General features: G+C 37.8%; 3 protein-coding genes and 1 pseudogene across 3 annotated transcripts; all 4 read right to left on the bottom strand.

The window, feature by feature from the left end:
- Positions 1-21,534: 21,534 nt before the first annotated feature.
- Positions 21,535-25,405, bottom strand: LOC145771656 (structure-specific endonuclease subunit slx1-like). The gene is made up of 4 exons (XM_082583385.1): positions 25,124-25,405; positions 24,281-24,367; positions 23,033-23,166; positions 21,535-22,276 (listed from the first exon to the last, which is right to left on the bottom strand). The coding sequence occupies exons 1-4, from the start codon at positions 25,259-25,261 to the stop codon at positions 21,718-21,720; spliced, it is 918 nt and encodes a 305-aa protein (XP_082439511.1). The 5' UTR covers positions 25,262-25,405; the 3' UTR covers positions 21,535-21,717.
- A 2,263-nt stretch (positions 25,406-27,668) lies between these two features.
- Positions 27,669-30,377, bottom strand: LOC145771657 (uncharacterized). Its single transcript, XM_082583386.1, has one exon. The coding sequence runs from the start codon at positions 28,868-28,870 to the stop codon at positions 28,361-28,363; it is 510 nt and encodes a 169-aa protein (XP_082439512.1). The 5' UTR covers positions 28,871-30,377; the 3' UTR covers positions 27,669-28,360.
- A 9,770-nt stretch (positions 30,378-40,147) lies between these two features.
- LOC145772620 (cholinephosphotransferase 1-like) lies at positions 40,148-41,485 on the bottom strand. Its single transcript, XM_082584485.1, has one exon. The coding sequence runs from the start codon at positions 41,413-41,415 to the stop codon at positions 40,273-40,275; it is 1,143 nt and encodes a 380-aa protein (XP_082440611.1). The 5' UTR covers positions 41,416-41,485; the 3' UTR covers positions 40,148-40,272.
- Positions 41,486-49,759: 8,274 nt separating this feature from the next.
- LOC145772520 (choline/ethanolaminephosphotransferase 1 pseudogene) lies at positions 49,760-50,878 on the bottom strand (annotated as a pseudogene).
- Between the last annotated feature and the right edge of the window lie 21,211 nt (positions 50,879-72,089).

Raw genomic sequence — 72,089 nt, 5'->3', positions numbered from 1 at the left:
AAAACCCATACTCGCTTAAACGATCCATAAGCTTCTCTAAGTTATTCCAATGATCTTTTTCTGTCGGTCCCGTAACTAAGATATCATCTAGATATGCTGCTACACCAGGGATTCCCGAGATCATTTTATCCATGCAACGTTGAAATTGGGCTGGGCTTGACGCCACACCGAAACACATACGATTGTATTGGAAAAGACCAAAAGGTGTGTTTATGACACAAAGTTTTTTTGCTTCGTCATCAAGCTCTAATTGCAAGTAAGCATCCGACAAGTCAATTTTAGAAAAGTACTGACCTTTTCCCAGCGATTCCAGCAACGTGTCCAACGTCGGCAACGGATGTTGATCCACTTGTATTTGCTGGTTCAGTCCCTTGAAATCGCCGCAAATTCGTATACTTCCATTTGCTTTCGACACCGCTACGATCGGAGCTGCCCAGTCGCTATAATTTATTGGCTGCAAAACGTTGCGCTCCACAAGTCTGTCCAATTCTTCTTTGATAGCTTGCTTTTTGGAAAATGGAATTGGTCGTGGTTTGGAAAAAACGGGCTTTGCTTCCGGTTTTAAGTGTATAGAAACTTTTGTCTTAACACATTTCCCAAGATCAGACGAAAAAACTCTGAAAAATTTGCAAGTTAAAGCTGAAACTTGCCTTTCCCTCTGCTTTAGTAAGGATTCTTCTGTATGCTGAACTTGTGAAGATACGAGATGTTTTTTCTTGTCTGAAACTTGATCTAACACCGAAATACCCTGACTGGTCAAGCCAAAACTGTCACTCCAGTCTAGACCCATTAGGTTTGTGCCTTTGTTTTCATTTAGTACGATTAACTTCATCCTTGACTCTAGTTGACAACCTATTTTAACATTTACGAAGCATTGACCTTTAACATGCAAAGGCCTACCACCATAAGCATGTAGTGAGGTTTCTGATGGATAGCACGTGGGAGAACCCAACTCGTGGTATCCATCTAATCCAACCATGGAACATGTTGAGCCAGTGTCCCACTGGCACGTGAACGGTTTGCCGTTAACTTCGGCACGGATCCAAATTTGCTTTCCGATGCGTTGGTAAGCTTTTGAGTTCCGCTTTTCCTTCCATGGAGGTGTCTTTCGAATTTGGTTGCAACTGCTTACATGGCCTATAGTTTCTACTCGGTCTTTCTGCTGGTGTTGTAACCTTTTTGCCTGGCACACATATTTGATGTGCCCCTTTTTTCCGCACTTGTAACACACGTAACTTTTGAACGGACATTCACCCTTAGAATGTTTAGAAAAACAATCCTGACATGACTTCCACGCCTTGCGACCTTGATTTGTGGAACCAACTGAAGGTTTCTTTCTCTTCTTATAGGTTGCGGACATCTTATTAACGACAACTGCTTCATCTGATGTCCCTTCCCCTCTTAGGATGTTATCAGTTTGCACAGTTCTGATATAAACTTCAGCTTTGTTGAGAACATCATCAAGTGAAAAATTTAAATTCGTCAAACATTGACGCCTGACTTCAGGGTGCGGGGTGTTTAATACAATAACATCTCTAATCTGCTCGTCGACATAGCTGAGATGATTGCACTGCTCACTTTTGCATATAAACTCACAATTTTGAGCAAGCCCTAGTAAAGTTGCTGTCCAATCTTTATAAGACTGACCCACTTGTAATTTACAGTTGTAAAAACTATGGCGCGCTGCTTGAACATGGATAGTTTCTTTAAAATACGATGCTAACTTATCTGAAATTTGGTTGAACGATTTATCACGTACGTTTTTGTCACCAAAAAGGTTCTCAATCAAGCTATACGTCTCGGGTCCAACCCAGGATAACAAACATGCCTTTTTCTTGTCATCAGTTGCAACATTGTAAATGTCCATGTGATGCAAGAACCTTTGCATATACTGTTTCCATTTTTCCTTATCCTGGTTGAGACTTTCAAACTTTGGCGCTGATTCGTTGGTTTGCATTCGACTAATGTCATTTAACGTTGATAAAAACTGTTCCTGCTGTTTCTCCATTGTGGCTAGCATTGCTTTGACTGTTTCTTCCATGACTAATTTGTGCAGAAACCACTGCGACAATGCAATAACTTCTCACTTCAGAAAACTGCAACGTAGATTCTATTTCACTTCTGACACCACTGTTACGCTTGTAGGTAAACGTAAAGGAATTGAAAAGAGGTCTCAACACGAGTAGAGCTAAAATGAACTAAGGGCAAATCATTGTGTAGCTACCAAGAAGTCCTGCTGCCGTAATTTACAAACTACTCACAGCCACAGGGCGGCACGACGTAATCAAGTGCACGTGACTCGGTGCAATGCACTAGGCAATAACATAACGCAAAACTAACGTTACTAACTATATCACATTCAAATCCGAGAGTCTATTATATGCATATTGTTTAAATATAATCAAATATTGATTAGGTTTGCCACTACTAATAAATTTTCTACACTTTAACACGTTCGCTGCGATCCCGAATTTTCGTTGTTTTCTTGTGGTGCGATAACCTTTAACTTTCTGCTTTCCCGCCAAATTTTGTCGACATGTTTTCTTCGCTTTAAGGAGTTCTTTCAGACAGTTCGTTTGTACACCAGTGGGTCAAATTGCCGTGAACGTGTTAGAGATCATTTTGTTTTGCCAGTAGTTACAGTTTGTATTTTTATTGTACATAAATAAATCTGAACATGAGTATTTTATTTTATTAATCAAATGATGTTTTTTGCATAAGGTAATTAAATTATTGAACAGGGGTTCCTCGAGCTTTTGGAATGTTTCATTGGGTTCCGTTCCACCAAAAAGGTTGAAAACCACTGCTTTAAGTGATGATAAGTGATACTTTTATTTGCAATTTACTTAAAATAATACTTTCTAAACCGGTCAAAATTTGCAGCTATAAAAAGAGCCAAATAAAGCCAGATTTTCTGGCCTTATTTGCATCAATTTTTTTTAAGCCAACTGCAATTTAAAAAGGCCAGATTTGTGGAATTTGGCCTAAAAAAAGGCCATCTGGCAACCTTAATGTTGTTTACTCACATCAAAGCAAGCTTTGTGATTTTGTTGGTGCTGTTGGATATGATTTCAGCTTAATTTAGTATCCACACGACGATACCAGCCAGCACAAATAAAGTACCGTACTCGTAAGCGTTACGTAACGTTTTGCTTGAACCCCCTCCCCCCGATGTGACGCTAACGTAACGCTTTTCATAAACCCCCCCTCCCCCTCGATAGCGTTACGTAATATTTGAACGGTCCCTAACAAGAACAACGTTTCAACCAATCAGAAGTTGTAAGGAAAACATTTCTGATATAAAGTAAATTAAGTTATCGTTTCGTCGTCTACAGCTTGGCGTAGACTGCAGTGGTTCCCAACCTGGGGTTCGCGGACCCCTTGGGGGTCCGTGAGAAAGCATTCGGGGGTCCGTGATTACCTTGATGAATTTTGGAAAAAAAAAACTTTGTTCTATATGCACGGATGGAGCACCAGCTAGGCCTATGCTCGGGAACAAATCCGGATTTGCTGCTTTAGTAAAAAACAAAGCTCCTCGCGTGTTTGTCACCCATTGCTTCTTGCACAGGTACGCCTTAGCAGCAAAAACTTTACTAGCAAGTCTCAAAGAAATTCTAACGAATTGCGTGAAAGTCGTTAATTTCATCAAAACCAGAGCTGTAAACCACCCCGTACTTTTAAAGCGCTCTGTCAAGAAGTAGGGTCAGATTAAGGAGTACTTTTGTATCATTCTGAGGTACGTTGGTTATCTAGAGAAGTTTTAAAACGACTGCAGCAGCTAAAAAATGAGGTATCAACTCTTTTAAAAGCAAAAGGAAGTCCCCTCTTAAAGTTGTTCGAGAGTAAAAGTTTTCTATACGGCATGGCCTACTTAGCCGATATTTTTGATCATATTATTTATTAACAATGTCAATCGTGGCATTCAAGGACCAGGTGTGACAATAATTGATGCAGCTGAAAAACTGAAAGCGTTTTTAGCCAAGTTACCGGTTTGGAAACGCAGATTGGAAGCATGTATTTACGCTAACTTTCCAATGTTAGAAGATCTTATCTTTGTCACGATTTCTTTCTATCTCTTACCAGGAAAAAGACTTGGAAAGATTCAATGACGTAGTTTAATGGGTCAAACCGAAAAGCAGTCAATTAAATGTCGAATAATTCTACTAGTGAAATGATAATCTGACTTCTTGAAGAACTTTAACGAACGGCTTCTCAAATAACTCTAATTTCTGCATCAACTACCAATCCACGACTCATAGCACAACTCTCATAATCAACTCATAATAATCACCATAATAATAATCTCAGAATAAACATTACACAAACTACACCACTATTTATAGTTGGTTGTTCAGTCCAGTAACATCGAGAAGGTTACGTAACGTCACATTGTTCTGTCAAGTTGCAATGAATGTCAACAAGCAGAAGTTTATAGAAGTCTAAAGAATGTCACGTTCGCAAGAAGATTCTTACATAATAACGATTTCGTAATCAGAGGTCCATTCGTAAACAACCTTGTGACATCATGACAAACGATATTGGCAAATGTGAAAACAACAGAACGTTCCAGATACAGAATAATCTAGAATTACGTTGCAGAACAACGACTTCACAATTAGAGGTTACTACTGGTCATTGACCGATAATAACATACCGCTCAAGAATTCCATAATGAAAACAGCACATTCTGTCAAGACGCAAAGCAGCCCGACGCGAGGCTTTGCACATTGATTGTGACATACGCCCCCCCTTAGAATATTGTTGCAAACAATATAACAACACAATCAATACAAAACACACCACAAAACAATTAATTACTCAATAATCAATTCTCATAAGTCCATCGTTGCATGAACTACCAACGATAGCTTTTCTCAAAACAATAGTCACGTTTTCTGCGAAAGTTTCCATCGTCCTCAATGTCTTCAGTGCATCGGCGAGCAAGATGACCCATTTTCCTACATCGGAAACACCTCCTCTCCGGACAGTCCTTGGCGAGATGACCTTCTTTATGACAGTTGTAGCAAGCCTTTTCATCAAAAGGGCAGCTCCTGGCTATGTGTCCAATCTCACCACATTGGTAGCAATGGTTGTCACGGCAACGTCTGTTTTCCGAATGTCCGCCGTCAGCAACGCACTCCCTGGCGAAATGTCCGCGTCTACCGCATCTATAGCAAACTCCAAATGGTCGTCGACTGCCTCTTCTCCTCGGTTCATCGCGCTCGTAATATCCATCATCATGAGATCGTTGCTGATTATCTTTTTGTTTCCAACTGTTCCATCCACTACTGGTAGGTAATCTTCAGGTTTTATTTCTTCGTAAGCATCTTCTTTTGTCTTCTTTCCCGTTTTCTTCTCCAACTGATCATCTTCATCCGATCTCTCATTTTCAAGCGTGGGTTTAGGAATCATTAACGCACAACCGCATCGATAAACGTCCTCTGTGTTTTTCTCATTCTTTCCAGACTGATTGGAAAGGGAAAACGACTTGTCGTTGCATTCCTTCGCTTCGTGTCCTTGCCTATTGCAACGATTGCACCACTTCCTCGATTCCTGATGATTTCTGTTAGTCTTTCTCTGGCAGTTAACAGACTTATGACCTAAGCCATTACAATTAAAACAACGTACTTCTCTTGGAACCGCACCTCCTTTAAAATTATTTGTTTGCTCTTCGTCATTATCGCATGACAACGTTTCTTCAGTCAACAACTTCTCATCATGAGCAACTAAATACTGTTCTGCCACACTGGCTATTTCTTCTAGATTCTTTGGACTTCTCTCCATTAAATAAACAGACAGATCTTTTGAACATGAATCTGTGAATTGTTCCTTAACTATAAGGTTTGCCAATCCGTCCAATGATTGTTCGGCCCCCGAAAGTTCAAACCATTTTAACAAAAGGTTTCTCAAACGTTCAATAAATTGACCTGGACTTTCGTGTCGTCCAGGCTTTGCCTCACGGAATCTTTGACGGTATCCATGCTCGGTAAAATTGTATCGCTTTAACAGAGCTAACTTCAATCTGTCGTAGTTCATGGCTTCTTCTTGCGAAAGTCTTGAATATACATCAAGAGCTTGTCCCGATAATAACATGCTTAGCTGGGTAGCCCACGTCGACTTCTCCAACTTGGCTATTGTAGCACATCTTTCAAATCTTAACAAATAACTATCCAACTCATCTTTTTCTTCAACAAATGATGGCAAATCTGGACGTCTAACTTGCGCCACAATAACATCTCGAGCATTATCATTAGTAGAATTAGATCGCTCACCAATGTCCAGCTTTTGTCTTTCTAAGTCAAGTTTTAACTTTTCCAATTCATATTGCGCTCTTCTTTCTTCAGCTTCTGCTTCGCGCTGCGCTTGTTTCTCTTCAGCTTCTGCTTCGCGCTGCGCTTGTTTCTCTTCAGCTTCTCGTTGAGCTTGTTTTTCTTCAGCTTCGCGCTGCGCCCGCTTCTCCTCTGCTTCAGCTTCAAGTTGTGCTCGCTTTTCCTCAGCTTCAAGTTCTGCTTTCCTTATTTCACGAGCAGCTCTTCTATCTTCTCTTTCGTCAGCTTCTCGCTGAGCTTTTTGGGCCATTATCTTGTGATGCTCTTCCATCACAAACTGAGACTTTTCATTGTCACTCAGCCCCATTCGTTCAGCCATGCTCCGTAAGTCTTCAATCATCTCATGTTTGACGGCATCCGCCATTTTGACAGCTTGTTGTTAATTTATTATTCTTTCAATAAATCTTTCGGTATTCTTCGGTTTTTCGGTTATTCCCGGACGAGCCCCCAGAATGTCACGATTTCTTTCTATCTCTTACCAGGAAAAAGACTTGGAAAGATTCAATGACGTAGTTTAATGGGTCAAACCGAAAAGCAGTCAATTAAATGTCGAATAATTCTACTAGTGAAATGATAATCTGACTTCTTGAAGAACTTTAACGAACGGCTTCTCAAATAACTCTAATTTCTGCATCAACTACCAATCCACGACTCATAGCACAACTCTCATAATCAACTCATAATAATCACCATAATAATAATCTCAGAATAAACATTACACAAACTACACCACTATTTATAGTTGGTTGTTCAGTCCAGTAACATCGAGAAGGTTACGTAACGTCACATTGTTCTGTCAAGTTGCAATGAATGTCAACAAGCAGAAGTTTATAGAAGTCTAAAGAATGTCACGTTCGCAAGAAGATTCTTACATAATAACGATTTCGTAATCAGAGGTCCATTCGTAAACAACCTTGTGACATCATGACAAACGATATTGGCAAATGTGAAAACAACAGAACGTTCCAGATACAGAATAATCTAGAATTACGTTGCAGAACAACGACTTCACAATTAGAGGTTACTACTGGTCATTGACCGATAATAACATACCGCTCAAGAATTCCATAATGAAAACAGCACATTCTGTCAAGACGCAAAGCAGCCCGACGCGAGGCTTTGCACATTGATTGTGACAATCTTGATAGATGAAACTCAAAGAGAATGTACTCTTTTGATCTCTATGAGAGAAAATTTTTGCGCACACTTGAAACCCTGCAAATCTCATTTCAACGTTATTTTAATTTAGAACACCTGCCGAACGAAGTTGAAACATGGATTCGAAATCCTTTTTTTTGACTTGAACAACATTAGCGATGACGATCTCAGTAAAGATGACCTAATTGATTTGAGATCAAAAGAGTAATTACGCATTGAGTTTCATTCAAAACTGTGGAAGAATTTTGGTGCTCACAACTGCAAACCTACCCATTCTTGGCAAAGCAAGCGATTATTGTTTTGTTACCATTCATAACCGCTTAACCTTTACAATAAAACAACATCGAAAATACAGTAGTTGAGTAGCATAATTATTACAATAGTCAATAGTAGCCTACTGTGATTGAACTGACTCGTGTGAAAATAATTTTTTTTTGCAATAGTCAAAAGTATGTTAATTGAGTTTCAGGCAGGGTTGATCTCTAAGTGGTCAAAACTGGTTTTGACCACGAAGCGGTATAAACCTAGTTTTAACCGGTGAAAACTAGGTTTAAACCGATTAAAACCCAGAAAAATATTTTTATGTAGTGAATGGTCGGCTACCCGGGCTATAGACTATTTAGGAAATATAAAAGCAGTTATGAGTTGTGACCATTTTGATATGCAGGCCTCGAAATAGCTGGCGGCCTTGGCCGCCTGAACTTTCATTAATGGCCGCCAATACTGACTTGTCAGGCAGCCAAAGATGGCTGCCTGTAAAATTCATACGAAAGATTATATTTATCTTGGATTTTTCTCTTGTTTCAGCGCCGCCAAAAACAAGACATCAAACAGCGTTAAGACTACTACCTTAATTACATGTCGTGCTACGTCTTATGTGCTACGCAACGGGAGGGCAAATGTTGCGCAAATTTTATGGCAAATGTTTTTCATAAAAAAAATAAATTGTTGGAATAAATTCATGTACTTCAGTTGGCTGTGCAAATGGTTCATCGTTCTACCAAGCATTTTTTAGTTCATCAGAAACTTATTTTTAGAATTTGAATTTTCTCAATAGTTAAAATAACCAACTGATTAAAATATCAAAAATAAACAGAGAAATTGAATATTTTTTGTTCCAAATCCAGCATTTAGGTTATTGTTGATCAAAACAAAATATAGTTGAACATCATTACTAAACATGGAGGGTAATATTTTTAATTCAATTGAAAAGCAACTTGATTCATATGGTACACTAAAGGGGTTTTAACCAGTAATAGCTGGTCAAAACTGCCCGTTTAAACCGCCCCGGTTTAAACCGATTAACCCTGGTTTCAGGCAAAATTTAGATAGGGGTCCGCAGAATTAATAATTTGTCAAAAGGGGTCCGTGATAACAAAAAGGTTGGGAACCACTGGCGTAGAGGGTTAAGGCAGTGGTAATCATTCTAATGACGTGGGTTCGATTCCCTCTCAAACCATAACTGTTTTTTCTTCTGTAATTACCAAACAAAGTAGGATGAACTTTCTAAGTGAATGCCAGAAGGGTCACTTAAACATGTGATTGGTTGGCGGTGTCACCGGTTCTTACAGGCAATTGTCATGTTTAAATGGCTACGGTATCGTAAAATGAGTTTCTTGAACATGTTCTGATTGGTTGGCGGTGTCATCGGTTATTACGCTACAGGGAATTGTCATGTTTGAGTGGTTATCGTAGAATGAGTTGCTTTAACGTGTATTGGAAATATAATGTCGAACAGCAGCTGATCCAGAAAGCACTTGATGACGTGTCCCCCAAAAAAATTGGACAAATATGCTTTTTTTTGTTTTTACTAAAAACGTTTTTGTTAGGGCTACTTAAATCATCACCCTATCGGCAGGGACGTAGCCACATACGTCGCATGAGAAGCGGATTTAAAAAGAGGAAAAATAGTTTAATCACAAGAAAAATTTTAGTAATAGCCTAAAACCCTCAATTAGAGTCACACTAGTTATGATAAATTACGGTACCGGTACTCCTTTCAACACATTTTGGATGACGGTATGTGCAGGTAGACCCAATTGCCATAGGTTGAGCTAGCTAGTCATAAGCGAATGGACACAGAGAAGCACTTAAACCAACAAATAAATTCTGGTGGTCTTTCTGTTGTTACTCCTATAAGAATAAAAGCTTTATAGTTACCGTATTTTAAACTTTGAAAGAAACCTTCAATGTCATGGAACAGAAATCTGCCTCTTGTAAGGTGATGCAAGAGTAAGAAGTTTCACAAAGGTTAAACAAACTCAAACAGCAGGCCTATTCTCTTGAAAGCAACGTATCGTTAATATGTGTATCACAAGCCGGCGCGGATCTATGGGGGGGCCGGGCCCCCCCCGAAATTTTGTAACAAATTGTTGAATGGTTTGATATGCTTCTAAACAGCTGATATTAGTCCCACAGCGGACTTACAGCCCCCCCCCCCCTTTGGCACGCGTGTGACGTCACGATATTGAGAATGATGCTTTCAGACTCTATGGGCGGAATTCAGAAACCAGACTTAAGGCGGCTTTAGTCTGTCTGGACAAAAGTCTGCGTTAAGCGTCGATTTTGCGATTCAGAAAGCAGACTTACGCTTTAGCAAGGCTTATACTCGGCTTAAAAGCCGAAAGATATAAGCCAACTGGGGAGGTGGTTTAAGCCTCTGTTGAAGGAAAAAGTGTTTGGCTAATACTGTAGGTATTGAAAGTAGGAGGTTTGTTAAAGCATTTTTTTTAAAAATAGACTATCTGGTGCAAAGGCCACGAGACTTTTTTGATAGTTTTTAATGTGAAACAGGTGTGCCTGTTATCTTAGCTTGGTTGCAGGCAGAGTTTCGGTCTGACAGTTGGCTTGGTTGTTGAATAACTACACTTCTTTCAGACGCTGACAATAGTAGGTTACTAGTAAAAACAGAGAGAGACTGTTCACCAGGCATTTGATAATAAAAGTAATTTGCGTTCTTCTGGTGACTATTTACTAGGTTACCTCCTGATGTTAAAGATGATAACTAGCTTTTGTATTTCCGACGTTTCGTCAGTCAGCACGACTGACTTTATCAAGGTGGCTAAAACAGGTTAACACAACCTGTTCAGCAACGATGGCACAACACAAAAACATACTGATAAAATGAATAAAGTAAGCAGCAAGAATCAGAATTAAAACACGCAACAAGATACCTAGAGGTTAAACTGAATGCAGTGAATGCCTAAAACCAGTAGGCTACTTTCCAACAGCGTAAATTTATCTATCTATTGGGCCACCGTCAAGAAACATTGAAAAGACAATTGCTGGTGGTGTAAATTGCTGGCTGGTGGTGTTATTGCTGGTGGTGTAAATTTTGAAATGCCTATTTTGTGTTGTTGAATAACCAGACGCTGACACGCAGTTTAGTAATACTGCTTGTAACATCACTTTTGCAAACATACAATTGTGATTGGTCATACTTTTTCCTTTGTCTGCAATGCCAGGAAAAGCAAGTCTATTAACTATCTTACATTTGACAGTTTTCAGACCAAAGGGAGTCTATGCGCCCGCCCTTTTAGTCATAAACTGGCAACAGTATTCCTACAATTGTACTATTTTTAACTTTCAAGGCATCAAAAATAACCTGAGTTATCTGATTCTTTCAAATTGATGAATTATTGCAAACGAAAATCATGTGCGTATTGGCATAACGTTGTCTTAACGTTGTTTCAGTGCTTAATGAGTATTACTTGCTTGTGAAGGAAATTTTTGCGCCAGATCTGTTGCGTCATGGATTACTTGGCATCTACGTAAACGAACGACTTACTGATGCAACTACAACGTTTCTATTTCAACGTCACAAAAAACGACTTTTTTTCTAGTTGTAGGTTTAAATAGCACAACATTGCATTATTTGCAACATTGCATTATTTATCATGAATATAGCTCAGCTATACGCAAACACTTCTTCGCGTCAGTTAGCTATCGCTAAGATATGAACTACTGATTTAAATTCAGTGAGCAACTTGATGAGCGAGTTTGCTGCGCTTTTAGATAAAGATAGTTTATACAAATTCCCGTAACCCTTTAATGTAAATTGCATTATCATTTCTTATTTCAATAAAAATACCAAGAGGATTTAATTACAACGATTCTGAACGCCAACTGCTTATTGACCTCATCAAAGACTTTCCAGTGGTGGAAAATAAATAAAAAAATGATAAAAAAGCCTTTCCAAAATAATCAAGCGAGGAATGATTTAACTAAAGATTTTAACGCGAACAGCTCTACTGAAAGGACCACCCAGAGAGCAAAACCCGTTATATTTACATTGATTCAACGTCTGCAGGCGTTGATTCAACGTCTGCAATGTAAAAATGACGAATCTTGCTGTCTGGGCACAGATCAGTTGAAAAAGTTAGGGTTAGTTAGTCCATCTGAAACATGCCGCTATTGACACAGATTTTGGTTTGATACTTAGGTCACAGTATTTTATTGCATATAATTGTATTTTCGTTTTCTCACAAATTTTCAAACCATTGCTTTTAGGCAACTCTTCGATGAAGAGTATGCAAATATTTGCATTGAAAGGCCTGTTCGCGATCATGCAGATCCTTTTAATCAACTTAACGACAGGCAGTTTTGTCAACATTTTCGTCTTAGCAAAACTGCAACTATGGAACTCTTTGAATTGTTTAAAAATGACGAAACGTTGACAGCCCGATTGCATGCAATACGCCCATACTGCAGCTATTGGTAAGCCTTCGATTTTTTGCAAGTGGCCATTTCCAGAGAAGCGATGGCGACTTGGCCGGGGTTAGTCAAAGTTCTGTTTGCAGAATTGTAGCGCGTATTTCTCGGTGCATACCCATTGTCACCCAATAGGATTCCATCAATTTCTCCATTCTCAAATTTATCTCGAATGATGCTGTTGTCAAAAATCCGCGCATCATGTGTCAATCCTGGCCATGATTGTGCAAGCAAAGTCAAAACTTTCCTATTTAGGCATCAAAAATAACTTGAGTAACCTGATTCTTTCAAATTTATGAATTATTGACTAAACGAAAGCCATGTGCATATTGCCATAACGTTGTTTTACGTTGTTTCATTGTTAAATGAGTATTCTTTGCTTGTGAATGAACTTTTTGTGCTAGATCTGTTGCGTCATGGATTACTTGGCATCTACGTTAGTTAACGAACGACTTACTGATGCAACTATAACATATTTCAACATCATAAAAAAGTGCTTTTTTCTAGTGAGTTTAAAGCACAACATTGCCTTATTTGGTGGTTCAGCAGGAATGTCGCTCAGCTTTACAGCCTTCAGTTTCACGCTTCATTACCTCAACCAAAGAGTTGCTATAGCAATTTCTCTTTCGCGCGAAAACAAAGAGGCTTAATACGGTCTTATATAAGTCGCGCGTAAGTCAAGTTTCTGCATCGCAAATAAGCTTCTCGTATAAGCCTGGCCTATATAAGTCTGACTTACGCATAACACTGACTTATTTTGAGACGCAAATCTGAATTCCGCCCTATGTCTCTAAAACAAAGTTTGCCTAATTTTAAGCGAAACTGCATTAAAAGAGCGAGTTTTGCCAATACCAAACATTCAAACATCTCAGCCAGGAATTAGCAACAAGAAAACATAGAGACTTAGCTTTATTACCGAAGAAAACATGATTTCATCCTTTTGATATGCCACCGGACAGCACCATTTTACAGGAATATTTATACCCATATTTTTGTTGAAAATGCTCTCAGAATGCACCAAATTCAAAGCAATTTTTCAAAATGTTCTGGGGGAGGACCCTCAGACCCCCGTCGCTGGGTGTCGCCTTTGGCGAACACGCCGTCGGGCTTCGCCCGCCGGCCGTCAAAACCTCCCAAATTCCTGGCTACGCCACTGATTGTTCATATCTGTTTCATCTTTTTCTTACTTTTTAATTCATTTTGAAATTTTCTGCCTCCCTCCCAAAAAAAAACTCCTAGATCCGCGCCTGAGCAAAAGTATAGTTTATGAAAAACTCATTTTACAAAAAATATTTCAAGTAAATTGATACTCAGTATAGCTTAAACTGCCCATCTAAACAATTCCGGTTTTGTTTACACATATTTATAACAATCTGGCTAAGAAAAGTTGCACCGCATTAAATATTTTTTTTACAAATTTAAAAAAAGAACAAGCAAACAACGAAGAATAATGCAAAATTCCAAAACAAAACCTCGTTATTAAACTTTTCATCAAATATTCTTATGATGTAGTTGATGATCCGATTAGGATAGTCTCCTACAATCAGCAGTTGTGAACTGAGCAAGTGACCAGTGGCGTACCTATGCAAAATGGCGCCCATGGCAAAGTTTAAATTTGCGCCCTTTTTAACAATTGACAAGCAAAACAAAGTAACCTCAGCGGGTTTAACATAATGTATTAAACACAAAACAAAATATATAACATAATGACTCTAACGTTTTCGACACGTATGTGTGTCACTGTGTCCTCATCAGAAATTAAATCTGCAATATACATAAAATAAAAAATTGTAAGATAAATTTGACTTTGCACTATAACTGTAGTCTGTAACGACACTCTCGACTGAAAAGCACAAACTGAACAAATGAACAAATGATACAAGAATGGTTAGCTTACGAATAAATTATATCGTGGGAAACAGTCAACATTGAGGTGGAAACTACAGGCATTGGACGAACAATCAGAACACACACAAAAGGAACGATGATGAGCCACAGGCGAATAACTGCCGGTTGAGAGATGGATTGTTACGTTTGATTCTGAAGGCTTCCATGATCTCAGGGATATGCATGATCTTAGTCTGAAAATCAGATCTGCCTCGAGAAATGATTTTAAATTGGTCGATCGAGACATTGTCAGTGCAAGTTTCACAAGAGGCGATGTGCTCTTTCATTGCACTTTTAGTTGTTAGGTTTGGGTTTTTTAACAATTTAAGTTAAATATTGCATGCAAGTCTTTTATGAACCATAGAGAAATAAGACAAAGTAACTTCAGCAGGTTTAACATGAAGTATTACATACACAAATATAACATAATTAAAAAATAAACTCAAACGTTTTCGACACGTACGTGTGTCCTCATCAGGAATTACATATCTGCAATATGTATAAAATGAAAATTGATGAGGACACACGTAGGCTACGTGTCGAAAACGTTAGAGTTTATTTTTAATTATGTTATATTTGTGTATGTAATACATCATGTTAAACCCGCTGAAGTTACTTTGTTTTATTTCTCTATGGTTCAACAAAGCAAACTCTCTACCAAAGCTTTATATTTTATGAACAAATCACAAAGAAAATAAATGTATTATTGCCGTTTTATAATGTTCAAAGGCAGTCACGTGAGATTGTTTCGTCGTGCAAGTTTTGTTCTCTCTGCGGAGCCAATCAATTTGATAGAATGGTGCGCTTTGTGCCTTCTTTCCAAGTTATTTCCCACATAAAAACTATAGAGATGGTCTCTATGGTTCAACAAAGCAAACTCTCTACCAAAGCTTTACATAAAAACTAGCTAACACGGCTTCCCCTTTTTTTTGATCTGACGCTGTGTATACTGCAGTGTAGCCTACTACCAAAAATTATTGGACATAAGTTTGTTATGACCTTCTAGTTACTACTGTTTGCTAATATCGTTGGTTTGTCGTATGTATCGTTAATGTCAATTGGTTGCTAGTATCTCATACTGGTCTTGTTTTAAATACAGATTAGGCCCTACCGCTACAAACCAACTAAGTTAAAGCGCGTCAATCTAGCCTACTTGTCCCCAAACGAAGGGTCGAAGCCTATTGTGGTTTAACTCTCGATTGACCGTGGCCGTAATAAAATGTTCCGCCTAAACAACAAAATAAGCAAAACTTTCCAGCAAATAAAATCATTGTATGAAATATTCATATGGACCATAACATCTTCAAATAGGCACATTATCATACGATAGTAGGCTATAGGCAAACCAAATTGACAATCTTACAAAAAAATTATATACAACATATTAAAACTGCAATTTCTTCGTAAATGAAACACTTTAGTTTGGAAGGTATGTTACATTAAGTTATTTGTTGCATGTGGTATATTACGATAGTAACTGGCGCTCGAAAGACACTATTCCATTGAAAGGAAGTTAGGTAAAAGTACGGTACGGGCGTATACTCATAAAGCCCAGCTTGTGAAGTTGTGAATGAACCTCAAAACTTCAGACTGATAAGTGCTAGGCAGCGCCAGCATAGAAAGTAAAAATAAGTCATACCTAACCTAATTCTTGACCTCAGAATTTCATATAATCATGCTTATAGGCTCAATAATACTTTTGCTGCTAATTTCTTCCTAGAACAGACTGAGTGCTTTGGTCAGGCCAAATTGAAGTCAAACAGATTACATTTATATATTCTTATAAAAATTAATATGTAAGTTCTGTTGCTACTTCTAAGCTTCAACTAATCGCTGCTTCGCGACTTTACTAAACTTCCAATTGTTGTTGACGGGGATGGCGCAGCGGATAAGGCGCTCGCTTTCCAATCACGCAATGCTGGTTCGACTCCCGGCTTCAGCTGGTTGTTGAAAAACACCGCTCACCTCTACCCAGGGTGTAATAAATTGGGTGGGCGTAGTTGCTGAAGGAAAGGCGGCCGAAAGAAAGGAACTGGCCACCCTACTCTCGTTAGTGCCGAAGGCTTAGTATAATGAGAACCTTATCTTCTCATCCCCCGATACCTACTTGATTGGATTCAAGTGTGGGACTCACCTTTTTATAGTAAAAGAGAGACTCCTTTTTGATCATTGTATTGGGCGCAAATTAGATTGTAAAGAAAGTGTAAGTCACAAATTTTGCTTTTACTAATCGATTTTTGCGCCCCTTTTAATGTGGCGCCCATGGCTCGAGCCATGCCTGCCACACCCTAGGTACGCTACTGCAAGTGACCACTAAGCTAGCAACATTTCAGAATGTGGCTGAAGTCCATAAATGATGAAACTGAGAAAGGAGCAACTGAGCAATTCGAAGCTTGGTATGTTACAAGTCAGCAAATTAAGTTTAGCAAGTGTAAGATCGTATAGCGGTGCGGGTTGTCTGATGTTAAAACACCTGATCTACACTGAGGTGATTCCACTTGAACTTGTCTGCTCGCATACCACCAAAAAGCTGGGATGATTGTTCTATGTTGGAAAAACGCGCAATTGTCTTCGAAGCACTCAATTTGTCCTCGTCAGGTCGCGGTTTTTCTCTGGGGAAAATAACCGTGACTTTACGAATACGAAAACGTATAATAATAATAAACATTTACCACAATATACAAGTAGACATCATACGTTTGGTATGTTAAACTTCATAAGAGATGTACGGCTGGTTAACAAATGAGACAAACTATGAATAAAATGAAAATCATATTTACCGGTTGTTGACAACCCCTTTTCCAGAATGCATTTACAAGGTGATACGCCTAAGCATTATATCACGACTAAATAGAATAGAATTATAGTTAACAAATACTCCAGAAAGTCTAATATAACCTTTCTTAAATTACGATCAAGAGTTCATTTCAATAGCTCAGTTAACAAATACAGTAATCTATTTCTAAACTGCTAAACAATTCTATCCAATAATACGTGTGAAATTGACACAAAGGAATGTTCGCGTAGCTGAGCTATTATTGCTGAATTAGAGAAATAACGCAAAGTTCTTCTATTTAAAGCCATGAATTAGGAAAAAGGCTATTCCTGATGCTGAATGTAAAAACGTTACAGTTGCATAAAAAGGCCGTTCGTTGACGTTGATGCTGAGTATTTCACAATACAACGAATCTTTAAGAAATTGACACAAAGAAATACGTTTAGAAACAAGCGAACCCATTTAGCATAGAATCAACGTCAAACTGTGCTATGCCAATGTATATACAGATGTAATCTCACAATAATTAATCAACTGAAAAGAATTCGACAACACAGGCTATTTTTGATGCGTTGAGAGATAAAAATAACACAATTTCAGAAATATGGGCGCCACTATATGACTAAAGAAGGCATAGACTCCTTTTGAGTCTGAAAACTGTCAGAATCTAAGATAGTTAATAGACTTGTTTTTTCCGGACGCTACAGACAAAGGGAGAATTTAAATGTTGTTTCTATAATCCAACAGACAACCAAATTTCCAGATAGGAAAGTTTTGATTTCGCTCACACAACTTTTATATTCACAAAAGTGATGTTACAGCAAGCAATGACCAAGCAAGTCTGAAGCTTGGTGAATCTCCTTTGCTGACTTTATTGGCTGAAATGTAGCCTAATTGCTGAGTTGAAACACTTGCTAATGCTGAGTTGTCTGACGATCGATTAGAATGCGTAGAAGTGTGATAAAATAATTGAAACAAAGTAGATGTTCTATATGTAGCCGACCCCTGCAACACTGCTTTGAGTTTATCTCTTACGGCAAACGGTACCTTTCTGCTTGCATGAACAACTGGAGGGACTGTCGAGTCGATTTTTATGGAATGTAAACCTGCAACGCAACCCAAACCATGAAAAACGTCATCATACTCCGCTATCAACTGAGTATAGTCGCAGGAGTTTACCGAAGCAACTTTACGAATAAGCTTTAAATCCTCACAGCACTTCAATCCAATCAGAGAAGAGGAGTTGGAAGCTGTCACAATTACAAATTCTATATTTAAAGCAAGCTTATTATAAGCAATTGATAGGTTGCACTTGTGATGAACTATGTGCTCAACGGATGGCCTGCATCCAAACCGCTGTGCGACGATGAGGCCAAAGTGTTTTGGAACTGTAGAAATGAACTAAGCGTCCATAAAAACGTTTTACTAAAGGGGACAAAACTTGTTATACCTAAAAGCTTGCAAAAAGCAATGTTAAAAAAAATTCACGAAGGCCATTTAGGACAAGAAAAGTGTAAATGTAGAGCACGTGAAGTGATGTTTTGGCCTGGAATTACTCGCGACATTGAAAATGTTGTATCAAGTTGTTCAACTTGTGCGTTATATAATCCTAAACATCAACGCGAACCTTTGCAATCTCATGAATCTTCAAAACTGCCGTTTGAAAAGGTGGGCATTGACTTGTGTAGTATTAATGGCAACAATTATCTTGTGCTGTGTGACTACTATTCGGGATATCCCGAAGTGTGCAAGTTACAAAATACTTTATCGCAGTGTGTGATTTCTCATTTAAAAGAAATATTTTCTCGCCATGGTGTTCCTACATGTGTTTTTTCCGACAATGGCCCACAATTTTCCAGTTATCTCTTTCAAGCGTTTGCTCAGACGTGGAATTTTCATCACGAAACCTCTAGCCCGTATTACGCCCGATCGAACGGCTTAGCCGAGCGAACAGTTCAAACTGTTAAAAATTTATTGAAAAAGTGTCTGTTGTCTGGTCAAGATGTAATGTTAGCACTGCTCATCTATCGATCTACGCCATTAAAATGTGGCTCATCTCCTTCATAGTTGCTTATGGCTCGGCGCTTGCGTAGTAACTTGCCCATGTCTGATGCATTGCTTCAATTTAGTGTTGTAAATCGTCCTTTTGCATTGGAAAAGCAGAAGCAAAAATTGTATTATGATCAACACACAAAGTCTCTACCCAATCTACAAAAAGATGATCGAGTTCGAGTATTCGATTTTAACGATCGTACCTGGTCTCAAAAAGGTGTTGTTTTAAAAATGGTTGCCCCAAGGTCCTATGAAGTTAAATTGAACAACGACGTAATTTGCAGGAGAAATCGTTGTCATATCCGAAAAGACTACAATTATGATTTACCCAATGTGAAGAAAGGCGTTCTTCCCGGCTATCAGCACAAGGCTGATTACTCACTAGCACAGCGAGCAGCAGTAACGCTTCGCTAACCAGAACGGTGTAGCTTCCACGCTAGCCATAAAGACCTCCAATTAAACGTTTAAGTTATTTTGGCAGCCGATTGTAGCATTGAATAGACAGCGATAGACACGTGTTTCGCCCATGAGGCTGGGCTCATCAGTATCGCACCGTATTCTTGCCACTTGAGTAATCGACCGCCGCTTTATCTATCGCTATCGCTGTCTATTCGATGCTACAATCGGCTGCCAAAATAACTTAAACATTTACCCAATGTGTTACCTTTATCGCCGCCTTTTATTTCGTCTGATCAACCCAGTAACGTGGTTTTACCTCGACGTTCAAATCGAAGTGTAAAATCTCCGAACAGATTAATTGAAACAACGTGAACTTGGGTGAAGGCCAAAGTTTATTAATACTTGCTCAACTGCAGGGCAAGATAGTAGTGGAGCCAACAATCCAGTAGGCTACATTTCTAATAAGTTATATTTTTTTCTCTTTGTATTGTACATTATCTTTTCTTTACAATTACTATTATTTGCTTCATTTTTTTGTTGGGGAAGATGTTCTATATGTAGCCGACCCCTGCAACACTGCTTTATTATTTTATTACGGTTGAATGCCTTCCACGTGTATTCATTGAACTTGAGGTCACCTGACCACCAGTTTGTCTGATGTAAGTGAATGACTGTGAGAACGGCTTCGTGCTAATAAAAGATATATATGCACAGATATTACAGTAGACAATATCACACTAAATCAATTTATTTATATTAGTTAATTTTAATTAATAATAATTTTTAATTAATAGCCTAGGCCTATTATTTATTTTAAATAAACTAACATTACAAAAGTTTGCCTTTAGTGCGAGTATTTAACATGTTCAACCTAATTGCCATAGGTTGAACTAGCTAGTCATAAGCGAATGGACACAGAGAAGCACTTAAACCAACAAATAAATTCTGGTGGTCTTTCTGTTGTTACTCCTATAAAAATAAAAGCTTTATAGTTACCGTATTTTAAACTTTGAAAAAAACCTTCTAAGTTATTTCTACAGAAATCCAGCTGTGATGATTAGGTCTAGGCTACAAACAAGAAGCATTGTTACGGGAGCCAAAAACTTTGCAAAAATCGACTAAAAATAGGCTACGATTTGTCAAAATTTTCTGTGGAACAGATCCCCAAAATCGACCTTTTGTCTTTTCGAATTTTCCATTTTGTAAAGACTTATTTAGTAGGATATCTGCTTTAGGCTACCGGTACTCAACTAATGTTAGCAAAGGTCCATTTTGACAAGTTGAATATTTCTGCGGTCCGGTGAATATTTCACATGCAACCACGAAAATTAAATACCAGTAGGCCTACGAGCACCGAAACACTTTTCAGGTAGTATTTAACACGACTTGGATTTTTGTCTGACACAAAGAAATAAAAAAAGGAAAAAATGTATTGTGTTTTTTTGTACTGTAGCCATAGACACCTTGAATAGGCTACACATCAGAGAAGACAGAACTGAATTTATCTTTTAGTTTTGAATTTGATGCCCACCGTAGCAGAAAAACTCTGCTACTACTTCTATCTCTGTCAAAGGTCCAAACGTGGAATTGACGGCATGGGGCTGTTCCAACACCGCCTTTGAAGGAGTCAGAAAACGCTGCGGGAGGAGATAAAAGAAGCAATAAAATAGCGTTTACACGATAGGCTCATAGCCTGTATCCCATTCTATTCTCAACATGGTCTTAGACGAGGTGGATTAACGTTGTGGACACATATCACAAACAGCAAAAGCTCGTATGGTTTAAAGGAGTTTTAGAGGCCTACAGCTTATTCCATCGTTGGTTTGCCTTTGAAGGGAGTTAAAAATATCAATAATCTTTTGGTGCCTGCAATCATTTTGTTTCACTGATCAGTGCATGCTGTTACATTATCATGATCGCTCGTGCACACTCAGCGCGAGATTTGGTAAATTGTAGCCTGGACTAAAACGTAATAAAGCAGAAAATTCGCTTGGACTAAGTCCGAGTTTTCACATGCGAAATTCACATGGAGCGTAATTAACGAAATTTTGCTTGTGCCTTTTGTTCTTTGGCACGAAACGATGTGCAGTGTTTGATTCACTTCCTTTCAGCGTGGTTCCTTCAGGGTTAAATCCGGCTGTCTAAAGTGATACTAAAATGTCGTGCTGATACTATACTGTAGAAACACAACGGTAACAAATACTTTAATTTGTGCAATCTAACAACCACGGAGAGCATTTATTGAATAGAATAGGCGATGCAGCTGACCACATATGGTAACACACATTTCATGAAACACGTCTGAGTCATTGCCAGTACGCTTTATACAGTGTCGTAGACAATTCACAGGCAGATAGCTTGTGATATGCCATATCCACCTTATCCAAGATTTTTGCGAGTGAAACGTTATTTCTCCGCTGTCAAATATTGATGGAAGCCTTGCGACTCTCTTATTAAATCACCCCAAACGAGAGAGGATTCGCACTTTGGACAAGTGCCTTCTACTGGTAGAAGCTGAAAAGGACTTTCGTTCTGCAAAAAATGCTTTGCAAGACAAGTCAAGTGACACGTCATTGTGCAACCTTCATGCAAACAAAGTACAGGTTTTTCATCACTTATTTTTTTGGAACATAGAAAGCATAAAAAATCCATCTGCGTACTTTGAGAATTATGAACAACAGGCGTCGATGACTCGGTTTTACCCGAAGCGTAAGTTTTTGTTTTGGTGACTTTAATTCGCGCGAGCAAAGGTAAAAATTCTTCTTCATCATCATCATCGTTGTCATTGGATTTTGATTCGTCTTGTGGTTTTGTAGTCATTGCAACATCGTCATCCATCAATTCAGACTTGTGCTTTTTTACTTTGGCAGTGACAGGACCATACGCGATAGGCATGTGAGGTGGCAAAAGGTGTTCGAGATCAACAGCATATTCTTGCTTCAGCCATCGCACGACAATGGGCAATCTACGAGAAAACATCACGCACTGTTACGGAAATGCGTCATATTACTTCGACTCAGCAACTGGAACAGAACCTACAGTAGAGTATTTATAAAATTATGTCGTAGCATACATCTTCGAACTGAAAAAGCCTTCTTTGGAATACGTTTGTAAAATACGATTTTCCGCACACAACAGTGACCGCTGCAAGTAAAAACGATTTCAGTAATTGAGAGCTTTTCTGAATTTGCCGTAACTATTTTTACCCACCATCTGAAACTAGTCACACGTTTTGTGGGAGTTTAAGTTACCAACGTTCACAGAACAACGGACATGAATTGATGATCCTGTGTTGATTTAAATATGAAATGAGACTAAAGGGCAAAGTCTGAGCAGTTTCGTTGGTTGTGTGCTCAGGCAAAGCACTTCAAGGTATGTTTGTTCAGTCATGGAACACATAAGCCGATTATGTTGAAGTCATACCGCTTTAAATGTACGCACGGCTGCACCACAATGTACACCACCACTGAAACTTTTGGGCAAACGCAATGTATTGAGAAAAGAAAAACAGCAACGTAGGCTACAACTAATAAGTATGTCTTCTTTGGAAAAGTGCAAAGCAAGCATAAACGCATTCAAATTTCATTTTCAACAAACCGTAGGTATCAAAAAAGAGATTTAAAACATATAATTGCGTTTAACAGAGAACAACTTGACTCCAAAATCACTCTACAGCTACCACACTACTAAAACAAACAAAACAACATTTGATTGAAATTACTTTTTCCAAGGTGCTTGACAGAGCATGCTCGTCATCACACGAACGCGATATTGAAAACTCGATTCCGTTCGCGACTTAGACTTCACGTGACGTAATCTCCTCGATCTGTCGGGGTTTTGCCATGCCCATTCAAACTGCATCAACAAATGCTATGAAACATGCGTTCATACATAGCTTCAATACTGAAGTTGAGCATGCATTGTCCTATTACATTTCTTGTTAAATTTATGTAAATATTGACCTGGCCAGGTATCGAACGCATGTCTGCCGGTTCAGAAGTAAAATGTTACGGCCCTGACTGGTAAACCAGTTTGGCACGCAACTTTAAATTCAATATCCACCATGGGGGTCTGCTACTATTCGGTGAGTCCGATTCGGTGAGTCCGATTCGGTGAGAGCCTTTTTCGGTGAGAGCCTTTTTCGGTGAGAGCTTTATTCGGTGAGTTTTTTGAATTTTTTTTTGAAAATTATTGGGTACCGTAGCCTCATTAAAACCCTTAACCCCAAACCCCCTAACTCCTAACCCAAACCCCCAAAAAACCCTAAGCCCCCAAAAAACCCTAAACCCCCAAAAAACCCCAAACCCCCAAAAAACCCCAAACCCCCAAAAAACCCCAAACCCCCAAAAAACCCCAAAAAAACCCCAAACCCCCAAAAAACCCCAAAACCCCAAACCCCCAAAACCGCAAACCCAAACCCCCAAAAAACCCCAACCCCAAACCCCCTAACCCCAAACACCCCAAAACCGCAAACTCCAACCCCCAAAAACCCCCTAACCCCAAAAACCCTCAACCCCAAACCCCCAACCCCAACCTCAAAAACCCCCAACCCCAAAAACCCCCATACCCCCTAACCCCAAAAACCCCCAACCCCCTAACCCCAAAAACCCCCAACCCCCTATCCCCTAACCCTATAACGGCAATGATAATTAGGCTACGGCGCGCAATAATTTAAAAAAAAAAAACTCACCGAATAGGGCTCTCACCGAAAAAGGCTCTCACCGAATCGGGCCATTCCGCCACCATGGGTATGTTTATTTTAACGATTTCAATAAACGACACTATGTCAAATACAAGCATAGCGAGTTACAGTTGAAATCTCCATCGCATCAGTTTGAGCGCAAAAACTACTAGAATGTAAATAACTACGAAGTGTTTCTAGGGTACAGCAGATTATGTTCTAGTCTTATATGAAGTAGTAACAGCACGTACATTTGACAATAAAGACCAAAAATGTCTTGCAACTTACCCTCAAAGCAGCAATATCAGATGGAAAACCGTGTACTATCAATGCCATGTCCCATGGTCCTCTGCCACTTGTTTTCCAAGCCCCGCCCTGTGAAGATATCAACACAATACCACTTTCACGTGTCATTGACATTCCATAATCAATAATCATGTTATAGTGGCTAGAAGGTTACGCAGGAGTAAACGTGTAAAAGGAAGTGACCAAGCCCATGGCTGTTATCATACCAATCCAAGCGATCTATCGAGTATGCATGTTAATGTACTGATGAAATCTGAACGTCCAACAGTGTGCCACTGAATGCAAATTATAAAGTCAAAGTATATAAGTAGAATTAATTTCACAGGAGTGTTTCTACCACAAACAGATTTCCATGCAGAGAAAATTCCAAGATTTCGCAGCCGTGCTGGCCACTTATCATTCTGCTCACACAATTATTCAAACACGTTTTTAAACCCTTCAAGTTTAGCCACCTTTTCCGCTTGTTTGGCGTGCTGGTGTATTAAATTATAAACCGGTAATACCTTCTTTGTCTTGAATACGGAAAGAACGATATGGTTCAAACTTATTTACTGTTATACGCATAGTACATGCTTTGAAAAATAACATGACAAATATGCAGATAAGGTTACATCTACGTAAATAGCTTACTTTCACTTAGAAATGATTTGTAGGAAAATAGCTTGGTTAGGGTTCAAATTGCTCTCATGAAAAATAGTTTTCAAAATTTTTCAAAAACAAAAACGTTTGCTGAACAAGAGTTTAGTTTCTACACTTTGAGCTCTTAATTATATTTCAATCATGTTCACTGTATTTTGACAGTCTCTGTAATTAAAAAAGAGATACCTTGTGTTTTCCTGCATTGTGTTGTCCAATTCGACGCTCGGGGTTAACTGTAAATCCAATGTATGTTCTTCCTTTAAATTTCGGATTCTTACAATACAACAAATAGCAACCAAAAAAATTGTCAATAGCAATTACCATGATCTTTGTACAAACAAAATACAAAATGTCTGAAGCCTCACTAACAAATGTTTATTGGTAGTAAAGCTCTAAGTTCATTCCGTCATGAATCTCATAATCGCCCAGAGTGATGTGATCTTTAAATATGGTGTACCACTTCTTTAAAACAATCTTATCGTTTCTGGTTCCGGTTTGGGCCGCAATGAGTTTCTTTAAATCTCCAATTGTGTCGTCTTCATTGCATTTTACTCTCACCTTTTTTCCCAATCTATCATTGCATGTCACTTCAATCATACTTCATCAAATTATCTATGCTGTGTTGCAACAGTTTTCTAAAAAAATATAGCGCAATTTGAAACTACACAATCGAGACAAAGTCTGGTCCCTCAGTGGAGCCCACTACATGAAACTATCACACAACATGGTTTCGACTTTACTCTTAACAGAAAATAGTAGGGGGTGATCAAAGGGGAGCAAGTCTTTTAGGCGCTGACAGTTAGGCGCTGGTCTAATAGGCGCGCACACTGTGGCATCTGGATATTTAGGTGCGGAGCACTGTGGCGCCCGGTCATTTAGGTGCTATTCCTAGTAAAGTATGTACATTGTATCAGCATGGCAGCTTGCCAGAAAATTATATCCTGGCTTCCGTGAATGAAGCTGCTTAAACCGGCAATGCTTTTCACACAAAATGTTTCTCGATCAAAAAGACTGTAGGTTAAATTACGTAAACTTTTTGCTTAAAATTTTCCAAATTTTCTCCATAATCATTCTGCTGTACCTCCTAAAGCATTGCGCGCAGAAACGAAGTAAAATTTTTCTCATGTGCAGAATTGTTTTGGCATTCGATTAAACTACATATATTTTCAAATTATTTTATCATGCTTGGGTAGTAGAGTGGTTCAAAAAAATACAATTTTCTCGGAATCTTCCTCCACAAGGCTTAAAATGTGCCATTTCCCCATAGAAGTGCCCTTGCAAAAAATTAGACTGATTGGAAGTCGTTGAAAGGTCAATCAGATTTTCACTTTTTTACCACATTCTGCCTATGCCAAACCCTATCGCACACAGGCCGATATTGTGTACAAGAATTACAGAGGGGGAAATGCCCGCTATCACCTTGAAAACCACAGCAGAGAATGAGCTAGACTTCTATATGATGCAGAATTAAACTTAGTGTGTATGTAAACAGATTTATTAACTTAACACCCAACAAAGCAAAAATCTTATTTCCATACTAAACTATCGGCAATTCGGCATCTACCATTATTATTGAAAAACACTCAAAACCGGCAGTAGTCTCATCAGTCATCACTTCAATCATTTTCATGAGACTCAGAAACAGTACCAGTACCTACTGCAGTTAGTAAGCATCCACAGGAAAAGGTTTCCGGTGCCAACCAAAGCAACCCTTAATCTCAACAAAGCCTGAAATGAGACTGTGACGAAAACAGTGGCCGAATGTCATATCTGATTTAACACCACAGTCCTTGATGCTAACATTGTATTTTAATTCATTTATCGTGATATGGATGTCTCTTTGTGATAAAAGCAAATTGTATTATGCTTAAACTTATTTAACCTGTCAAAATAATTTAGCACCTTTAGATCTAGTGCCTTTCTAAGAAAACTTCCTTCCTCCCTCCTTATCACATGTCCATACCATCTTACTCCATTTGCCCTTGCCAGTTGGTCTATGGTCTCTTTCATCTCTAGCATATCCAACAATTCTTCAGTCCTTTTTTCCCTTCTCGTTTTCACCCCACACATTGCTCTCAGTCTCACCATTGACCTTTCCGTTCTTCTCAGGATTGCCAGTTCACTCTCTCTCAATACCCATGTCTCGCTACCATATAGCATTGCAGGCCGCACACAGCTCCGATATACTTTTCCTTTCATCCTTAGTGAAAATTTTCTGCCATACAACATTTCCCCACATTCCCTGAACTTTGCCCAGCCCAATCTTGCCCTTGTTGTCACCGCTGCTTCACATCCACCACTTCCATTTATCCGATCACCCAAATAACAGAAGTCTGTCACTGTTTCGATGCCATGGCAGAACTCATCATCATGGCCTTCCACTTCATTCCTTCCTTTACTGCATTTCCCACAAACAAAACACTTCGCCAATCTTGTTGCGGCTCTCTTGACATTAGCACATCTTGCATGTACCCACTTTCCACATTCCTTGCATTGCATTGAATTTCTCATCACTCTCTTGCCACATATTCCACAGGGATCTACTTTGCTCTCAACAACTGTTCCTTCTGCTCCACTCACCATCACTTTTGTTTTTGTTTTTTTCATTTTATAATAGCAGAGTTACATTAAGATTTGTGATCTTGCAAAACAGCAAAAAGCAAAATAAATTGCATCAGTTGATGAGTTGAGATAAAATTTCGCATTTTTGTTTTCTTTCTATACAAGGCAATACCGGAAATGACAAGAGGGTTTATTCAGCAAAAAAATTCTCTTTTTTTAGTTGATACCCATTGCCATAAGCTGTATACTGGTACTGGCATAGCTTCCATTAAAGGTTCTATACTTTGAAACGACATTTACATCATCAAAATAAAACCAAGCACCAAGTCAACAAAAGCTGCAAAATTAACATCGCTACGTTGTCTCCAGACGTTGAAGAAATGTTAATAAGGCAAATGTTGTTGGTTGGATAGAAACGCAAGGGCATGATCGATGACATTTGAGTCAAGATTTAAAATGATCGTTCAGTGAAATTGCCAATAATTGAGGAAAAAACAAGCTATTGAAATGTTAGGCTGGAGATAGACTAAGCACGCAGAAGGTTTACCACATCGCAACGAAGAGAGGTAAAAGTGCCATGAAACAAGCTTAGTTTCAGCACATAGAACTTGTAACATTTATGTAATAACTGAGGAAGAGTAAAAATCGATGGGTAATAATAACAAGACTACGAAGCACAACTTTGTTTTAGCATAAACAGAACACAAAGTTCTTCTGAAGTGGATTCTATCATCACATGGTAGTTGTCTTCTTCTTTCGTTTGAGACTAGATCAAATTGTCAAAACTGTTGGTAGTTGTCAAAACTCATAAAAACATTTTTTCCCAAAAACAATGAGGCTGTCACCAGAGTTCAAACAACGTTATTTTGATGCTGCTTTAGGTAATAAAGATTTATCTTTCGTTTGACTTGACTTTGATGAGTCACTTTGGGATTTTGATGTCTTGGAACTTCTTCTGTCTGATGATGTGCCTCTGTTTGATGTATGGTTTGAATTGCTATCTCCTGATTTAGCACCAGCTTTGCTTTTACTTATTCGTGGTTTGGTTTGTTTTGCAGATGAACTAGAATCAGTTAAAGTTTTCTTGTCAGTTAAAGTTTTCTTGTCTTGTTTATCATCGCTGCTCTTTTTCGTTGCATATTTTGAATGAGGAGCAATGCCTTTCAAGACATCTAAGACTGCTTTAGGATGAACGTCCATGTTTAAAAGATCAAACATTATGCGGAAAACTTGGGGATCTATTGTGACACCTGCATAGTAGCAAAGCTCCCACAAATCAGTCTCCTCAGCATTCAAAGTAGTACTACGGCGGATAGAACTATTTCCAGTCGTGGCAGCTTTTGTGGAAGACATATTAGAAGGTTTCTCCATTGCAAATCGAACAAATTAAGCTGAACTTTTTAAAATAAGAGCTAAGCTAAGAAAATATTTCGAATAATAAGTTTCTGTGAAGAAAAAATTATCATAAACGTCATCCTTAAGCATTTATTCTTTTGCATGTATTTGGTTACATCAGACTGCAATCAAACAATGAAGTAGAAAAAGGAAAAAAGACTCAATATCAGTGGCAATTAGCTGTGTTTTATTTTTATATTAAAAGCATGATTGGTGAAGATTTTTCTTCGGTACTCAGGTCAGGAAATGCAGGGTTGAGTGTTTAAATAAAATATTCACACAGATTAAATTAAACAACGCATTAAACAACGACTCACTGACTTCAATACCATTCGTCATAGCACATGACTAGTAGGCTAGGGTGTTTTTAATTTTCTCATATCTAAGTTTGATTTGTACAGGGCACCAGGTTGTTACAATTGGTAAGAAAATAATGTCTTTCAAATTTCAAGAAGTTATTTCAACATTTACAACTTGCGCAAGGAGGTTGAAAAATTTGCAAAATCAATAAAACAAGCAACTTTACAACACGCAACCAAATAACCAGCTTTATTCAGTACTTTTAATATGCACGCATTTCAGGCACGTTTATAGGATAACAAAGCAAATATAGCAACAAAGCAACTATTCCTCTAACAACCTTTACGCCGTGTTTCACCCATAGCCGAGATGATCAGAAGCAGTGGCGTATTTAGAAAGCTTATTGGGGGGGGGGGGGGGCAATACATTGTGTCAGTCAGCCGTGTAGCGGTCCAGAATCGCCACAAATACCAACATATGATATTTGAACGGCCCCATACTTTAAATCAAGAGCGATTCCGCAGAAGTAAGTTACTGTTCCAATCAATGAACCAACAAAAGATATCAAACACTTCAGAACATCGCATTAAACTACGGAAAATTTTCTTCGATGATGCTCCACCACCTTCAGAACGTACTGTTTCCGCTACTCATCTCTGGTCAATGTCGAATTGAACTCTGTCATAAGCGCCACTCCTCGTTCTGCCAAATCGTTTGTCACCCTCAGGGCAGAAACTGTTTCCTTGGCACTTCGGTATGCCTCATTTTCAGCCCAGTATTTAGGATCAAGGGTTAAGAAGCTTTAAATGTCTAGACCAGGGGTCGGCAACCTACGGCCCGCGGGCCGGATCCGGCCCGCCAAGCAAAATTATCCGGCCCGCAGCATTTTTGCAAATTGTAGTTGGCGGGCCAAAACGAACATCCCATTATTTTATGCTGCCATTTGGTTTTACATAACCGAATTAAGATTACTAAATGTTATGTAAAACTTGGGCAATTTTTACTTTTCCATATTTATCCGTAACGCTCACTTGTAATCACATAGCCTGTGTACTTATGCCGCAACAATGCTTAGTTAGGGCATTGTCGCCATTTTGAATTTCCTTGATATTCTTTCTCTGCGAACTGCATTTTAGAGAGAGCGACGTTGCAGGCCTGACAGATAGTTTGATAGATTTGAAGTTTTAAGAATTAGTTTGTTTGAAGGTTGATAATTTAGAAATATGTGTAGCTTAGGAAGCAGGAATTGGCCTTTTTAGTGACAGCCGGTCCAGACTTTTAAATTACTTTATTTTTTAGAGTTATAATTTACTCCCAGTTCCATTTTTCAGTTTTTTTCAACAAGTGATTCTTGTCTTTGAAGAATTTGCTGCTTGTTAGAATCCACCAAGCATAGGAAATTATCACAAAGCGCCTTTGTACCCGCGACCTATCGATCACGGGTCGCTTTGTTATAGTAAACTAGGTTTGGGGCAAAATTTAGCTTAAGCTTGCAGAAGGTAGCATCAAGGTACTTGGCAGTTTCACCTTGAAGTCCGGTTATATTAGCCTATTTACTGCATGCTAGTTGCAGGCTACATGAGTTGCGTTAGTAATAGTCAATTAACCGTATATTTAACGGCAAGTTGAGAACACAACTTACTGATGACCACTTGCAAGATGTTATGATTCTTGCCTCATCCAACCTATCACCTGACCTTCAGAAACTTTCTAGCAGGAAACAACATCAAATATCACATTAATGTTGTGCTGTCAATAAATAAAGTACTTGGTGTTTTTCGTTACCAATTGTTACTAATTTTCTTTATATTAATCTATATAAGCCTATAGTAGCTAAATATGGAGATACTCTGATAAGAACGCCAATTTTAACAATATTATGAAAAGTAAAGAAAACGGAAGTGCAAATGGAAAACTTGTACGGCCCGTTGACATCTGCGCAGTTTTGTTTTGGCCCGCGACTGAAGAAAGGTTGCCGACCCCTGGTCTAGACCAAGTATTGTAAATAATCGTTCAGTTGCAGTAGTGCAGAAATCAGACAGTTTTCTCTCTGCATTATCGGTAGGTACCACGGCCCGGTTTGGCGGATCTTCGGATCCATGACTGTTTGCCATACTGCAATTCTGCGAACCATTTCCCTCTTATCAATATCAGTGACTCTGCTGTTAAACAGTGCAAAGGCAATGAGACCTTCCGACAAGTATCACAGGTGTCTGGAGTAAGCCTTGAAGGCTAATTGAGATACTTCTCCATCAGCATACGTTGTTAAGTTCTTCATAAAATTCAGGTCGTTGAGAGGTGCCTGTATGGCTGAATCACAGCTGTACCAGTGGCCCATGTAAACACAGTAAATAAGCACATGCGTAGCAATTGACTGGACATTTTGGGCTGCGTCTGTCTTCGGCTAGTGGTACAAAGGTCCAGTTGGAATTGCTTCCTGAACAGCCATATTTTAAGGGACTATATCGCTCGTGCCATCCATCTGGCTCGATGAAGTGCACCAGGGTAACGGAATTTGACACCTCTTTTCGGCACTCCGAGAAATATGATACTGAGTTCTAATAATTCGGCGTAATCGTCCCGAGGATGATTGAGATCCAGCTTGTCGGCCGCTAACTTCAGGATTTCTGCGCGGACAGGTTGTAACTGATCAGAAACAGCAGGATCGTCCAGAGATGTGCTGAAATTTGCTTGATCTATATTTGGCCAGAAGTCGCGGAACCGAGCGAATAAGTCAATGACTGGGGACTTAGAAACAGCATCTACCAGAGAGAAAACTTTTTCAAGGACAATCTCCGACATGTGATGTCGACAGGCTAAATTCAAGAGTTGTTTCTTGAGAGAAGCTTCGATCAAAACACAGACTCCGTTCTGCCAGCCAGTGTTGACACTGATTGTGTCGAAACACATTGCACGTACAAGACCCGCAATGCCCCAACTATATATTTCGGAGACCACTGCTTCAGCTTCGACGATTGATTTTCCCGATTCTAGTTTTGGTACAGTCAGAAGTTTGGTAACGTCTTTGCCAGACACTAAAATTAGCAAACGGTCTACTTTGATGTGATTGTATCGCTCATAATCACCCATGATCTTCCCATCCCAATGTATGGTCAGTGGGGTGCAAGGGTCAAAAGCCTCCCAAATTTCGTAGGACAGCTTTTGGCGATAGATCTGGCGAGCTTTGTGAATTGAACTTGGGCTAATCATCAGATCACCGGTTGGATGGAGCAATTGCTTGGACTCCGCCAGGGCATTTAAAATATGAACGGCCTTCCTCGAGGTAGTATTGGTCCTGTCCAATGCTGGTGCTATCTCGGGGGTTACTACAGCAATTTTACCTTGTCGAAATTTCGGCAGACAGCTTGCAGCACTGGACCCAGGCTGTTCGGAGCACGTCGATCCACCAGCTGATGGATGACGCCCATCTCCAGACCTGTCGAGATTATCTTCTTGCTGAGTATCCATTTCTGAATCACTGGATTCCAGTATGGTTAAATTAGTAGATTCGGCAACACGAACTGCTTCCGCCTCAACTCGCTCTCTCTCCTTTAATGCTCTATTCCTCACTCGCTCATCTCTCCTGCATAGAACCATATCAACGCCAACCATGGAACCTAGGGCCCCTCTTCTCTCTGGGCAAGAAGGAACTGGCGATCTTCTTCTATGTTGATCATTTTCAAAGCATTACTGTGTGCTATATCGAATAGGTGATCCAATGATTTCTTAAAGTCTGTCCGTTTGACTAACTCAAGCACACTCTTACGATTGATAGATTTTTTCAAGTTTTGCAATTCCTGGTGTATTTTTTCACCTGATTAATCACATGGTTTTGATGGCGTGTTGGAATTCGTGCTCGACTCCAAATAGGCAAAAGCAAAGATACTGTGTTCTTGACACTACTTTTCAAATCAAAACCTTTTTTTACAATGAAAATCAAACAAAACTTGAAGCACTTCTCCCCTCGATGGTAATTTTACAGCGCTGAAATGATCTGAACTGCTACCTACCAGCCAAATTTTATCTTTAGACCTTGGCACAGCCATTGTACAACCGCAAACTGTTAGTAAACTGAAATAAATGCAACAGCACAACAGACTTGACAGTGTAATTTTTGTAGTTTTACGAGGTGTTGCAATTGTGATGTAACAATGCTTTATTTGTTCTGTGAAGTGACGTAGCCTACAAGTACCGGTAATTGCTTATATTCCGCTGCTAGATTATAGGCTAAACAACCTAAACTTTAGCTTCCTTGCGCAAGTAGTAAATGTCGACGGATTTCAAAAAAATTTGCCAAAAGGATTTTTTTACTGAAAGGAAATGAACACCACCCTGTACATTAATATTAACAATGGTTAGAATTTTGCGTATTACGCTAAAACACCCTAATGACTAGGGAAAAGTGTTCCGAAAGCTAGTGCAATTCGTTATTACAACAGTGAACTCGCAGCATCAGGCCAAAACAGGTTGATATCTGCATTGTGAAGTATTCATACAGAAACGAACACGTTCAAAAGAAGGCTATTACAATTTGCATACACTGACATGCAAGGCATTTGTATTGAAATACATTCAGACAAAGTGCTTGCATTCTTATTTCCAAATTAAAATGCTTGATTTTTACTACCGTAATACCATATGGACCAGCAAGCAAAGATACATTTTATCAAAAAGTGTTCTTTGTAGCATTAGTAGCAGTAGCAAAATCCGCCATTTCATATTGATTCAATGTCTGCAGATGTTGAATCAATGTAAAAACGGCGGAATTTGCTGTCTGGGTCACCATGAGCGCAGCTGCCAAATATGAGTGAGCACCATAGCATAGGACTCGACAATGTTGAGACTTGTCCAAAACTTTTCAACATTCAAAAGTACTGTATAACAATCTACAAGTAAAAAATTTATCCTGAGCAAAAGCTAATTTCTTGTTTACTACCGTATAAATAGTGTGAATATTTTTTACTACTCTTGATTAAGAAGATCTTTCAGATAAAAATGTAGAAAAAGTAACATATTGTCATTGCAATAAAACTAAATATTTTAAACTGCAACCTTGCAAATTTTTTTGGACCTTTTTTGGAAGTATTTTGGGACTATAACTTCACAATCTTTATTCTTGAATGTTGCTGCATATATATGCAATTATGCATCTTTTAAATTTTTCTTTTTAAAAATTCAATTATGAACACTATGGTCACCTACAATTGCACATAATTAACACAGAACGTGAAATTTAAACAAGTTATAAACTGATATGATAGAAATTGGTAGCATCTGCCTTTTAAACAGAGCGAGAAAGTAGGAAAAGCACGTTTGAAGTGGCCTGCTTAGTGTTTATATGTGATAGTTGAAAACTTAGCTTAAGTGCATATTCCAGACTTCTTTGCAATGTTATGTTGCTGTCTTCACGTTCGTGTAATCCTTACGCTGTTCTCCAACCATGACTACAATGTATCCAATTCAAAAACACTACAAATTATCACATTGCATTGATCACTCAGCTTAGTGCAGAATACCTGGAATAATTGACAAAACGTATCAACCAGTGTTTTCACAACAATCATTGCTTAACAAAAAATAAACTTGCATAAAATCAAGAACTAACACACAAATTGAAATTTATGAGTTGGAATTCAAAGTTTTTACTTTTATATTGCAACCAGGAATGAAGAAGGCAATTTATGCAACACTCCAACTATTCAAAAATTTTGAGGTTTTGTGAAATTTCAGTGAAACTTTATGTAATTTACAAAAACCGGCTAGTTTTTGGTGAAATCCTTTTTTACCTAGGATTCTAAATGTAAAAGCACTGCACATTTTTCATGATGTATAAACGCAACATGACAAAATGTAAAACAAAACTACAGTAGTGTAGGAAATAATACAACTTGTCTGTACATCAACAAAAAAATCAACACGAAAATGTACGATATGAATATCCTTTGCGCAAAGGTGGGCATTCCAGAATGTTGAATTTTGCAAATCCTAAATTTATTTCAAGTATTGGTAATCAAAATGGATATGAAAGTCAATGAAGATTTAAAAGCAACAACATGCAGTTTTTATGTCTGTGTAAAAAGTACATGCGAATGCCTATATACTGCACTGCTGCTTTTCTCGTTTCAATCTTTGGACTGACAAATCGTTTTGTAGTCCAGTAAACCCACATGGTGTGACAACACTCAAGTGAAAGAGATGTTGACATTTGCAGGAAACAATTTAATGTTGGAAAAATACTGGATCCTTAATTTTAGGCAGTTAAAATACAAATGAACTTTTGTTGATTTTTCTTGAAAAAGTCTTATGCAACACAAAGTTTAGGTAAGTGATTCTGACGTATCTAGATACTTCGTCTTCGTTTCACGTCTAGGTGATAATCGGTTAATAATATTTGTGGTTTGAATGAATGATCAAAAAGAATCCAACACATACAGTAGTTTAGGTTCCAGTCAACGAAGAGGCCTGCCCTTCACTGTACAAGAAAGTTTGAATAAACTAGTGACAAAAGTATTATCTAGTTTGAATGATGGTGTCTTTTATGAAGTAGGTGGAGTTATTTTCACTGCACAATATATTTCTGAAAGATCACACAAAACAGATAAACCAAGCAACAACGAAAAACATTCTCTTAATATTAATAAAAGAATATATCATTGCCATGCAGATGAAAAAAAATCCTTTGAATATTAAACAATTTTTCAGATGTAACATTACTTACATGAGTCATGAAACAAAGGAAAAACAATTGATCTGTGACGGGTGAATAAATAAGATTCATATTACATAATACAGTATTCAAAATTATTATCAAGATCAAATTAAAATTGCAATGAAACACACAAACGCTAAAAAATAATTAGTTACCACTTTATTCAAACTCTCTTTGTAGCAAAGGGCTGGCACTTCAACGTATACACAATATTAACTGAAACAGGAAGCAAAATACACAATCCATAGCATTTTTTAAATATATACTGAAGTCAAAGTACAACCATAAAATACAGCATCAGAATGTAATAACCAGCTACTGTCAGGCTATAAAAAATTCTTAGCAATTCATTGCAACACGTGAAAAAAATTCTGATCACTGGATAAATAAATATTACATGCAAATATTTCAAGAATCTTTACCCCAAACGGGCTCACAAGCTTACTTCTAAAGATGGTAGCGTAAAATTTTGCAGTCTTTTGGCAATTATACAATCACACCAGCATTTCACAATTAACTTAACACAGTCACAATTGAAGTATCTCAACGAGTTTACAATTCAAAACTTTTAGAAATAATTTATATTATATTTATGTACATGTGTAAAATAATGTCAAAACATCATGTCGCGTTTCATCCAAATAAATTAGCCTTCTGAGGTTTATTCTACCAGAACACAACATTTCGGCAAGATCTAATGTTCACTTTGTCTTCAGACTATTTCGGTTTAATTCACGTCATTGTTAGGCCAATGAAGAGCATTAAATAGAGGGTTGTTGTGACACCACTGTAAGTTTTATGAATATTGTTAGTGCTTTAATGGCATTGTGTAATGTATATTTAGAATTTCTTTGTTAAGTGAAGCTGAGTTCTCTTTTGATGTTCAAGACCAAAAAGTCAACCAAAGACTATTAGGCTAAGCAACAGATTAACTTTCGCTTTTAGCAGCATCCAGCATGATCGTTAATTATTTCACAACTGTAGATTGAGAAGATTCATTAATGGAGATACTGTACAGCCAATGATGTTTTGTTGAGTGACACAATGGAAGATCTGAGAGGGAAATTTGAGAAGTGGAAGGAGTCGTTTGAATGTAAAGGTATGCGTGTGAACATCAAAAAGACAAAGGTCGTAATAAGCGGAACGGAAGGGGAAATCACAATGAGCAAAATTGACCCATGTGGCGTCTGCGGAAGAAGAGTGATGGCAAATTCTGTTGCATGTACGAAATGCAAGAAATGGGTGCATGGAAGATGTGCAAAGATGAAGAGAGTGACATGCAGATCTGGAGATGGTTTTGAATGTGAAAGATGCAAGAAGATTGAGGAAGGAATGATTGGTCCTGTTGAAAAGCTGAATGACGAAGTTGAATCAGTAAATGCCTTTTGCTATCTAGGAGATAGATTGAATGCCAGTGGTGGTTGTGAAGCGGCAGTGACTGCAAGAGGAAGGTTTGGTTGGGTGAAATTCAGAGAGTGTCAAGAGTTGTTATGTGGTAGAAGATTTCCGTTGAAAATGAGAGGAAGAATTTATACTAGTTGTGTGAGATCTGCAATGCTGTACGGAAGTGAGACATAGTGCTTACGGGAAAACGAATTGGCGATTTTAAGAAGAACTGAGAGAGCGATGGTGAGAGCAATGTGTGGTGTAAAGCTGATGGACAAAAGGAATACCGAAGAACTTATGAGCTTGCTTGGGTTGAATGAGAGTGTTGATAAGTTGGCAAAAGCGAATGGAGTGAGGTGGTATGGGCATGTTTTGAGAAGGGATGAAGATGATGTTTTGAGAAGAGCGCTGGAGTTGCGAGTGGAGGGTCGTAGAAAACAAGAAAGACCAAAGAAAACATGGAAAAAGCAAGTTGAGGAAGAAAGCAGCAAGGTGGGCTTGACAAGAGAGGACGCGCTAGACAGATCGATGTGGAGGCAGGGTGTGAAGACCATTGCGGCACTTGGAGGTGAATCCGGCCACCCTCGGTAACGGGGACATCACTGGACTACTACTACTACTAGATTGAACGTTCTTTTTCAGCCTAATTCTGCAGGTTCACTGTGGTAATAGCCGTTTTTCACGAGCTGTCATTTGCACATGACTCGGAAACTGTGTTCGAAAGAACATGACAACCCTATATATACTGTCTTACTGCAGTGAACTAGTGAAAAAAAGTTCAATCCACAGTTGTGTAATAAAGAATATTAGGTTTGTGGCATTTTTCTTTGTGGTGCAGATACCCGTAATTTCGACGTGCAAACTTTAACTGTCGCCATCTCAAATTGTCATTTACATTTAGCTATTGCCAAGAAGAAGCCATTGCAAAAATTTAAATGTGCTTCTCCAGTTCTCATGACTATTGATCAACACTTTGGCTTTCTCATTGCATTATGTTGTAGCCAACTTCTTGAATGTGATATTTAATTGTCCATGAAATAAATACGTAGTACATTGTTCTGTTTTAACCGACCGTCCACCTAATACAATGCACTTCCATCAATATTACAGTACCGGTGGCGGTACCTTATACAACACATGTTCTGATGCCAAAATAGCTTGACAACAAAATGAACATGACAACAAAATCTGACGCCAAAATGCTGTAAATTCTGCAATACAATATTCGTCATGGACGGTCAAATAACAGGAACAGATCATGTGATAATATCGTCAAAAAATGGACAAAATAACATACCAGTAAATTTGTTGAGCAATGAGCATGCATGTCCCACAATGAAATCCAACAAATGTTATCACACAATAACACCTAAATCCTCAGCTAAATCACATCATTGCAGAAAATAATTGTAATGCCAAGTAAATATGGTAATGTCTTACAGGCTGGAGTTAAACAGTGACTACCAGATTGAATAGGCAACAAAACAAATTCAAGCCACAAACATTCATCATAAATTATCTTAAACAAAACTATTTCTGTCAAAATACATGTCACTCACAAGCAACCACACATAACTTTTTATGCACAACCAGAATAAAGAGAAGGAATGCTACCAGGCTATCAATGCAAAAGCCAAGTACATTAGCGCAGGAAGCATTCATTTTTCCTTATCAGTGCAGCTTGGAAGCGATCAGCATGATATTTGTTGTGAAGGCCTTTTATTAATTTTATGTTGGTTTGTGTTTATTTTCACAAAACAGGAACCCACATGCCAGAAGATAGTCTTAATATGTTATTATCACTAAAATTAGCGTCTGATTATTATCTGCCTGTAACTGAATCCCATATAGTTTCAGCTCAATGCTTCTATGTATATTCAACACATTACATCATGCGACGATTTCACCAATGTAAATATTTGTGAAGAAGTATTTCTTTTCCCTAACCTAAATACATGTTCCACATAAACTTTTGTTTATAGTATTCCAGGTCAACAAGAAAAACACTAACTTATAAATAAAGACAAGCACGCCCATAGTGTTGGTTGTGAGTGTTTTTGCATCCACTGCATAGAAACTTCATGTCAAATCCTGTAAGATAGTAAATAAATTTATGAAATCAACCTTACAAATTACTTTTGATGCAAACAATTAATTGGAATACCAGGTACTTCTCTACCTTACACAAAGCTATATGTGAAATGAGGCTTAAAAATCAAGCTAATTCGTGGAAATAGGGAAACATTTGTATATACAGTATAAATCACAAATTCATGCTGTCGCCAATACAGTACACTGTCATAAGTCAAAATAATGATTTCGTACTCAATTCAAAATGCTGTAATTATACCCTGAAGCCGAAATGATCTGACAATAAAATGAACCAATGTCCATTGTCATTGTCCATGTCTCAAACAGGGTCTGCTACTATTCGGTGAGTTCGATTCGGTGAGTTCCTAACCTCTAACCCTAACCCCAAAACGGCAATGATAATTAGGCTACGGTAACCAATAATTTTTAAAAAAAATCCCCGTTAAGGGATCGGACTCAACGAATCGGACTCACCGAAACAGGCCATTCCGTCTCAAACACCCTACAATACAATTTTAGCCATGAACTGTCAAAGAAAAAGATGAAGTGAACATTACAATTGTCAATAAAATACAAAAATTAATTACAATATTACTTGATTGATAGACAATACACGTTCTGCAATAAAATTAAACAAACATTATCAAACAATATCTAAATTCTTTCCTACGACAGTTTACCATATTAGTGACAGGGATTTTGATGCTTTTAACTGATTGTGTAAGTAAACTGACTTTGTAAATCAGTTTACTTTGAATGGATAAAAGCATAAAACAAATGATTAACGTCCTTTAGTCAGCAAGCATAGCTACTCAGAATACTTCACCCGTAAAAGTACAAAAATTTCAGATTATGATATATATATTTCATACATGGCAAATAAAATAAAAGACTAGTTTGCCTTGAATGGTTCTTTTTTTTCTTTTCTTGATCCAATGGAAAATATGTATATTTGAAGATGAGATGCAATTTGTCTATAAGTGTGCATCAAGTACTGTAGTAAATCAACACTGGAATAGATGAAACAAATCCAAAGCAAGAAGTATTCATTTACTAAAAAACCAAAATATTGGTTTAAAAACAACACCAGCATGCCAAAAAGAGAAGTATCTAGCAGCTGTAGTTCACTTCGAGTCATATGAGCAACTACCAAACGATTGGTGACCTTTGCGCTTATAAAACCAACAAACAAGAGATACAGAACAGGATGATTCTGGCACAAGAAATTCTTGGATTGGCTGGCAATGCTTAGCGCAAATGCTACCACAATCCCAATATTTAATCCCGGCGACAATACGCTTGTGTCTGCAATGGTAGCACCATTTTCACCACACCCACCCCGGAGGATGATATGCCCGAACCGGAGCATTGAACCAGTTAAACCAACCACCCAAACGAAAACAGTCACAGTACGCAGTGGAAAGCCAATTAACGGCAACGAGTAGCTCCATACACTCGAACCAAATGTGCCAGTTAAAACAAAAATTATCATAGTGGACAGTTGAAGTTCTGTGACATCAATTTTTCCAAATTGAAGAGTGCCTGTAACATATGAACACCAATGCCCACAGTAAAAAAGCACATATGAGTTGACGCATAATATTGTCATAGCCCAAGGGTGGTTGCCTAATTGCATGGAAATACAAACGGCAAGAGAAACAAACACTGTTGAAATTGAATCACATCCATGATCAAAAAGTTCCCCAAGAGGGGTTGAAGAACCTGTGCGACGTGCTTGCTTGCCATCAATGGCATCTAATGATTGGTAAATGAACAGCCCGATGGCATTGACAAAGTATATCCATCCAGGGGCAATTTCAGTGGCAGTTGGGCAATAAAACATCAGCATCAGTGATGTGATAATGTTGATAGCTAAACCAGCAATAGTAATAGTGTTTGGAGCAACCCACATGGGGAAGAATTCTACCAGTCTTCTCCAAAACACTTGAAAAATTGGTTCAACAATAGATGTTCCGGAAGAACTGTACTTGTGAGTTTCCAATCGCTTCAGTTGTGCTTGACTGAGAACCTCCATTTCAATGATGTATTGCAGACGTTTATATTTGATAACTCTATGGTACAAAGTATTATTCTGAAAAATCAGATATATTGTTGTATTTTACCAAGCATGTTTCTGTCAAAACAAGCATAAACACATTTAATAAAGTAGATTAGATGGGCTACACCAGGGGTGGGCAAACTTTTTGTACTGAGGGCCACATTTGAAAAAATGTTGCAGCCGGGGGGCTGCACACTCTCGTTACAAAGTAGGAAAATTTACCCGGTGTGTAAATAAACGCATATTCATATTAAACACAATTTTTGTATTTCACACTCAGTTACGTTTAAAGCTATGCAATCATCATCACAAAAGTCAATGAGACTTGTGCAACTGTTCACAGTTTTTCACAATCTTCTGGTTTGGTTGTGTCTTTTTAAATTGTACTCCTTAAAAACAGCCACGGACTCAAGGCACAACAAGCAAACTGCTTTATTCCAAATTTCGATAAAACAGTATTTAACAGTCCATTCCTTATTGAAAACACGACTTTCATCTTCAATCTTTGGCTTCTTAACAGCACTCATTATTTCAACAGAGTAAAAATATAAATCTTTTATTTTTTAACAAAAATCCTGTCGAAGTAGAAAACATTAAACAGTGCGTCTCAAATAACAATGAAAAGCTATTTGGAGGAAAGTAGAAGTACTGGTAGGCCTACGGTAGCCGCTACCGTATTTGTATTTTATGATCAAACAATGCGTGAGAGCATGTTGCAATACATGCTATGCGCGACTGACGTGTGTGTGTTTACGCACTGAAAGTGAAGAGAAAAACACACTCGGAAAGGGAATAATATTTTGTCATGTAACCTGTTTAATTAAAACAATAAGTGATGAGTAGTAGTTTCTGCAAGTGCCGGCGGGCCGCATAAAATGGTCTCGCGGGCCGCATGCGGCCCGCGGTTTGCCCACCCCTGGGCTACACCTTTACTGTAAAAAGTGTTAAATTTTTTCAAATTAGTTTTTACCTCTTTTGAAATTAGCAGAAAAATGCTGCTAATACGTTATTATACTAACAAAAGCAGTATAACCAAGCCAACACCTAAACTTTTTATTCAGAATATGTGTCAAATCAACTATCCTTAGATGATATTGACACTTATATATTTGAAGCTTAGTTGGTAGTCTGACTGTTTGTCAACTTGCTATCTAAGGCTAAGCTAAATAAGAGATGTATGAACTAACAATAATAATAACATTTACAAGAGGACAGTTTCATTCAACATCTGAAAACTTTGAGAACACTGAAAGAAAGCCATGTTCTACCAGTGCATTAAACTTACAAAAATTTAGTACTACACAACCTAAAAGCTGGTTTTAAGTTTACATGCACATGTCATCACATTGCTCCAATACAAAGCTTATTGGTCACAAAATACAAACTTGCTCTTCTGTACTGAATTATCATGTATTTCCAAAACCTGGAAGATATTCTGTCCAATCTCCATGAGTAGCTGTACACTTTATCATTCAACTTATGTTCATCTAACACCTTACCCTGCTTTTACAAAAAGAAATGTTTTACATAATGGTAAAAATGTAATACAGTAATCAAATTAAAATTAAATAAATTGCAACAAAATCCGTTCTATTATCTAGGCTATATTGTCACTGTCAGTGAAAATGCACAGATACAAATTGAATTGCAATAAAGTTTTAGTAATCAACACTTAGCAACTACAATAACTGACACATCCAGCCCTCTAAGCTCCTTTCTTTTTCCGGCAACCAAGCAAGCATGGCCTACCATAGCTTCTTGTCGGCATCCACAATAAAAAATCAGTGAAAAAATAGCGGTTTCAAAATTTATTAATTAATATCATGCTTTTGCGTTCATTCCAGCAAAAACAATGAAAAAAGCTCGTGAAACATATTAGCAATTGCATTTAAGTGTACTGCTCCTTAGTAAGTGCGAGCTAGCTTACAAGTTTTTATAGGTCGACGATTAGCTTGTTTGCAAACTTTTTTCAGCAATGTTTCTCATGGGCATGTGAAAGACTTTGCCTTGTTTAAGAAAAGGTTGCAAATGCGAGTGAAGAGAAAAAAGTTTGAAACACAAACGCAAGTGGATAAAAAAGGTTCAAAGACCAACAATGTTGGCTTCTGGAATCCGACAACTAAACATTTCCTACTGGCACAGTAGTTTCCGAGGCCATTTAACGACTTATCGGTGGCCATGGCTGCCAGGAGCTTAGAGGCTTGCCCATCACATCATAGTATTCTTGAGGGTGAATATCTATAAAGGTACCAGCAAAGTTTGGTGAATAGCAACGATTTGGAGTTTACAATCATATGCAATAAAACAAATCATGTAACCATCTGGTATGTAGCCTATACCTAATAATATAATATTTTGTGTGAAAATCATTGCCGGTTTAAGCAGCTTCACTCACGGAAGCCATGACATATTTTACTGTTCAATATAACATTTTGTGTGAAAAGAATTCTCGGTTTAAGCACCTTCACCTATATATTTTTTCTGTTGAATATAATATTTTGTGTGAAAAAGCATTGCCGGTTTAAGCAACTTCACTCACTGAAGCCATGACCAACAACGCACACGCATTAACAAAACAATATATTTTTCTGTTTAATACAATATTTTGTGTGAAAAGCATTGCCCTACGCCCCTGCCCCCTACCTGCCAAGCTGATACAATCTGTAGACTTTACTAGGAATAGCACCTAAATGACCGGGCGCCACAGTGCTCTGCACCTAAATATCCAGACGCCACAGTGTGCGCGCCCATTAGACCAGCGCCTAAAAGACGTGGACCCCAAAGTTAGTTGGCTGCTCCATTGCTGTGTTACTGCACTTTCTTTCAAACGATGCTATGAAGCCTCAAAACTAATTCGGCACATGCACACTAAACACCCCAAATTAAAAGATAAAGCTTTGGACATTTTTCAACGAAGAAAAAGCGATTGCAAAGTGAAAAACGAGTATTAAGGATAGTGATATCAACATAGCCAAATGCACTAAAAGCTTTATATTTGGTGTCTTAACACATCGCTTAGATTAATAAACCATTTAATATTGAAGAATTGATTTTACATGCTTGTAAGTACTGATATTTGCACTGAAGTTCACAACCGGTCCACAAAGCAAAAAAGGTTGCTGACCCCTGGCCTATTCCACAAAATTGCTTTGTTTGCAATACTTATTAAAAGTACAGTTTTAAGGTTGGATGCGCCTACAGCAAATTATGGTCGCTGCATAAACAAAAGATTAAATCTGCAAAATAATAATCCGGTTAATTGGTTTAAGAGTTGACTTGTTTAAGTTGTTGAAGAGTTGAACAAGCACCCTTGTTGATACATCCAACCATTGAAACATCAATAAATATTAAAAACATGGTGACAAATCTGTGAAAGTTTCGAACTCAAAATAGAAATACAGTAGTAAGGTTATCTGGTCAATATTATATATACATGAACAATATGTACAATATCGTCTCACATCAATCAACAACTCAATACATACATCAAACATTCATCAAGCTGTGCAGCATTTGTGTTGAGAACTACTGCTGAGGAGTACCCAACAAGAGCCAGCAAAAAAACCATCAAAACGGTAAGCAAAAACATTTACAAAACTTCTCAAAAGTAGTAAATTCAAATTATAAAACTCCTGTTAAATAACAGGCAGGTACTGAGCTGTGTCACAATAAGACAGGGCAGATCAAGTAAATTTAAAAAACTAATTCATAGACCATTAAATGCATGATGTGAAGTAGTGAGTTTTTGCAATGCTGATAATGTCCACTTTACCATTCTAAACTGTAAAGCACAACTGGGAGAACATAAATGTTAAAAAATTTTGATTTCAGTTTGATTGGAAGTCTGTTGAAGGTTGAGAGCTTTTTATTCTCTTCGAACGCTGCCCAGCCTAAGGGAGTTTGGTGCTGTACTGCAGATCTTCCATCGTCAGTCAAGGATAGTCGGTAGCCAATATATATCAATTCTGATGCTTGTTCTATTTGTTTTCCGTATTATATAAGGTGAGATTAAGTGTGTTGTAAATTTTATCAGTTGTCATACATTTGGTTTTGGACACATTAATTTGAAGGCCGAATTTAGCAGCAACACAATACAATAACTGCAATGTCCAATGTTGTACGTTTTCACTTTAACAACCTAGCACAGTGGTGTCCAAACTACAGCCCTTCGGCCAACTGTGGCCCGAAGTCCAGTTTTTATAGGCCCACAATAAAATTTGAAAATATAATTGAATATGGCCCGCACAAGAAGCTTGAGCTCAACTCTGTTGCACTTCTAAGTTTCAACACTAGATGGAGCCATCCATGGAAACAGTGCTTCACAACTGTTACCGCTGCGAAACAAAACTAAGCAAAGAAAAACTTATTACTGTAAGTCACCAGAAATGACAGCACCCAAAAAACGAAAATTAGCAAAAGAATGTATATATAGTAAATTTCATACACGGTGGGACAATGATTAATTTTTTAAAGAAATGTAATCTTGCCAAACACAAGTGGAAAAAACGTTAACTTCAAAGCTTCACTTTAGTGGGAGGGTGGTCCATTTGAGCAAAGTAATGGTAGGAGGGGGGTTATTCGGACATTTTTTTACATCTAACTTTAGCCTTAGTTTTAGAATTCAACAGGATATTATGAGACATCTAAAAAAAATTTCTGTCCAAAACTGATCCCCTGCCCTCTTTAACCTAAAAATTATTTTTTGCATTTAATTGCCTAATATTGTACTATGGACGTCACCATTTGTTTATGGCATTTAAAGTTCAAATATTCTTTGCTACTGTTCTAAAACACATTAAAAATGTTGCAAGACTGTCATAAACATTTTTCTGGTCTTGGTTTCATCATACAACACGGGAAAGTGGTCATTTCGGTTTGTGCGCATGACTACATGCCTGCGCAAAAACATGACATAAATGCAAACAGCTTGCATGAACTGGTTGAAGTTGAACCGCCATAAATTGACCAAAACATATCTCCAAAATCTCCTTTTCAAAAAATAAAATCACTTTTAGCTTGCTTTTTATGATAACTGATAAAAGGTCTTTGACTTTTGTCTTGCCGTAGACAACTGCTGCTCAAGATGCTTCTCAAAAGCAAGTTATTGTAATGGATGTTTGTCGTTGCAAGATGTCTGTTGAGAAAGCTCAATCTAAAGAACACTAGAAAATGCGCTGATCCACTAGACAACTTTCAGAAAGTCTTTCCTTAACTTCCCTTACAATGCACAGCCTTGATTCCAAGCAAGAAAAGGCAATATTAAAGATTAAAGAATGAACTGTTTTTGTTTTTTTTTCTTGAAACTTACCGCGTTCCCCAATTTTTTTTTGACCCACAAGCCAAATATGGATAGCTTTGGCATCACAGCTTTTAGTAACCTGTACACAGCAAGAATTTTATTTTGAGAAAACAACAAAACTTGAACCTTTTATGTTAATCTGTATTATTTGTAACAATAATATTTTCCTTTGTGAAACTGATTTCATGCTAAGTGAAAACAGAATCATAACTCGAATATGGCTGAAACTGGCTATACAACAATCTCATCAAATTATGATAAATACAATAAGCGAAGCTCTTAAGATCAAGACTTTAAATCACCATTATTGAGGTCACACGATTAGTTGTACATGTTTAAACAATTTAAATCCTTTTTAGGTGATACTAGCACTTCTTAAGACTGATTTATGTTCATACCTCCTCAAATGCTCACAAATGAACCATGGTTTGACAATCAAGGAGACTCTTGAGTTAGCCTATGGATTTGCCATCTCAAACATTTCAAAGTACCTCCGAGTTGGAAAGAGAAACAGAGTGCTGGCAACAATTGGCTACAAACGTTTCTGAAGTGAAACTCTCAATTAAATATCAATCAGGGAGTCGAAAGCTACTAGTCTGGCCAGATGCACAAGTTTCAATAAGCAAACCTGGAATGAATTTTTCACAAACAACTTTCAGCAAAGTCACTCTGAAAGGCTTTTATCAGACAAACGACGTGCACTTGAAGAGTCAAAGCGCCCTGTAGCCTGATTAACTTCCACAGAACGAGGTCGTGTGGCTTCTTGCGTCACAATGCTTTGGGCACAAGTTGGAAAACTCCTACACTAACGCTACTATTTTTTGCTGTGCAAAATTTCACTAGGCTTCTTTCTTTAGTTTATTTTAGCGTGTCATGTGAGCGAAAGTGACGAAGAGCAAGTAGGTTCATTGTCCTCATTCTCACAATTTTCTTTGGGCCTTTTCTTTCTTACAATAATACCAAAACTTAACAAATTTTGCTGCATCTTGCTGTGATAGCCAACTGAAAGTTGCACGTGATTACTGTAGAAGTATGATACTCTCATCGATTCTTATCGAAAAATTTACCTTTGTTACGCTGATTCAATGTCATCAATCGTTGAGGCAAAGTAAAAATCGAAAGTTGTCCTGCTGGAATGAAAGCTAAGGGATACTGATACAGTATTAACATTTTCTAGATGCCCGCTAGAATGCGCGGAAAATTATATTCTCGCAATAATTGTTCGTGCTATGCAATGACGATTTGTATCGCTACTTCCTGTGTTACTTCTCGGCGGACAACTATGACCGATCTAGATAATGGTACTTCCTGCAGACATCACATGTTGTGATGGCGGATATGTCCGCTGTGAATTTCGAGGCCTGATATGGTAGCCTAGTCTATTCTCTATTTCTTCCATACAGAACATCTGTATTTTCAGTACGCTTTTGTGCATGCTTGACTGCACGCAGTGATGCACAGTTGCGCACAAATCAAAATGACCACTTTCGGCAATTTTACATGTTTTCGATGAACCAAGACCAGAAAAACTGTTTGCGGCTGTCTAGCAACAATATTATCTTTGTTTTGATAAACTAGTAAATAATATTTGAAATTTATATGCATTTTAGACAAAAAGTGACATCAGTCAATCCAATACAAGGACAATTTTATGCAAAAAGTAATTTTCAGGGTAGGTGGGGGGGTTTTGGACGGAAATCTCAATTTTTTTCTAGAGGTTAGAATGTAACGTTATGTCATAAAATCAGGACTAAAGCTGAAACTAAAAATAACCTTCCCTCTAATCATGGTCCAATTTTGTGAGAAAAATTGCACAGAAAAATCAATTTAGATTCGGGACCAGCAAAAGAAGGTCTGATTAAGAGGGGTTAGTAGTATAACTGAAAACGTTTCATAACTGCTTTTCCTACAATATATATATATACTGTACAGTCTTGAAGATAAGGCAAAATTTTAAAAACAAAAATAAGTGAAAAATGTAATGCGACCTGCCAAGACTGAAAAACAGTAAAATGCGGCCCGTGGCTAAAAAACTTTGGACACCACTGACTGACGTAGCATATTATATCAATTACTGAAACCACCACAAATGACTACCGGTAAATAGTTGCAAAGTTTAAAAAAAACAATCATTAACAAGTAACATGATATTTTATCCGCAAAAGCAAAGACGAAAGTTTTTAAAGTTCAAGTTAAACTACACAGCACAAATACTTAAAAACATGCTCACACTCATTTCAAATCTTGTGTTTGTAACGCTCAATTTTAAAAAATCAAAAATTTAAGTATTTCACTTCAAAGTCTTACATGTACAAATTCTCCTTCACATTACTCATTACACTCCTTTTTCCCCATTTAGTTGACAACACATCGTTTGACAAACAATTTACAATAGAACTAGACTAAAACAACAAGAAACCGAACAAGGACATTTTTATGCAGGACATTCCATTGCAACTGAGTGTCCAGCAATAAAATTGGGATTTGGTTACACTTATTTTGTTTCACGTAAATATCTAACTTTTCATTTATTACCTGTCTGATTATACAAAATTGGATGCAGGTTTACTGTTGCGAAATTATATACACAGGTAAATTTAGAATCGGAAGCAATATTCATTTTTCATCAATATTCAATACAATATTAAATATTTTTCATCAATAGTAGAATATTAAAAAGTAAAAACAATAGCAATCAACCAGTACTGGAGTATTAAAATTAGTATGTTGCTGCTTTCTAAAACAAATCGACAGATGTTCAAGGTCCCAGTCAAACAAGCTACAGGCATGCTGTATTGCTGTAATAAAGAAGCGTCAATCGGAAAGTCTACATGTTGCATAAAATATATATCTGCACAAGTCAAGAGTAGACTTAGTGTCAAGCCGTCTAGCGATGAGGTGTCCTTGCAACAGGTCAGGCACAACAAGATATTGTGTATCCAGTTCTATTGTTGTGAAATTAATCTGGATTAGTTAATTGCTCTGAAATCATACTCATCTGAATACAATTGCATCAAAATGTTAATGCAATTCAGCTGTCCTTGATTTAACAGAAAATATGTAGATTTGGAGATGAGCTGCTATCTGGGAGTATGTGAAAATCAAGTATAGGAGTAAATCAAAACTTGAAAAAACAAAGCTAATCCAAAGCAAGAAATGTTCCTTGATTTTATAGCCAACAAGCTGGTTTAGCAGTAGAAACAGCATGCCAAGAAGGGTGATATCCAACAATGGCAATGCACTTCGAGTCATGCTAGCAACAACTAGACGATTTGTCATTTTAGCACAAACAATACCAACATATAACAGATACAAAAGAAGATGCTTTTTATACAAATCATTCTTTGACTGAACAGCAATGAGTAAAGCAAATGCTAAAATTATACCAACATTTAACCCAGGTGATAATACATTAGTGCCAGCTATAGTAGCATTATTTCCACTAAAAAAGATAGTAAGAGAAAAACGGAGCATTGTTACAGTTAAACCTAAAATCCAAACAGAAACCATGACAACGCGGACTGAAAAGCCGACTACAGGCAATATACGGCCCCACACACTAGAGCCAAGGAAGCCAGTTACAACAAATATTACCATAGAAATAATTTGTACTTCTGTGACATCAACTTTTCCAAATTGAAGAACGCCTGTAATGTAGGAACACCAATGGGCACAATAAAATACCACATATGAGTTGATAGACAATACTGCCATAGCCTTTGGATGATTTCCCAACTGCATTGAAATGCAAGCTGCCAGAGCAAGAAATACTGTTGAAATTGAATCACATCCATGATCAAAAAGTTCTCCAAGAGGAGATGAGGAGCCGGTGCGACGTGCTTGCTTGCCATCAATGGCATCTAACGACTGATATGTAAACAATCCCATTGCATTTACAAAGTACACCCATCGTGGAGCCACTTCGGTAGCAGTTGGACAATGAAACATCAACAAAAAAGATGTAGCGATGTTGACAGCTAAACCTGAAATAGTAAGAGTGTTTGAAGCAATCCAGGTCGGAAATATTTCCACAAGACTTCTCCAAAATATCTGAATCACTGGATCCACAAGCGATGATCCTGAAGAGTTGTACTTGTGTGCTTCCAGTGCTTTGAGTTGAACTTCATTCAAAGCTTCCATATTCATCACAAATATCAAACTTCGTTCTAAAATACTTAAAAATGCTCTGTAAGAAAATTTATTTTAGTTATAAATAAAATCGCACTCAGCTATTTGCCAGATCCTCTGATACGATAATCCGATAATTATGTTTAACCAATTTGCTCATGAAAACAGGTTTATTACGATGACACGTTATTGTTGGAAATGTGCATAGTTGCATTTAGACTTCAAAACTGTGTGGTTTAATCCTACAACTATTTACAGGTCTAATTTAAAATCAGAAGAGTTTATTAGTGCTTTCTTACACAATGCACTGCTTTGCCAGAAAACATTTTTACACAAACTGCGGCAATCGGACTCTTTTTATCTTTAACAATGTCTGTGATGTCACAAGATGAATTTTGACTGCCTGCGTCTCTGTTTCAAGAGTGCTATCTTTACATCTGTTGCAGTGTGCTTTATCTTTTATCCATTCTTTCGCCTTAATAATGTCCAGCTGTGCAAATATTAGGGCTTTGTAGAGCGATATCTTGCGCATGAGATCACAGCATAAGATTACAGTCGCTAGTTTCCTTTTAATGGCATGCATCTGTCTAGTAACTTTATTTTCTTCACTTTGCTTTGGCACATGGCAGACAGTTAAATACGAAAGAAAAAAGGGACATTCTCCTTTCACTTACCAGTAAGCGTTTGCAATGTGACTCATTGTTTTTATTCAGATATGTGTAAGCAAAGACAATGATACATGTAAATAGATGAAGTATATATGCAAACGAGAAGCAAATGTTGATACACTTATCTGATATACCGTACTCCTTTAAGCAGGATACCTTAAACCAATAGTTTTATTTATATACTTTAAACTGATAATAACATTAGGATTTCAGGTTTTGACACAATAAAACGATTGATACATTTAAGCTGTATGCGCTTAACCAATTTCGTCTGTATAACACTTTTGAACATAAAATACACTAAATTATTGTAAGCATCTACTCCTTTGCACCTCGCTTGATTAACATAAATTAACGTAAAACAAACATAAATTTCTTATTTGCTGTTTGGCCTCGGCAACGTTTTTGCTGAAGTAAAAATATGCTAATTTCGACGACTGAAAAGAGATATCATCAGAAGGTCCTTATTCATAATATTTATGTTCATCGATGGTTCTTTGGTGTTTGATTTTATCAAAGACAAGTAGAAATGTATTTGATAAAGATGAAGAACTGCAATGAGAAAGTCCTTTTTGAACATCAACTGGTACTAGCAGCTCAACAAAAGTAGCCTACTGATATGCGTGCAACTTACGATAATGTAATTTGGACCAATTTATTGTAAAATTACAATTGCATGGAAATGTGTACTTAATTACATCAGGGATATCTAAAGAAGGGGATACGAAGGCTTTTATTACGTCTGACAATAGAAGGGCTTTTGTTTATCATAAATAATCTGTGTTTATCGTAAAATGATAATTGGCACCGATAGTTCAATTCAATTTTATTTTTCATTGCTGGTGCGAACATGTAGAGAACGATGAAGTAAACACACAAATTTTACACCAACAAAAGGAAAAGATGACAAAACCAAAAGGTTTAAAATATGCATCAATAAAACAGTGTTTAAATAACATAATCTTAAAAATGTACAGCCACCAAACCTAGAAAAGAAAGCGAAAAAATAAAAATTTTATTTTGTTGAATGTAAAATAGACCTACAATTAACACTTGCAAGAGCAACAAGGGCGATTTAACACAAAAGAAATTCAAAAAGTGACAAGTTTCCCGAAGTTTTTACTTTAAGAGTCTTGCATTCAAAAAGTTGGTTGTGATGTCATAAAAGATTCAGAAAAAATAAAAATTGCAGGAAACCGGCTCAGTGTGACCATGCGGATTCAGAAAAAAGTAAATAAAAATATACATATAATTAAATCAAATATAGTTATTACTATCTAAATAAAATACAGACATACTACTTCTGTTCAAATGAGCTTTGCTTCAATCATTAGTAGTTTAATAAATCTTGTTATGATAACTTGCATTGCGCTATTAGCATCAGGCCTGGATATTCACAGCAGGCTCAAGGTTGCTTGTTAATTCAACTACCCAGGGCCGGATTAAGGTTTTGATGGACCTGGGGCTATATGGTAATCTGAGCGGTGGCGTACCATGACCACTTTGACAGGGTGTTCAGTGACGGCAAAATTTTAAAATTAACATTGAATTTGGTGCGTTCAGAGAGCATTTTCAGCACAAATTCTGAACATGAACAGAACTGACAAAAATAATGTTGTCGGAATTGAGAAGAATACAAAATAGATGTTTATTTGACAGCGCATTGAATGAAAGACTTAATAATATCAAACATTAAGTTGCATTTCTAAAGTCACATACTTCAGTTCACTTTTTATTTCCGACCATCAAAACGAACAATATTACTTGCCATAACAGTCTGAAAAAACGCGAAAGTTAAAGCGTGCTCGAGATGGAAATGATTTACTTCATGAAAGGATTAGGCACGGTCGCAACACCTTGAGAAATGTACAAGCGAATTAAAAACAAACAGGTGAAAGTTAAAACAAAAAACAATAGCAAAGCAACTCGATAATAAACAAGAAAAGAAAGTCGATTGCTATGTTGGTCGTAGGGATGGGCAATTCAGAATACCGAATCCAGAAGGATTCGGATCCTAAACTATCCGAATCCAAAACTGTAATAAAACCGGGTAATAAGATTCAGTTTTAAAGATATGCATAAGTCTTGTGCAAGCTGTCAGCTTGAGACAGTGAACTGAAAAAAAGTGTGGTTTGCTCACTTTTTTCTTTGCACTGACACCATCCGCAGTTCCGCACTTTCAAAAACATTTTGCACGCGTTGTGCGCGCACGGCACATGCAACCCTACGTCACTCGCTCGCATGAGCAATCAAAGCGCGCAATTTTCTTCACGCTTTGTACACATGCACAATCGTGCAATGCTTTTTTTCAATCCACGACCCACGTGCGTATGCGACTCTGCGATAGTTTGACTGGTGGGCGTAACAACATTGAGCAAATGCCCCTGCTAAAAGAGTTGGCTCTGAAATCATACCTGCCACATCAGCATCTTCCGAGCGATGCTTTTCCACTGCTGGCTTGACGTCAACTAAGCTGCGCTCCCGCTCAGCGTTGCCAGATGAGGAAATAGAATATCAAATTAAAAAATGCTGGTGAAATTTAGAGGTCTTTATTGCCAAGCTTTTTGACCTTGGAACCAGATAACTTTTTGGCGAAATCTGATGAAATTTTCCCACTCAATTTCTTTCAAGAAAGTTTTTTCAATTTATTTAATTTTTTTAGCAAATAATCCCTGCTCGTATAGAAAACGTTTTGCAAGAGGTTTGCGTATGCGTAAAGGCAGTGTCTTAAGTCTTAAAAGCTATTTGCATTTTAGGCGAAATTGCTTTATTTAGGGTGTTTTAAATATCTGGTGAAATTTTAGTTACTTTTTGGTGCCAAGCGGCTTCCATCATCTGGCAACACTGCTCCCGTTTGGCTGGCAGTCATTTAGAATGCCTGTAATGTGCAGCGCTTCCACTTTTGTGGTAATTACCACAATTGTGGAATTTTCATCGTGCTTGTGGTAAAAATGTGGTAATGAAAAATTTGTGGTAAAAATGTGGTAATATGGAAATTTTGTGTGGAAATGTTGCCAAAATGTGGAAATTATAAATTTTGAAAATTTGACATAAAATACTATCAATAAATAAGAGCATTTAAACTGTTGTCTTCCAAAATCGAACATATATGTCGGCAGCCGTGGCCGAGTGATTAGCGCGTTGGGCTCGCAGTCGAGAGCCTGCATGTTCGACTCCAGCCACCCGCACTTGCTGTTGTTTCTCTGGGCAAGAAGCTTAACGATAATTGCCTCTACCTAGTGATCGATTTCGAGTAATGGGTAGTACCAAATTTAAGTCATAAGTAGAGTAGACAACCGGAAACTGACATTGCCGTCGGCTGCAGCGTGGGTCAGGTGTATGTCGGAAGGCGTACACCAATGCATAGTGCTCAAGTCCGCTTTCCCGCAATGCAGGATAAAGATAAACAAACAAACAAACAAAGATATGCAAAAAACTACTTATAACAGCATGTGACTAGCATGTTCCGCTGTTTTCGGTTTGATTTTGGAATGCGTCCTGACTTTTGACTTTAAAGGTAGGGTGACCATGTGATCATATTCATAGTCAAGATGTCTTTCAGATTCTAGCTGCGGTGTCAAGTACAGAACTTTGCAGTGGCGCAACCAGGGGGTTGGGGGTTACATCCCCCACTTTGGCACGCGTGTGACGTCACGATATTGAGAATGATGCTTTCAGTCTCTATATCTCTAAAACAAAGTTTGCCTAATTTTAAACGAAACTGCATTAAAAGAGCGAGTTTTGCGAATACTAAACATTCAAATATCTCAGCCAGGAATTAGCAACAAGAAAACATAGAGACTTAGCTTTATTACAGTACCAAAAAATGCCCAAAAAAACATGATCTTATTCTTTTGCTATGCCACCAGACAGCACCATTTTACAGGAATATTTATACCCACATTTTTGTTGAAAATGCTATCAAAATGCATCAAATTTAAAGTAATTTTTCAAAATTTTCTGGGTAAGCCCCCCAGACCTCCCGCCGCTAGGTGTCGCCTTTGGCAAAGAGGCCGGCGGGCGAAGCCCGCCGGCCGTCAAAACCCCCCCTTTCAAAACTCCTGGCTTAGCTACTGGTACTTTGCTTTCTTATTTCGGACGTTCTATTAATTAACTGAGTAGTTGTTTTAGGCCTTATTTTACACTATAATAGTGTAAATATAACCAAATAATAGCGTTGCCGGATAAGGAATTCTGTCGTAATTTGAGAAAAGTTTGAAGCTGTTGAATAGTTCTGGGTAAAAATCAAAACCCTAACCTTATTCCTAAGTCTTACCTTAACCCTTACTAACTTTAATCCTAACTCTGACAACACCTGATAGTAACCATGGCAACAAGTGGGTAAAAATAGTCACTGTGTTAATGTAAAAGTAAGTCGAAATACGGTTAAGATCGGGTAAAAAATCACAGTAAAAAATGTGGTAATCTGAGGACAAATGTGGTAATACAAGTGGTAATCTAGCTTTGTAAAAATGGAAGCACTGGTAATGTGTTACATTGCAACAAACATTTACTTTGATATTGATTGTGTAGCTTTTGCGTCTGAAATTTTTTACTTTTTGCGTTGCTGGAGCCTAGAAGTTAATAGGATTTGGTATTCTGGATTCGATTCTGGATTCGGTTTAGTATTCCGGAATAATTCTGGAATAGTGAATTATTCTGAATTGCCCATCCCTAGTTGGTCGGCTGTACTTTTATCCGCCGTAGCCCGTAGCCTACTACTTAGTAAAAACGAAAATGTTTAACACCTCGACTACAGAAGGAAAATTCATCTATAGCATAATTCGATTCTTCTTGTTTGTGCAATAAATTTTTGAATTACATCGTCGTAGAAAGCTTGCTTTTGCTTCAGTTCTAGCAAAAGTTGTTTCCAGCGCTGATCACCTCAAACTCTAATCCAACAAGCTAAAACTTGCTATTGCCTTGGATTCCCCCAATGACGCGCCAAGGTGTGCAGATCAGCGAGTGCACAGCCTGGCTGACCTAAAATCAGTGTTGCCAGATTTTTTTTAAAAAAAGAGCCCAAAAATGCGCCAAAGCAACTTAAAAGTAGCCCAATTTGCCGTCGCGACGTCGACGGTTGAGCAACGAAGGCGCAGGCTTTCTAGGGGGGTTTTTGGGCATGCCCCCAAGAGTCATAGACAAAGCAACATCTTTGTCCATCATGCTGATTGTGTAGATACAAAATACATACATTAATACTAATAATACAACATACAATAAGTACAATGTTCAATATTGAATCAAGCATTGTTCAATAGAAAAAAACTTAGACGAGCCAATGCTATACAAACTTCATACAAATTCCTATTTTCAAATTCAAGATACAAATGGTTCCATAGTAGATGCTAATGCATAGCATAAGCCCGTCAACTCAGATGAACTACCAAGAACCAACACCCAACAAAATTCTATCATCAACTGCTGAAGCTTCATTTTCATATATAGAGCTGTCATGCTTCCGCATTGATGACCGGGGATCAAACAGCATTTTTCCAATTGTTGCAGCAAAGTTCTGATCCTCACAATCGCTGACAAAAGTTGAAGTCCGATACGATTTCGCAGTTTGGTTTTGATTGCAGAAACTCTCGAAAAGGCTCGCTCAACTACCGTAATGCATTGCTGATTGGTATAACTATAGGCTACATTGTTAGTGTCAATTGAGCAACTTCTCTAAATTTATACTCCCCTGCAGCATTTCTAAACTCGTACACCTTGGTACAAAAAATACAAGAATCTATCATTGTTTTTCCCTAACAAGGAAGACCAGTTTACATTCAGTAAGTTTCTCCACTGACATTCAATTTTTCCCACTTTAATTTATAGTTTAGACACCAATAAAAGCTTCAAAAATTATGGTACGGTACCGTACTATACCAAGATCATAACTACCGGTACCCTATAATTTCCGATATTCGATACAAGTGCAATTTCGCTTTCGCCACTCGCCAGTCAGTCCTTCCATTCTCCCGGATGAAAATGAATACAGCATTGCTGTAACAACAGTCAAAGCTGCTAATGGTCAGCAGTAAATTTTAACAGTAAACGTCATTTTTTCCGTAATAAACCGAAACTTTACCCACATTTTCAAAGGCTGGTCGGATTCTACCAATTATTCAGTACTGCCAACTCAAAATTCACTGTCAAACAACTTAAAATTCTGCCAAATCTAGGCGCCGTCTCGCGCCAAATCAGAGACTAAAAGTAGCCCAAAAAAGCGCAAGTCGCAAACCAACATTTTTTGGCGCCAAGCCCAACTAAAAAGAGCCCAATTGCAGATAAATCGCCCAATCTGACAACACTGCCTAAAATCATTGCTGTTTTCGCTGCCTTGTGACGTCATTTTCTTAATTGTTTATTTTAAATAGCACTCGCCAAGCTGTCAATGCATACCCAGCTTAAAGGTAATGACCGAAAAAATTAAAGGCAATGACCTCAAACGTTGGAGTATTAAAATTAGAAGGGGACGAGTTTTGCAATTGAAAAGAAAGCAATCAGCAAGCAGCAAGATGTTAGAATATCATGAAAGTAAAGAACATCGACAACCGATGGCAATTTTCTTTTTTTTATCGATTTCTTGGGGTGTGCAGTGCACACCTTGAACACCCTGAATATACGCCACTAAATCTGAGGCCTATATTTTATTCCCCTCATTGCATCGATCACAATTAAAATGAAATAGCAAAAATTATACCCGAAGTAGAGTTAGACTATTTACTTATTAAACACAATCAAATGACATGTTTTCTGGATTTAAACAAAGCATAGATGTTAGTAACATTATCGGTGTCTATTTTTTCCAAAATTTCGTTTTCAATGCAGAGTAGAGCTAAGGAATGCAATTCAACCTTTTCTGGCCCATGGATGAATGCGGTTGATTATTTACTCTTTTAAGCACTGAAAATGAGCGCTCGCCTGAACAATTAGAAATCATCAGACAAAGATACATTCTTAGTAGGCCTACAGCAGATGCGTTAGGAAATGCATAGGCGACATAAACTCATTTTCATTGATGAATCAAAATATTTGAGTTTCTTGGCTGCATTCGCTGTTAAAATGGTGTTGTTTTGGCAGTGCAGGGAAATAAATCATCTCTTCAGGTTCAGGCAGTGATTCTTCTAGATAGAGCTCGACCGATATATCGGTCAGCCGATATGTATCGGCCGATATCAGGTGTAGCCGATATATCGTATTGGCTATTTTTCGCCGATAAACATCGGCCAGCAAGAGCACATTCAAAACCAGCCATAGGCCTACATGCCTTTAGAACAGCGTTTTTCAAAGTGGGCAAAATCGCCCCCCCTGGGGGCGATTTCGAGCGCCAAGGGGGCGAAAAAATCAAAGGGGGCGATCGGAGGGCGAAAACGATCGAAGGGGGCGAATTTATCAAACCACCAATAACAGTCCAACGCGCAAACCATTTACTGCAAATAGATGAATCCAACTTGACCGACAATGTATCGCTGCTGCTGCTTGGATATGTGCGTTTTTTATAATATGAGAACAAGATGAAATGATTTTTGCGCTCAGTCTTCCTACAGACATTCGGGCATCAAGCATCTTTAATGCAGTGAAAAACTTCTACCAGGGATATCTAAAGAAGGGGATACGAAGGCTTTTATTACGTCTGACAATAGAAGGGCTTTTGTTTATCGTAAATAATTTGTGTTTATCGTAAAATGACAATCGGCACCGATAGTAGTTTAATAAATTTTGTTATGATAACTTCCATTGCGCTATTAGCATTAGGCCTGGATATTCACAGCATGCACATGGTTGCTTGTTAATTCAACTACCCATATACTTGCTTTACATCTAGCCTACTGCAAAAGCTTTGTTAAAAAAAAACAGCTTACTGGTGACTTTTCAACTGTCTTTGTAAACAAGTAGCCTATTCTTTAAATATGCTCTATGTAACATTTGCTAACTGTCTTCTGTAGCTCATTGTACCAGCTGCACTACAAAACTTTCTACGATTTTAAAAAGAACCACATGTTTAAAGCACTGCAAACTACCGCCCTGGTAGTGTCATGAGAATAAGGCAATCTTTTCGAGCCTTCATATCCCCTTCTTTAGATATCCCTGACTTCTACGAAGAGAAGGGGACTCCACTGAAGAATATTCCACAATGCGCAACTAATGGTGCTCCGGTAATATGGTGCCCCGGCAATATGGTTGGAAAGCATCGAGGGTTCATTGCACTGATGAAAAGAGCGATTCCTGGACTTATTGCAGTACATTGTGTAATTCACTGTCAGCATTTGGTTGTCCGTAGGCCGTAATGTCAGTCCTGAACCACATGAATCACTGAATATTGTGATAAAATTCGTCAACAACAAGATAAAAGCGCAGGTCAAAATGTCTTGCAGTCAAAATGTCTGCAGGTCATCTTTCGAAACTCAGTTTCCCAATTTGAGCGAGAATGTTATTACAGAAGAACAACGGAAAAAATACTGCTCACATTTAGACATGTTTCATAGAGACATGAAACTTCGCTTTGCAGATCTCGTGAACCTCCATGTTCCAAACTGGGTGGTAGGCTACAACCATTTTCTACCGAACCCACAGACATACTGTAGAAGTGGAACTTCAAGAGCATTTCATTGATATGCACACAGATGATGAGTCAAGAGTGAAATTCAGAAATGATCGATACGATTTGTTTTGGTGCCAGGTTGCTGACCAATATGAGCTTCTCTGGAAAGAAGCTAGAATGTGGATTTTGTCGTTTCCTACTTCATATATGGTTTAAAAGTGGTTTTCGGCTGTGACATTGATGCTTTCAAAGCAAAGAAATCACTTGCTAGTTCACAAATGTGATGATCTTCGACTCTATCTTACGAAGATGTCGTCAAACATTTCAAAACTTTGTAAAAGTCGCCAAACTCATCCATCCCATTGAACATTATCATGTTACTGTCAATTTCGTTGATTAAATTCCCAAAACTATGTTTGTCTGTCACTGTATATTATCAATGTTTATTTTACTTAACAGAATTAGGGGGCAAAATTTTATTTCAATAACGAAAAGGGGGCGATAGACTAAAAACGTTTGAGAAACACTGTTTTAGAAGAAACACAAGTTGCTCAAACGTGCTTGCATAGCACAAACAATTGCTGTGAGAATATAATTTCCCACCCATTCTAGTGCGTGCATCTAAAAATGTTAATACTGTATCCCTTAGCTTCCATTTAAGCAGGAAAAATTTCGAGTTTTACTTTGCTTCAACGATTGATGACATTGAATCAGTGGAACAAAGGTGAATTTTTCGCTAAGAATCGATGGGAGTGCGGGTGTAGGCCTACTTCTACACTAACCACGCACAGCTTATTTCAAGTCTTACGTCACAATGCCTGGCTTTGATCTCCGAGTGATATTGATAAGGCAAGATTCGTTACAAAATTAGATCATACCATAGCATCTTTTCACATATAAACTAGGTGGGCAATTGCCCACCTAGTCCCTTTGCTTGCCCCTCTAGCCCTTTCTTTGCCCCCCTAGTTTGAAACTAGGTGGGCAATTTTTTAGATTTAATTTTTGTTTAAGTTAGATCCAAGTTAAAGAATGAACAGCTAAATGGAAAGCTTCAGCATACATTTAGAACTTATGAGCCTACCTTTGACCTTACGGTACTTATAATATCCTAAATGTTCCCTTCTAGCAGATTAATTAGCAATTTGTGTTGTAAGTAGGCCTACCTCAAATTTTGTGTGAGATTCTAAATGTCTGAATTAAGTGTGTTTCCTGATTTTCATCAAAATAAAATATTAGCTCTTTAGAATCATCTAATTCTGCAAAGAGTCAACTCATTATAATATCTTAGCAGTTGTGTTTCATAGATTATTATCGCACCGGTAGTTGTTTCTTTTTACTTTAGTACCGTAGCCTACAAGAGACCTCTGCAACTAAATGTTGCTAGATTAAATGTTATTACATTATTATTTATAAAATATTGTGGGCGGGGATGAATATAGGAATCAATTATGGGTCTCAAAAGTTTAGTCTAGGTATAATATGCCTTTTTACGTACAATTTGCCTGAGAAATTTACATTTTTAAGCTTACATGTTTTACGCTCGGGAAAAAAATGCCCTTTTTCCCATCATTTATGCGCGAAAAGCCCTTTTTAATATAACTCTCGCGCTAAAAGTGCCCTTTTTCGAAAATTTGCCCACCTAGTCCCAATTTGTGAAAAGATGCCATGGATCATACGAGTAGGCTATCGCAGCAAGATGCAGCAAAATTTGTCAAGTTTTGGTATTACAGTAGGTAAAAAAGAAAAGGTCCAGGGAAAATTAACTTTCGTTCACATGACATGCAAAAATAAACACAAAGAAAAAATCCTAGTGAAACTTTACACAGAAGAAAATAGTAGCGTCATTGTAGAAGTTGCAAAAATAAAGAAAATATCCTGGTGAAACTTTGCACAGAAGAAAATAGTAGCGTCATTGTGGAAGTTGCAAAAATAAACCCAAAGAAAAAAGCCTAGTGAAACTTTGCACAGAAGAAAATAGTAGCGTCATTGTAGAAGTTTTCCGATTCGTGCCAAGAGCATTGTCACGCAAGAAGCCACACGACCTCCTTCGGTGGAAGTGATGTGGCGTAATTAAGCAAGCAACCACCTGCGCCGAGTCCCGGGCGGGTGGGCCGCGCCCGCCGGACATTTCAGGAAATTAAAAAAAAAATTAATGCAATTTTAAGTCCCGAAATTTCTGTAACCATCTGCCACCTTCTAATACTAGCCTACTTACCTTATTCGCAAGGTTTTGTCGCCATATGATTGGCCCTACTAGACCTACTAATTAAGCGATTAGTTTTCGTCAATTATTGCCATGTTACATTCATGCAACGTTAAATAACGTTGATTCGCCGTTAAACGAGCAAAAGTGTCCAGCCGCGCCGTTTGTCTCCACTCTGCCACTCATAAGCCCAGTGCTATAAATCAAGTAAATTGCGCAAACCTGTGAAGAACTTCATTCGCAGCAAAAGTCTGACCACAATTTCCACTGCTGTTACATCGTTTTAACATCGCCAGATGTTAAATCGGTGTAAAAACTGTAGCTTTGTGCTTCAAAGGAGTAATTTTCTCTCAAACGACGTCATCAATTAACTCTGCTGCTAAAATGCTCTATTTTGTCGTCTCAACCATCACAGTTGCGTCTGTTACGTCACTAATATTAAACTGTGCACTACTGCACACGTGTTGGTTTGGCCGGATGAAACCGTTGGTTGTCATTAGTTGCAATTCAGCTTGCAATTTCAATTCATTATTAAGTAGTAGGAACTAGGAAGCCTAGATCTTGGACCTTGGTGGTAGGAAAACAACAGTGGAGTTCTACATTATTATTGGTGATCACGACGTGACGTGACAGTTTGTGTTCGCCCGCTCAGCTATTTTGAAAACTCGGCGCCTATGACAGCAACCAATGCATAAACTTTCTTGGACTGGTTTGTTGCTTAATAACTTTGCTGGTAACAAATTTTTCGTAGTTGATATATATCGGCCGATATATATCGGTATCGGCCTAAAGATTTCATAAACATCGGTATCGGCCTGAAAAAGTTATATCGGTCGAGCTCTACTTCTAGAATCTAATTCTAGATCATCTGGATATGTGAAGCAATGTTTTAGCACTCTCTTCAATTTTACAGTTAGCCTATGCATGGTGTTTAATTCCGCCAGAAACGAAAATCTCATTTGAAGACGATCGTATGCTGCAATTCGGGATTTCATACACAAAATAATTTGGTCAATGATTGGCAAATATGAGTCTACTTTGAATCTGCTCGATGGATCAAGTGATGTGTCTTCAGATCCACCTCCGCTATCCAAGCATACTTTTCTTCTCTTCTTGTTTGAAATTTCTTCAATATAATGATGACAGTCATTAAATACTCTACCCTTTTCTTCGAATTCTTGAAATTGGGATCTTAATGTTTGAACAAGGTCATGTAGACCCTGAAGCAAATTTGTTGCCTTATTCAAAGTAATTTTGCTATTCTGCAGTGCCCGACTAGTTTTATGAAACCGTTCCATTATGCAAGACCATAACTCAATTAAAACAACGGTTTCAAGCTTTTGCATTGACAAGATAAACCCCTTGGCTATTTTTTTAGTCTGTGATTGTTCGTCATTGTCATTAGACATTGCTTTCAAGACTTGAAGAACTGCTTGATAACCTTTTCTTAGCGCATGTAGCTAACCCTATAGCATCATATCGTGCCTCCCAACGTGTATCAAACAAAGGCTTAATTGTTGGCAAATGAAGTGGTTTCAGTAGGTCTTGCTTCCGCTTGGAAATTAGCTGACGCCCCCCTTGGGGAGACGTGCTCCCTGGATAAGAAGCACTGGCTTACACAATTAGCATTCGTTCTATGGTTTTCGTCCTTTATTCTTTTGAACCTGATAATAAGCATGGCAGTTACTCTTATACTAAGTTGTTATCGATGGGCCTATTTTTTTGGTGGGCCTGGGGCTGCAGCCCCATCAGCTATCATGTTGAACCCAGTAATGATTATGATTATCTTAGGTAGGCTACCTGAATAATTGAGTCCAATCTTCCATCTATTTCGAACCAACAAATGAAACTGAAGTAGACAATGCATTACGTCTTTTAGATACTAATAAAGCGTCTGGTTATGATAATATATCGCCATATTTTATCCGACCTGTATCAAGCATTATCGCATCTCCTTTGACAGCTTTGATCAACTATTCATTCACATATGGAATTTTTCCGAACAAGCTAAAAATTGCCAAAGTTATACCAGTTTATAAGTCTGGTAACAAACAAGATGTATCTAACTATCGACCTATCTCGTTGTCATCGTGCTTCTCAAAAGTATTCGAAAAGATAATATTTAAACGGATTTCCTGTTTTATTGATAAAAATTCCGTACTCATTCCTACGCAATATGGATTCCGTACTAATCGCTCTACAACACATGCCGCTCTCGATATCATCAGCACTTCCTACGATCAAATGAAAACCAACGATTTTACAGGGCTTGCTTTCTTGAATCTAAAAAAGGCTTTCGATACTGTTTGCCATAAACGACTCTTGCGCAAACTTGACCACTATGGCATCCGGGGAGTAGCAAACGACCTTGTCGCATGCTATTTGAATGGCCGTCAACAATATGTTGAGATTAACAATTACTCTTCCACTCATCAGCTTATTGAGTACGGCGTTCCGCAGGGATCCACACTAGGCCCACTGCTCTTCTTGTTATATATAAATGATTTGTCTAATAGCATATCATCAATACCAAGATTGTTTGCTGATGACACGTGTCTCATTATCAAAGCTGAAAACTTAAGTCTGTTAGAAAACAAGCTCAACTCGGAACTAGTCGAAATCAATAGCTGGATAAATGCCAACAAGTTAACTACCAATACTTCCAAATCAAATTTATTAGTAATTCCGCCAAAAAAAAGCTACAGTAATCTTGATAAAATCAATGTTCTCTACTACGGTGATAAATTAGAAATAGTTGACCACGCTAAATATCTTGGAATAACTATTGACAATCAACTCTCGTTTAAACCCCACATTGATGATGTAAAATTAAAACTTGCTCGGTCCGTCGGCATCTTGTCTAAATTGAAATCTTTCATTCCTCCGAAAACAAGACTTCAATTATATCACTCGCTTGTGCATCCTCATATACAATATGCAATAACAATATGGGGTTCCACTTTTAAGACACATGTCGACAAACTCCAAACATTCCAAAACAAAGCAATAAAAATAGTCGCGGGAGGTCGATGGTCGGATCACGTGACTCCATATTTCAAACAACTAAATGTTCTTAAAATAAAACATTTGTTCAAACTCGAAACTTCAAAATTAATGCACAAATATGAAAACAATTCACTACCATGTAGGCTACTTTTTTTAATTATTTTAAAAAAGCAAAAAATGTTCATTCTTGCAATACCAGAAATGCAATTGACAAGGATAATTTTTATGTTCCTCAATATTCATCTTCAAAACTTCAACGTAGTTTCAAGTACACAGGAGTGGAAACTTGGAATTCAATCCCATTGGAAATAAGAAAAAAATCACCTAACTCATTTAAAAAATTTTATAAAAATTTACTATTATCATTTTACCAATGATAATGGCCTCAGGACTATGTAGAACTTGACTAGAACTCGACTAGAAGACCTTCCAGGTCACTTCGCAGCCACCCGTTGCAGTATCCACTCATAATACATTCTACCTTATCGTTTGTCTTATCCGACTTTGTTGAATATGTGTGTTTATACTCGCAACAAAAATAAAATGTCAATCAATCAAAAAGCCCCAGCCTTAATCCGGCCCTGCAACTACCCATATACTTGCTTTACATCTAGCCTACCTCAAAGGCTTTGTTAAAAAAAAAACAGCTTACTGGTAACTTTTCAACTGTCTTTACAAACAATTAAACTTTAAATATGCTCTACGTAACATTTGCTAACTGTCTTCTGTAGCCAGTGATGGGCATTATCGGCGATAATTATCGGCGATAAATTTTTATCGCTTATCGTTATCGCTCAATTATTTTTTCAGTTATCGTTTATCGTTATCGCCGAAGGCAATATTTGATTATCGCCGATAATTAATCGCTGATAAATTTTATTTTGGATCAACACACAAGTGAAAAGGCCATGAAAAGTAATACTTTGACTAGCCACCTAGTTAATGAAACTAAAATTAAAATCTCTTCTTCTTCAGTGTGTGTGCACAGGTCGTTGTCAGGGGAGGAGGCACGCCCCCCTGCAGCGACGGCCCTGACAACACAATAATTTTTAGAGTTCCAATGCAATGAAATGCATGCAACAAGTCTCTTGTTGTTTTGCTGCAATCGGCAATCGCGAGTGAATTTTACAATTAAAATGTAAGCGCACAGGCAGTACAGATTCCTTTGAAGCGAAGCGAAAGAAATTGGCAAGTGGTTTGTGAAAGTGTCGCAATACGAGGCCGCCTGTACATCGGAAACATGGTCTTTCGCGCCACCTCACGATCAACTATTTTATTCTTGTGTTTTCTTTTTTCGTTGGAAGTGTTAGTTTTTAGTAATTGTCGTAAAAAAATAAAATCTCTCTCGTCAAAACATGAAACTTACTGTTTTAAGCGCATTAAATCTTTAGATGAGTAGATTAACTAAAATTGCAAGAACTTACCTTGAGACGTGCGGTTACGTCACAAACTCAGTTTAAAAGACAAAATTCACACACAATAACAACACAAGATCGGTTATAGACTGTAAGATCGATTTTTTTCTAGCTTGGCGATATAACTTTAACCCTTTGAAGGTTGGGGGGGGGGCTGTCAATTCAACTTTTTTGTATCAACAGTTGTATCTCTAAAACCACTGAGGCTGCGACTACGAGATTTCTTGACTTTTCCTAACTTTTATTCACCTCTATTGAGCTGAAATTTTGAGCGAATAAAGGTTATAAATTGAGAGATATAAAGCATTTCTCAGCACATCCTCTGAAATCTTTCATAATCTATTGTTCAAAATTTTTCCACCAGCTGGATGAAAGCAATAGTTTGGCCCATGTCTCGTTAACCAAATGATTTAAATTGAGATTATGTAAAAAAAATTTAATCACAACATTGCAATGCATGTTTTTCATTACTCTATCAAAAAATACCAAATAATTCAAACGTCATAAGTCACATCAACATTTCAACGTATATAAGCAGTTCTAAACTTTACATAGTTTTAATTTTCGGATATGCTCTGCATGAATAGTTTTACAAAGTGAATTCCAAATTTTGAAACCGTGCCTTAAAAAATAACAGAGATATCACTCCTAAAGCATAAGAAGAATCGACAGCCCCCCCCCCAAACTGAGCAAGACTCCAGGAGCCCAACCGCCTAAGGGTTAATCCAAAAATAATAACCAAATGCGTAAGTAACCTTTCTCATTTACCTATGCGACATAGCCTACCTCAATCAAATATTTTTATTCCCACTAATACAGTGCCTATATTGTAATTCTTATCTCAACAACTCAGCATTCTACCATTGCTTTGTTTGTTTGTCTATCTTTATCCTGCATTGTGGGAAAGCGGACTTGAGCGCTATGCATCGGTGTACGCCTTCCGACCAGGGATATCTAAAGAAGGGGATACGAAGGCTTTTATTACGTCTGACAATAGAAGGGCTTTTGTTTATCGTAAATAATTTGTGTTTATCGTAAAATGACAATTGGCACCGATAGTAGTTTAATAAATCTTGTTATGATAACTTGCATTGCGCTATTAGCATCAGGCCTGGATATTCACAGCATGCTCATGGTTGCTTGTTAATTCAACTACCCATATACTTCTTTTACATCTAGCCTACTGCAAAGGCTTTGTTGAAAAAAACAGCTTACTGGTAACTTTTCAACTGTCTTTGTAAACAAGTTTCTTTAAATATGCTCTACGTAACATTTGCTAGCTGTCTTCTGTAGCTCACTGTACCAGCTGCACGACAAAACTTTCTACGATTTTAAAAAGAACCACATGTTTAAAGCACTGCAAACTACCGCCCTGGTAGTGTCATGAGAATAAGGCAATCGCTGCGAGCCTTCATATCCCCTTCTCTAGATATCCCTGCTTCCGACGTACACCTGACCCACGCTGCAGCCTACGGCAATGTCTGTTTCCGGTTGTCTACTCTACTTATGACGTAAATTTGGTACTACTCATTACTCGAAATCGATCACTAGGTAGAGGCAATTATCGTAAAGTTTCTTGCCCAGAGAAACAACAGCAAGTGCGGGTGGCTGGAGTCGAACATGCAGGCTCTCGACTGCGAGCCCAACGCGCTAACCACTCGGCCGCGGCTGCCGTCAATGATAGTGTTCACAAAGAAAACAAAAAAAAAATTATCTGAAATTGTCTGTAAATTACCGGTACGATAATTATGTTATTGTTCTTAAACAAACACGACTAATTTGACAAGCTTGATGGATTTTACAGTATGCACACTTTTACTGCCAATAACGCTTAAGATTAGTGATAAATTTTCAAGCATTTTGCGTTTTTTGGAATTTTTTCAATTATTGCTGACTTTGCTGTAAACAGAAAGCGATACAGCCTACAAAGTTTGGAATTTTTTATGGTATTTTCATTTGATTTAATTATTTTGCCTACTGCACGTAAGCGGCAGTGTAACTCAATTGATAAAAGCATCCAACTGGTATCTGAAGGTATAGTTATAAGCACGGCGGTTACCTCAGTGGTTTGATTCTGGATCAAGAGGTTGAAGATTCGACACCCACTGCCGCTGTTGCGATTCTATTCATGCATAACTTACAAAAAGTTTTGTCCCTTTACAGTAGGCTATATTATGTTCGACTTTTCGTCATGTTGATGAAAACAGTTCGTGCTGCATGGGATGGGGCAGCGCTAATCAAGAAAAAAAAAATTATCGTTATCGGACATTATCGGCGATAATTTATCGTTTATCGTTATCGCTTAACTTTTTTTTGATTTATCGTTTATCGTTATCGCTTTAGGCATTTTTCGTTTATCGATTATCGTTTAACTGAAAAATGAGTTATCGCGCCCAACACTGTCTGTAGCTCATTGTACCAGCTGTACTACAAAACTTTCTACGATTTTAAAAAGAACCACATGTTCAAAGCACTACAAACTACCGCCCTGGTAGTGTCATGAGAATAAGGCAATCGCTTTGAGCCTTCATATCCCCTTCTCTAGATATCCCTGAATTACATTCCATTAGTTACAATTGTAATTGATCCAACTCTGCATGTAACACAAGAGTTGCATCTACAGTTGATGATGCTAATAAAGTGTTTCCCCTTGTTACAGTGTTGTCTGCTGTAGGCCTACTAAGTAATACTAATACCATTTCACTTGCAGCACTGAAAGCAGGTAGGATATCGGCCTAACCAGCACTCTTAAAACCAGCTAAATTAATAAATCCAAGTCCAAATTCGCTTGTTAGAATAGCTTAAATTAAATCCAAAATTGTATGTAAATTAGTAACAGTACGGTAGGAGGTAGATGGTGTATTTAGTGAGCTTTCAAACCGATGGCATCCAAAGTGGCTCTCTGTGACCTTTGTGCATTTGCAGTTTGTGTATTATTTTGTTGTTTTGGATATGGACAGCTTTGTCTGAAGCAAATAAATAATAATAATAAATCCAACTCCACATTCACACACGCACTGCAGCCAGCAGCCCATCCAATTTTTGACGTAGGCCTAGCCCTAGTGTCTTTTTACGGATAAACTTCGGATAATAATAATAATTTGTCAACATTTTGCTGTTGATATTTGAGTATCCGCAATTTTCGTATCCGCAAAGTAGTTTGTTTGTCATATCTTTATCCTGCATTCGGGAAAGCGGACTTGAGCGCTATGCATCGGTGTACCGAGTAGGCTACGCCTTTCGACTTACACCTGACCCACGCTGCAGCCGACGGCAATATCTGTTTTCGGTTGTCTACTCTACTTATGACTGAAATTTGGTAGCCTACTACCCATTACTCGAAATCGATGACTGAGTAGAGACAATTATCGTAAAGTTTTTTTCCCAGAGAAACAACAGCAAGTGCGGGTGACTGGAGTCGAACATGCATCAGGCTCTCGACTGCGAGCCCAGTTCGCACGATTAGTCTCCGTGCATACTGCATAGGCTATATCTGTGCGGTGCAGGAGAGTCCAATCCAACCGGCGAACTACTCGTCCCGCCATAACTTCACAAGTGACCAGTAAAACAATAGGCCTAGATGAAACTCTGTAGCCTACATTGTTGGTTAATTCATGCTAGATTGGACAGTGGCAACTATTTTTGTAGCCTATCGTATCTGAAATGAAAAAATTATAATTTTTGTAAGGTGGCAATTGACGAGGAGACAGTATACTGAAAGGTTTGGGTGTTCATTAGAACAATTTCGTTTCTAGCCCTAGTTGCAACGAAACCTTCAGTTTCTTATACAGCGTCTTAGGCGGCATGTTTCGCGCCAAAGATTTTTGCCTTTCAGCACGATTTAAAATCGAAAAATTATTTCAAGATTACCCCCCACTCCAATTGGTGAGGGGTAATCAGCCCTCCGGCCCCCCTCTAACGGAGCCCATGGAAATATGCAAGTTGTAGCCCAGGTTATATAGGCTACACTGTACAAGTTGACTGGGAGACAACAAAACGATCATACTGTCTACTTCGTTTCTAGCACTAGTTGCAACGTTCATCCGATGAAAGTAAAAGCAACCACAAACAGGTTGATTTATTGGTTCACTGACGTTTCGCGCACCATAACAATGCGCATCCTCAGAGCGAATAACATACAAAATAATATATACAAAGTTATGTAGCTTACTGCAGTGCGGTTGAAGGCAAGATTAAAATAATCCTTTAAAATAATATGTGTTTCATTTTTTTCTTGCCTTCAACCGCACTGCAGTAGGCTATATAACTTTGTATGTTAGGCCTATTCGCTCTGAGGATGCGCGGAACGTCAGTGAAGCAATGAATCAATCTGTTTGTTATTGCTTTCACACGATGAACGTTGCAACTGGTGCTAGAAACGAAGTAGACAGTAGGCTATGGTCGATTCGTTGTCTCCCAGTCAACTTGTAGCCTAACAGTGTAGCCCAGGGATGTCCAACCTGCGATTTTTGTGCGCCCGCTAATCATTTTCACTCCAAGTATTATTTTAAACTTCATGGAGAAAAAGAAACAAAATGTGAACTTTATAGAATGATTTTTCTTTCTTAGTTGACCTCACAGAAGTGCTAGCTGAGCTCAATTTGCATTTACAAGAGAAAGGTCAGTTATGTAGTTCAATGTTCGAGTGAATAAGTAACTTTACCAGGAAATTAAAACTTTTCCTAGCACAACTGAAAGCTGGCGAAATTGTACATTTTCGTAGTCTATCTGAAAGAGCTCAAGACAGATCTGTAAACTATGAAAAGTATGCTAAGTTATGTGAAGATTTGCTTGAAGAATTTACAGTCAGATTTTCTGACTTCAAAAAGATTGAATTAAAATTATTCAATGACCCAGTTTCATTTCAGTGTGATAAAGCGCTACTCGAATTCCAACTTGAACTGCGAAGTCGAGAAAGTTTGAAAACTTTCCACAGAGAACACACTCTTCCTTTATCTTATAAAGAATTACATTCATGTAATGAATTTATTAAATTAGTTAATTTGTCCAGAAAATTATTGTTTATGTGGGGCAGCACATATTGTTGCGAGCAGTTATTTTTATCCATGAAAAACTGTAGAAAGAAACCGACAAACACTTATCAAACATCCTTAAGAATCAAGACAACGTCCTTTAATGCAAATGATGATAACCTTTTAGCTGGAAAACAATGTCAAAAATTTCATTGACTTTGTATTGTAGAAATAAATTTTTCTTTCTATGTGTGTGTTATTTGTTCCTATTTTCAAAAATGAAATTAGTGGTTTTTAATTGTTTCTTTATGTAGCCTACCTATCTTTCTTGAAATTTAATAGGTCCTGCGGCCCATTGATTTATTTCAAATGACAATGCGGCCCACTATAATAAAAGGTTAGACATCCCTGGTGTAGCCTAT

The sequence above is a fragment of the Aplidium turbinatum genome, chromosome 6 (genome assembly GCF_918807975.1).
Source record: "Aplidium turbinatum chromosome 6, kaAplTurb1.1, whole genome shotgun sequence".
Lineage (NCBI taxonomy): Eukaryota > Metazoa > Chordata > Ascidiacea > Aplousobranchia > Polyclinidae > Aplidium > Aplidium turbinatum.
Note: the sequence above shows the minus strand (reverse complement) of the source record. Positions and strands in the feature narration are given on the sequence as shown.

Bases quoted from the DNA above. Each gene is read 5' to 3' on its own strand.
- LOC145771656 (XM_082583385.1), bottom strand. From the start codon at position 25,261: ATGGTAATTGCTATTGACAATTTTTTTGGTTGCTATTTGTTGTATTGT. The intron at 24,368-25,123 runs GTATCTCTTTTT...ATATCTTCACAG, and splicing joins ACAATGCAGGAAAACACAAG to GGCGGGGCTTGGAAAACAAG. The intron at 22,277-23,032 runs GTAATTTCAATC...GTTTTCTCGTAG, and splicing joins TGTCAAGCACCTTGGAAAAA to ATTGCCCATTGTCGTGCGAT.
- LOC145771657 (XM_082583386.1), bottom strand. From the start codon at position 28,870: ATGGAGAAACCTTCTAATATGTCTTCCACAAAAGCTGCCACGACTGGA.
- LOC145772620 (XM_082584485.1), bottom strand. From the start codon at position 41,415: ATGGAGGTTCTCAGTCAAGCACAACTGAAGCGATTGGAAACTCACAAG.